Below are 72,089 nucleotides of genomic sequence, written 5' to 3' on the forward strand. Positions count from 1 at the left end.
AAGGGATGTGTATGTAGGAAATCTCTTACCATCCTTATTTTTTTACTTTCTATAACTGAAGCTTTTGAAAACTGCAATCTGAATATAACAGAGTTCAGCTGGACAGCTAGGGTTACTCAGAGCTCCCACAACTTGTCAGGTACAGGCTGCTCTCTTTCTCCCAATTAACTCAAATTGATGGCAGAACATAATGTTTCTGAATTGCACTTTAGATGGACTTAACAAGTAATTTTATATGGTTTGATGCCAGCAAGCCAGACCAGAGCTGAATGACCACACCAAGCAACTATCTTCCCGTTACCACCTTTGATTTGGGAAGAAGGCTTCTTGACACAGTAAAAAGAAGCTTCCCCTGCTTTTTTTTTGCTGTTTTCTTCTGGATAAAAGCAAAGATAATTATTGTCCTGGCTCTGTCACCAAGCTGTCTCTAATATGTAGTAAAATCAATTAGCAAAGACCACAGCTCATTAAACCTAACAGGAACCCTGCTAAATCTGTTTTTTTTTTAAAGACATCCTGTTTTAATCTACATGTCTGAAGATCTGGTCTCTAGGACACGTTGCTATCTGTAGCATCAGCAGGGCCGGGGATGAGGTAAGAGAATGATAACGCTGAAGGTCATTTTTGCCAGAAAGTGCTCAACGGAAGGCTTGGGAGGGAGGCGGAAGGAAGGGTCGCCTGGGATGGCCCCAACTCTCGTTCCAAATATTAAGCTTTTAATCAGAGTGAATGTAAAACAACACATTAGGGTTAGAACTGTTGTCAGAAAACTTGTTTTAAATCATTACCTACAATTACTAATCATTTATTTCGGCAGATGTTTTATTTTAGGATTGAAATATTTTGTTCTTTTTAATTAAAATCATTCACATAAAATTGGAATTTATCATCCTTAGGTAAAGCACACATGTATACATGAAATAGCTCATTCATGAGCACATGAGGAAGTTCATGTGGATAGAATGCAGCAAATGACTGAACAAGGGTCATAGTACCAAGAAAACCTGAGCTTGAGTTCTTCCTCAGATGCATGTTGCTGTCCATCCCTGGCTGAGAGCCATTACTCTGTGTCTCAGTTTCTTCATCTGTAAAATGAGATTGAACTCTATAACTTCTAGAGTCCCTTTAAGTTCTACATCTACAGTCCTATAAATTGAAGATGGCGGGACCCATGAATAAATAATTGCCTACAGTCCTAAGTTAAATGACTTCTCCAGGATTATGAAACCAGCATGTGGGAGAAATAAATCCTGATCCCACATTTTCTGCTTTCAAGGCCAAGTCACTTGCCACTATGTCATCTGCTTCTTAGGTATAAAAAAATTTAAAATATTTTTAAGATGGAGGTATCATAGTACTGTTGAAAGATATCTCTATTTAGAGTCAAAAGACTTTGATTAAAATCCTGATGCTACTCACAATGTGCAAGATTTTGGAGAAGCCCATCAACATATCAGTGTCTCAATGTCTTCATCTGTAAAATTAAGTTGGATTCAATGATTTCTAATGTCCCTTCTAGCTCTAGATTTCTTGTAACCCTGTGAACCTTGCAGATCATTTAGATCAGAGATGTTTAACTGGGACATGAACTTTAAAAAAAAATTGTTAACGGTATTTCAATATAATTAGTTTCATTTGTAATCCTATGTTTTATGTTTTTAAAATCATTACCCTGAGAAGCGGCTGCCCTACACTGCCAAAGGGGTCCTTGCTATACAAAAGGTAGGATTCCCTCACCTAACCCACAGGTGAGGGAGCTAGAAAGGACATCAGTGATCATCTAGACCTCAATGTATAGATGAGGAAACATCTCCAGATGGGCTGGATACCAGTTCTGGGATGTTGCCAGAACATGACGTTCCAAGGAAAAAACTAAAATGTATATAGGCAGCTGGCTTTTGGGGGCAGACTGTAAGGGAGCCCTTCCCCCCCCAATCTTTCTGTTCCATCTTCACCATGGAAACGTCATGTATCTTCCTCCACACATAGAAAACCCTTGTGTTATTTCCTCCTTCCTGACAAACCTGTTCTTAGGAATTATCCACAGTTTCCTTGTTAGTGGGAACTGAAATCAACCTGTTACTTCTACAGTGATATTCTTTGAAGTCTGATGTCTGTTGAATAAAAGGTTTTGTCCCCCTCAGCAGAGTTTTAGGTTTCCCGAGGAGAAGGTGATGGATATTGAGTAAGCTCTTACTAGGTGAAAAGCATTTGCCAAGAAATGATGATTCCAATATAAGAACAAGGGAATATTTGATTTCAAGCAGCTTTATACACACGCACACACACACACGTAATATGCACACACATATGCATGGAATTCCCATTTCATCCAATTGTGCTTTGCCACTGACTTGCCCTCATGATTAGAAGGATCTCCCATTCCTCCTGTGTTCCTTCAACTCTGCTCATATCCTGCAACTTTTTCTGATACTTTCCCTCAGCTTTTCACAGCTAATGCCTTCTAAGATTGCCTCCCATTTATACTGCTTCTATCTTTCATGTACATAATTGTTGGTATTTTAGAATATACTAATCCCTTCCTTTAGCCCTCCACCACTAATGCCTTCTGAGATTGCCTCCCATTTATACTGCTTATATCTTTTTTTGGTACATAATTATTGGTATGTCCTAATCCCTTCCCTGAGCCCTCCACCACAAATGTCTTTTTTTCCCCTGAGATTCCCTCCCATTTATACTGCATATATATTTGATGTACATAATTGTTGGTATGCTACCTTTCCCTTTAAAATATTCTAATCCCTTCCCTCAGCTTTCCACAGCTAATGCCTTCTGAGATTGCCTCCCATTTATACTGCTTATATCTTTTTTGTCCATAATTGTTGGTATGTCCTAATCCCTTCCCTTACCCCTCGACCACAAATGTCTTTTTTTCTGAGATTCTCTCCCATTCATACTACATATATATTTCATGTACATAATTGTTGGTATGCTACTTTCCCTTTAGAATGTCCTAATCCCTTCCCTGAGCCCTCCACCACAAATCTCTTTTTTCTGAGATTCTCTCCCATTCATACTGCATATATATTTCATGTACATAATTATTGGTATGCTACCTTTTCCTTTAGAATGTCCTAATCCCTTCCCTGAGCCCTCTACCACTAATGTCTTTTTTTCTGAGTTTGCCTCTCATTTATACTGAATATATATTTTTTGTGCATAATTGTTGGTATGTCCTAATCCCTTCCCTTAGCCCTCCACCGCTAATTTTTTTCCCATTTATACAGCCTATATATTTCATCTACATAATTGTTGGTATTCTGCCTTCCCCTTTAGAATGTGAACTCTCTGAGGACAGAGATTATGTTTTTCCTTTTCTTTGTACTCTTAGTACAGTGTGGAGCACATAGTAGGTGCTTAATAAATGCCAGTATCCACACTTAGTGAACATGACATGGATGAAGACCCAGCAAGGGAGACAGAAGAACCAGACAAGTAGGAAGAAAGCCAAGGGAGAGTTGGGCCATGGAAACCTCAATGGAGAAGAAGGGATGAAAGATGCTTGCAGAGGGACTTCCCTTGGTGAGAAGGGCCAAGACTGGTAGATGCTATTAGCTGTGGAGAAGAGGGAGCTCTCAGTGAATGGCTGATGGAGACTTTGCAAAAGCAAAAAGTCTTCAGTGATTTGAGCTACCCAAAAAAGAATGAGCTAGCTGGGACGGCAGAAGAGCTAGATGAGACAGTGGACAGAGGACAGAGCCTGCGGCCAGGAAGATTCATCTTCCTGGGTTCAAATCTGATTTTGTATGAGTGATCTTTACTTCTCTATAAAATGAGCTAAAAAAGGAAATGGTCACTACTTCAGCATCATTGCCAAGAAACCCCAAACTCTCATTTGAATAGAAGCAGGCGCTCCTCAGTGGGATTCTCCAAGCAAAATCTTGATGGCCACTTTTTGGTTACATTACAGATGACGTTCTTATTCAGGTGCATGTTGGAAGAGAAAGCATCTGGTCTCTTTTAATGAACTCTGAGTTTCTGCGATCCTAAAGGGGTGCGGTCAATCCAGATATAACCAGAAGATTCATCAAGACCCCTTTTCTGGGCTTACAGAAACTGCTTCATGTATATAGCATAAACTGTGGGTGAATCATTTTGTTTTGCCTTGTTTTGGATCTAATATATTATACATTACATACATATGTATATCCATCCATACACACATGTATGTATATGTGTGTATAGAAAGAAGTTTTGGTATGAATTTAGTTGGTGAAGAAACCCAAAAACTTAAAACTGTACCTCCAATAAAGAGACAGCAAACTAATTAAGAAATTGAAAGTTCCTTTATAAAACATAAATACAAATTGAAAAGCTTTGTGATAGGAGAATTTAATATTTGGCAAAAATCCGTGTGTTCTAGAGGTGGAAAGCTATTTCAGCTTTATTTATTTTAGTGGGATCTTCCCAGCCATGTCTTATTTTTTGGATCCTCTTCCTAAAGCACGGAAGGAGCAATATGAATTTACATGTCAGGACAACAACGGGAAGTAAAATTGCTATCATAAAAGTTGGAGGAGTGTACCATACAAACTGCTTTACATCCACCCATTTGTTCCAGGCAAAAATCAACGCATGAATCGTGCCCAGTAAAAGGCAAAAGATTCCCAACTTGCTCTGTGAGGGAAGAGGGGAAAAAAATTAGTCCAACAAAAATAGGTACAATGATAGTTAATCATTAATGGTCAAACATCCAGTTTTAGAGAAATTGAACTTACCTTTCATTGTTGCCATAAATCAAGGTATAGCACAAAAAACTCATTATTGGTACCAGAATAGATAGCCATTGAACAGTTTTTAATGACTTGTGTACATGTCCGGTCATTTATTAAAAGCTCAGATTATGAGTCAGAGACCTTGTTTTCTTTGTATCTCTTCCAAATGCTTAGTACAGTGCTCTGCAAATAGAGGCCCCTTCATTGATGTTTGTTGAAGCTTCTCATGTCTTAATAAATTTTTATTAAAGATTAGTGAATTCTCTTAATTTTACTTTTTAAAGTAAAGCCATTTTAGTTGAGAAATTTTATACTGCTAGAAATGACAATGTATCTAACATGTATAAAGTACTTAGAAGACTTTCAAAATGAAGGGAATCATAATATTATAGGGAGGACTTGGAAAATTATTGGCTGAGGAAAAATGTTATATTTCTTAAAAGGCCCTTTAATTCAAGGATACAACAGATTTCATTTGCCACAAATTGTCCACAATTTGGAAATCTGCCAGTTTCAAAGAATATTCAGTTTCCAATATAGTAACTGATCATGATTTTTCTGGAGATACTTTCATTTTAACAGAGACGTTCTGTATATCAAAAAACTTTTTAAGGTTCATCAGGACTGAAACTCAGGAACTATAAGAGGTAGGGGGTTTGGATGGGAGAGAATCCAGTTTGTTTTCAAATTACCCCATATAATGAGCTATCTCCTGCTTCCAGCTGCTCAGGTGGAAGATTAATAAATCAAGATCAATTTGGCTATCCTGATCCGAATCAATCCTGGAGACGGTCACAGCAATCAAGTTTGTTATGTTCTTGTCATTTTGTTGATGGAATAGAGATGTCAGCTCGGCAGATATCTCCACAGCCAGTCCCATCATCACAGAGTAGAAAGAACACTCTTTTTGGAGCCAGGAGACTAGTTTTTGAAGTTTACTTTACCATCAACCAACTGGATGATCTTGGACAAATTGGTAAAGTAGTCCTCCGTTTCCTCACTGATAAAATGGATTAGATTAGGCCTAAAATTCCTTTTAGCTCGACCATCCTATGTGAATTTAGGATCCAGATGAAAACTAAAAATGTCATTCAACAGTGACCAAGACACATAGCTTAATCTTTAAAAGGATGTTCTAGTTTTATCTGAATTATACAATCATAAAATGTTACTAGGATAAAAGAGACTTTAAACATAAACTAGAATATTAGCGTATTTTTCTGTCTTTCCCTCCTGTTTTTTTTTTTAACCATTTCTTGACCTCTAAAACTTTGTAGGATCCCAACAGTAAAATGTTCCATTCCTTTGGATGACTTAAGTCTTTTTTAATCACTTATTTATCAGGCAGGATAATGAGCTCATGTGACATTTATCAGATAAATGTGATAAAATTTCTCATTTTACAGATGAAGACAAATAATTTGTCCAGTATCACAAACTTTGGACCCAATTTTTCTGCAGGGCTCTTACAAAAAGGCAGACCTAGGTTGTTCAGCTCTATGTAGACATATTTAAAGACTTCCTTATAGAGTTCACATGTATACTTGGAGTATACTTGGAAGGGACCTCAGAAGCTAACTAGTTTAATCCCTTTATTTTATTGATGAGAAAACTGAAACCAGGCAAAATTAAGGGACTTTCCCAATGGTGGTAATTGATGAGCCCAGGTTCAAATATAGGTTCTCTCTAGAGTCAGTCTTTTTTCCAATGCTCTCATTTCTCCTATTTTCCTTCCTTTTTTCAATCTTTCCTTCACCTCTCCCTTCTTTTGAACACTACTTGACCTCGACAACTGTGCAGCTTCCTGACAGTGGAATGTTCAGTTATTTTGGATGACTGTATTTCTGATGAATTCTTATAGGAATAGATCCAGTTGGCATTTATTCAGCACTACAAGTGCATAACAAAGAACTAAATCATTGGATTTCACTTTTTTTTTTCAGATGCAAATCTTCAGAACAAATTTCCCTGCAATAATTTTTCAGATAGCTGGCAGAAGGGATCATGTATCATTACTATCTAGTCATGGAGGATGGAACAGAGAGAGAAGAATGGATGTATTCATGAACAAAGCATTTATTAAGCACTTATAGTTTGCAAAGTACTGTGCTCAGTACAAGGGATGCAAATAGAAAAGACATGCCCTCTTGGGATTCACATTTAAATGAGACAACAGCTGTTAGTGAGATGGAAAAGCTCCATGGTCCTTAGGATGCAGTGGCAAATTTGATGTCCATGTCTCTTTTAAGAGACATTTATCATTTCTACTGTTAGGATAATCCCAGATTCTGGACCTTTGGGGAAGTGGGACATCGTGTTTCTAAATTTTACTCATCCCAGTTCTTCGGTATCAAGTGTGGGGTCAGTTGACATAAGGTGATTTGTAGTCATGGCTTAATCCTGGGAAGTACTGGATGCATTCTGGGGATCTGACAAAGCCGAGATTTAAAAAACCCAACCCTACAAGACTTAAAGAATTTCCAAAGATTTTAATTGAGCTGAGCAAGAATGTGGAGAATTTAGGACCATTGGCAGAAAGCTGAGGCTTCCAGCCTAATCCTGTTAGGGGAAGTGTGGGGGTGTGAAAAGGGACATATCTTTCTATGAAGTCATCCCTCCAAGTAGTTACCCAAATCATCACAATCATTTGAAAATAATTCTATCAGTGCCTCTGTCTGAACTAGATGGGGGAACTTAACTCTACAATTCCATTTAATTCAATTAAAACATTTTGCTTTTTAAATTTTTAAATATTTGGGTTTTTTAATTTTAATTTTTAAATATTTGTTAAGCACTGAATATGGGGAATATGAAGTCCTTGACCTTAAGGAGTTTGTTACATTGAGATCTGAGGAGCTTGAGGGTAAGATAGGGCATAATTCAGAGAAGTAGAAATTTTGAGACATTTTGAGAAAGTAGATGACAAATCCAGGAAGGTCTCCAAAAATTGTTGGCATGTAATATGTGCTCTGGAGGAAGATACAGACTTTAAGAAGCAGAGATGAGGAGAGAAGGCATTGTAGACTTGGAGGGGAACCACATGTGCAAAACATAGAGGTGGGAGATGTCCCATATTAGAAAGAGAGAATAGGTCAATTTATTACAGAGAAGGCATAAAAAGGGAATAATGTGAAATCAATCCAAACTATCAATGGCTGATCCATATTGCCAGTGTTCAAATAAAGCTTGGTACATAGGAGATACTTAAATGCTTGTTCATTTTTTGACTGAAAGGTCTCTGTTTGGCCCTGATGACATTAGGAATTTCAAAGAAGCCATTTTCTTATCCACAAATATGTGAATTGTATCAGATCAATGGTTCCTAATCTAGGGGAGAGAAATATGGACTTTAAAAATATATTAATTGTAATATATCCAATCAACCCTGTTGATTCAATTGATTGAATAACTTCGAATGAATCTGATACAGCAATGTCAATCTTCTGTAATCATGTACACTTTATTTTATGAATTTAATATATTCCCAGAGAGGGTACACAGGTCTTGGCAGACTGTCAATAGGATTCATGACACATAAATAGTTAAAAAACATGGACTAGATAATTTCCAAGGTCTCTTCCATATCTAAACCGTGAAAGTTTTCTTTTTTAGATAACTTTTCACATAGACTGAAATGGAAAAGAAAGGATAAATGGTAGTGGGAGGGAGGTATCCCAGGAGAAAGTTTTTGTTTCTAGATAAGAAGAATAGAGTTTTGATAGATTTCTTCAAAGTCAAGTTTGAGGATAACAGGCATAAGTGAGTTGAACAACATGGCCAGCAAGTTCCAAGTCCTTCCATATAGGGAAGGATTTCTTATAAAGCATTTTATGTAAGGACAGCCTTGTTTGTGTGATATTATTAAGGTTGGTCTTTTTGTATCCAGTCAGGTTTTTTTTTTTTTTTTTAATGTGTGTTCCTGTTTTGTTTGTTTTTGGTTTTGCTTCTAGTTACAGGAAGAAAAAGACAGAAATGCAAATTTTAATTACATTTACTAATAGAATAGAATACTAATAGAATAAAAGGGTGGAACATTTGCTTTCAACCAACCAATTTATTTAATACCCTACTATGTACCAGATACTGTGTAAAGAAAACTTAGAAATGATTCTGTGGGTTAAGGAGTCAAAATATTGGCCATTTTAGGAATGCAGAGAAAAGATGTATCCTTGAGATCTTATTATTTTCTTTACTATGTACCTGAATATAGTGAAATTCTCTCCAGGTCAGGGAGTTGCTGACGGATGGAATGGAGGTCACTGCCAATAGGGCCAACAAAGCAAGCCCCACAATTCCTAGAGATACATAAATTTCCATTCTCCAAACATCATGCTCCACCCAAGCATCTTCTTTATTCTGTTGGACCTACGAGAGAAGCAAAGAGGAAAGGAAGAATCTGTTCAGTCATTTCTGTTATGTCCCTTGACAACATTTGGAGGCCATTTTCCTTCTCCAGCTCTTTTGATGGATGAGCAAACTGAGGCAAACAGAGTTAAATAACTAGCTTTGAATTTATAAAGATAATTTATAATTTTTTTTTTAATTTATAAAGGTTTGAATTTATAAAGAGAAATCTAACTCCAGGCCTGGCCTTCCAACTAGGAAGGGTCACTGGATAAGATACTGAATGTGGAGTCAGAAGAATTAGGTTCAGATGATGGTTTTGCTACTTACTCTCTACGGGATAGCCAGAACCTAATGATTCCTAATATATCACTATTATTTTAATATATACTATTATACTAATATAGTAATAATATGCTATATTATACTAATGATACAGAACCTTTCTATTAGTACCCCAGTGAGAGTTGTACCTGTTCATAGGCCCAGTTTAGCAGTTTGTATCTGTACGACCTCCTCATTGGATAGGATAAACTGTAAACTGCGTGCAATGAGGCAAAAAAGAAACTGAGCAGTCCAAACTGCTTCCTCGCCAGCATCCATTTGTTCAACCAATCTGGAAATCTCTTATACTTGGTTCCGTTATGAAGCTGGAAAACCGCTGCAATGATCCCGGGCAAATAAACCAGAGCCAAGAGAGTGATGGAGACCACTGGCAAAACTTTGTTGATGACCAGGATTGGAATCTTATAGAAAAAGTGTGCTCCAGTCATAACAAAGGGGTGGATGACGTCCCTTAGGCAAGTATAAAGGAAGGTTAGGAGGGCTATGATGGCCGCCATCTTGATGGGCAGCCGCCATTGTGGAAAGAGCTCCTGTCTGTGCTTTAGGCCTACAGGGCACTCAAAGCCATCGAAGCCAGTCATTTGATGTAAATGAAACAGGTCAGGTGTCTTTGGGCTGCTGCTATCTCTGGAGTCTTTTGTCTGAAAGAAAGAAAAGGAAATCTCCTTAGGAAAGTTAGAGAAGGTAGTGAAGTGCTCATATCATCAACTGGTTATAATTCATGACACTCAAGTTTCATAATTTCTGGGATCCAGCATCCATCCATCAATAGAGATCACAATCCCTTTATTATAACTCAATAAATGGTCTTTAAGGATTGCTGTTGTCAAATACTCTATATAGTGTCAACTCAAATAGAAACAGATCTCTATACTCCCATACTTACTCAGAAAAGCACAAGTCAACATTACCTGTTGTATTTTATTTTTATTTATTTATTTATTTATTTGTGTGAAACATTTCCTAGGTACATTTTAATCAGGTTCAGGTCTCACTTAGGACCACAAGCAGAAGGTGGGTCATAAATCTGACAAATGGTGGGGAGCCAGCCAGACCCTGAGCTTCATACCTTGTCACTGGGCCTGTGTGCCCAGTTCCAGGGGCTTATGTTCTGGGGGATCAAACCCTGGGTGGCTCTCCATGCCATAGCAAGACACCAGAGCAGGACTTCAGTGCTAATCTTTTCATAAAAAAGGCCCTTTTTTAGTTCTAGTTAGTGAATGCTGATATAGTTTAGAGTTCACTTTCATCTTACTATTTATTCTTTTTGAAGGGAAGGGGACAGAATAAATATTTATATAGTGCTAGCTGTATGCTAGGTGCTGTGCTAACTGATTAATAAGTACCTTATTTGATCTATACTAAGCTCTAAATGTATGATGTTTATGAAATTGGTAGGAATGAAAAATCAGATCTGATTCTACCTTGTGCATTTAAATGAACGTGGATAATATCCCTAAGTTGTCTTTTTCCTTTTTCCTTTCTCATAATAGTCACTGAGAAACATAAAAAAGACTTGAGTATTAGTAACAATGAGAAGCAATATGGTGGAGTGGAGAGGAGTGTATATGGGCAGTAGATGGTGAAATGGATAGAGCGACAGCCCTGGAGTGAGGAAGACTCATCTTTTGATTATGGGGCCCCAGGCAAGTCACTTCACCCCTTTTGCCTCAGTTTCCTCATCAATAAAATTAGCTGGAGGAAGAAATGCAAATCATTTCAGTATCTTTGTCAAGAAAACCCCAAATGGGGTCATGAAGAATTAGACATGACTGAACAACAATAAAAAAGTATTCTTTCCAAAAGTATGGCTTCTATTTTATGTTCTAATACTGTGATTTTGTTTCTAAAAACAACTTAGCTAAGGGCTGATAGATAAAAAAGTTCCATTGAGAAATATGTGGCCTGATTTGTATTTAGGTCAAATAAAATATAAATTTATAGTAATAGGTTTTTATAATGCTTTAGAATTTACAAACTTTTTTTTCTTATTTAATTTGTAAGGGAATAAGTTTAAAGTATCATAATTCCTGTTCTACTGTGAGAAAAATGAGGCACTCAGGAAAATGGAGGGAATGACCCTTCTCTTGACTTCTGACTTCAAAGTCCAATACTGCTTCCTGCTTCCACATGCTGCCTTGAAAGTCTAGCCCTATGAATCCATGTGCTTTAGAGTGGGTGACTGATGGTGTGTACCTCTGAGGCTTTCAAGGTTGCCTGAATCCCAGAATTTTGTGTTCCCCATCCCCATCCCAATGAACCGATGCAGCAACCATTTTTGAAATTACCCAGAAAGAAATTTTGGGCTAGCCTCAGTTGTTTTTTCTTGTTGTTCTGCTACTTTACAGCAGGCTTTTTCATCTGAATTTGGTGACTTTTCATTATTGTGTGGTCTCCATAATCTTAGAGTCACAGAATGCTTTTTTCCAATCTTCTGGTTTTAAATAAAAATTATTTTTTTGAAAGTGTCAGCTTCCTCACTTTATAACTACATGGAGCTTCCTAGTACCTTTTTTTGTAGGGAAATCTCTGCTAATATTTGGGAATGACTTTAAATCTTGACTACTGTTAAAAGAGATGTTTTCTCTATTTTCAAAGGAGTTGATGAAGCTTATATCCTGTCTGGATATCAAAAAGAAGTATGTAAATGAACTTTGGCAGGTTTTCTTATGGGTTGAGAAAAATTCAGGGACAGAAAATTATATAATTAACTTTAAGATGCAAATCACATCAGTACAGGTGTGCATATTAGCATGGTTGAGGATGAATACATCAGGAATATCTTAATATATACATTTCTAAATTATCAGAAAATCCTCTTTTCCCTCCCAAATCCCTGCCACTTTTCCTTTCAACAGCTTTATTGAGAGGGAACAGTTAATCTTGGGGACATAGGGTAGAAATAGGATTTGTGACCTTCTATGGATGAACTTAAAAGATCATAGATGTTAGAACTGGAAGAGGAATTATGAAGTCATCATCGCTTATTTTACAGATGAAGAAACAGGACCAAATGATTTATTCAACATAAAAAGTCAATAAATTGCAGAACTGGGTTTGAACTTAGATCCTCTGACTTCAAATTCAGTATTCTCTCAATACAAGTATTTGGTTTTTTCTGTATAGTTGACAAGCTCTGGGATGACTGGAATGTATGATGTTTATGAAATTGGTAGGAATGAAAAATCAGATCTAATTCTACATTCTGTGTTTAAATGAACATGGGTAATATCCCTAAGCTGTTTTTCCCTTTTTCCTTTTCTCATAATCGTCATTAAGGAACACAGAAAAGACTAAATACTTGAGTATTAGTTATCTACTTCTAAGTATTAGTTTCTTCATTTATAAAAATGGGGATAATAATACTTATACTACCTTTCTCACAAGCTCGCTGTGAAAAAAATGCCTTGTGACCTGTGAGTAGTATATAAAAGTGAGCAATTGCTAAGGAAATGGCTGTGATCTATCAGAAAGGATGCTAACTAACATCAATAAGCTTCAAATGGATTGGCAGCCAAATTGGAAAAGGACCCATCACAAAATATAGTAGAAGGAAGAAAGTACGTTTCACAACTATAGTTCAGGACAGAATTCATTACCTAATAAGGGAGAGGAGAAATCACAAATGAAAAAAAAATACAATTTTAATTTTATAAAATGTCATTGCCTTTGCACAAACAAAATTAATACAAGTCAAATAAGATAAATAAGTGAGTTGGGGAAAAATATTTGAATCAAATATTCTGATGAAAGTCTGGTATCCAAAATATAGGGAAGTGAAACAAATTTATAAGACTGAGAGTGTTCCCCAATAGATGAGTGATCAAAGGATAGGAAGAGTTTTCAAAAGAAGAAATGTAAACTATCAACCACCACATGAATGTTCCAAGTCACTAATATGAACTCAAATGCAAATTAAAACTATGAGGTTTCACCTCACATCTATCAAAACAGGCAAAGGGTGATTAAATACAGAAATAATACAGGGGGCAATAAGAGAGGCATAAAAATGCACTATTGCTGGAGTTGTGAATTTATCTAGCAATTCTGGAAAATAAATTGAAATTTTGCAAGAAAAATAAAGGAGACCCAGGGATTCACCTGGGAATATACCTCAAAGAGAACAAAGACAGAAAGAACAGTTCTATAATTAAGCAATTGTAGCAAGTGAATGTAATGGAATTTATCGCATCTTAAGAAATGAGGAATTAAGAGAAACACTGTATGAAGTAATGAAGAATAAAGAAATAAGATCCCTGGGTAGCAAGGTAGTGCAGTGGATAGAGCACCAGCCCTGAAGTCAGGAGGTCCTGAATTCAAATGTGACTTCAGACACTTAATACTTCCTGGCTGTGTGATCCTGGGCAAGTCACTTAACCCCAATTGACTCAGCAAAAAAAAAAAATAAATAAATAAAAATAATAATAATAAAAAAAAAGAAATAACATCCCAGAGAATAATATACAAAAAGATCATAATATAAATGAATGCATTACTAAAAGGCAGATGAACTTAAATGATGCAATGATTAATCTTGGTTCCCAGAACATGGGATATGACAATGAGTATAGAATATTATCTTTGGCTACCTTCTATGATTGCTATGTCAACTGTTTATTCTTTGTTGCCATTTGATAGCATTATGACCTTGGAAAAGTCATTTAATGAAAGTTTCGGTTTCTTCATCTATAACAATAAAGACGCTAATAATATCTGCCTTATACAGGTCTCGTAAGAAACAAATGAAATAACAATAATTAAAGTGATTATGAACCATAAATGCCATTCATGCTGCTATTATTATTGTTGCTATAAATCAAAATTGGATTAATTATTATTATTATTTTTACCAAGTGATCATGTTCTTCCATCTTCTCCCTCGGCTTCATTTCACAAAGTTCCTCTTGGTTTGTGATATCTTTTCTGTTTTCCATCCTAGGAAAATCTGAAATATAAGACATAGTGAAATAAAAATGTGTCTTAATCAAAACAATTATTTTCATTATAATACAGTGTGATGGATCATTTTGTGAACTCAGAGTAGAAACTGTGGTAGAACTACTGCAATTCAACAGGCCATAAAGGCCTACTGACCACAATATGGGCAGCCCCAGGAACTTTTGTGGGGATGGAGGGTCGGCTTCTGGGGAAGAAACTTGGATTTAGGTCCCTCCTTGACACATATTGACTATATAACTGAAGTCACAATTGCAGAGCATTTGCTAATTGCATTTTTTTCAGTAATACTTGACTCTTTGTCACCTGTTTGGGGTTTTCTTGGCAAAGATCCTGGAGTGATTTGCCATTTCCTTCTCCCACCCATTTTACAGAGGAGGAAATTAAGCAAATAAAGTTAGGTGACTTGCTTAAAGTCACACAACTAGTACATGTGGGGCTGGATTTGAATTCAGGAAGGCGAGTTTTTCTGACTCCGGGCCTGGTGCTCTATCCACTGCACCACCTAGCTGCCCAAGAATTCAATCACCAATCTGTCTACCTTAAATTTATGTGTATATGCGGTTGTATATAATTATACAAGTTGCATAATGTAGTTGATAGAGAGCCAGGCTTGAGGTCAGGAAGACCTGAATTCCAGGCCGCCTTCTGACACACACTGGTTGTATGCGACGGAATAAATCACAGTCTCTCAGGTCTCCCCAGTGCAGGTTGGACCAGATTAAAATGTAATTAGAAAATATTTAAGAAAATAAATAAAAACACAATGCAATGCAAATAACGTTAAATTTTACAATGAAGTCAATATATGGCCCATGGAGATCCCTATATTACTGCTCTCGGTAGGAGTATTAACAGAGCAGGTCTGCCTTGGTGGAAGGCAATTCCTACGCAGGAGTTGAAATAAAAGTACACACTGAAATAAGGAAATATTCATCTTAATAAAATCACAGGTTTGTTCCCCTTTCCCCATCATGTATATAATATATATATCATCAGTGGTCCTCAAAGTGTAGTCCAAAGAATTGTTGGGGTCTCTGAAACCCTTTCAGGGGGTCTACAAATTCAATATTATTTTTTATTTCTAATATATTAAATAGCTAAAAATATAACCCATGTGAACAAAAACTCTTTGAACACATCCTTGATAGTTTTTTTTTTTAACATGAAGACACTGAGAACAAAGATCTGAGAACCACTGATCTATATCATATGTATATGATAAAATATATACATTTATATAAGTATTTCTGACTTATAGACAATTAACAAACTATTTTGTACACAATGGTGAAAGATTAGGAATGGGAGCCCATCTCCCCATTGCCTCATAAACTGGCCATTTTTCTCTAGTTTGAAAGAATCAGAGAAAAAATATAGAGAAAGGTACCTGCTCTTTGGTTATCACAGAATTGTTCAGAGGTGTCTTCTCCACAGATGCAGAGGTGTGGAGTTTAATTATGGGTATCCAGAAGGGGCAGGAGTTATCTAGGAGAAGAATGTTTCTGAACTCTTTACCACAGAAATGATATCATAAAGTTGTATATTTAAAATAGCCTCATTAGTATTCGACTTCAGGTTTGGTGGGTTCGATATGTTCCGTGGGCTGGCCTGGAAAATTAACTAAGAAACAGACTATTCCAAAGTTTGGTATTTTCCATGTGATGAAACTTGTTTGAGATATCACCTGCCCCTTTCACCTTCCTGCATGTGTTCTCAATATGGGCTGTGTCCCAGGTTGGTTTTCCAGGCAGGTAGATGAGCTGCTGGGTCTCACCTGATCCCCTTAGGGACCAGAAGCACCAGAACCTGAGTATGAAGGAATCTTAGATTTCATCTAGTTTAACTTGTCAACAAATGTAGGAATCTCCTTTTCCAATATCCCTAACACTGGTTATTCAGCTTTTGTTATAAATGTTTGCAGTGGTAGCGAGCTCACTTATTATCTCACTGATTAGCCTGTTCCATTTGTATTAGGAGGTTCTTAACTTATTTTGTAGAAGGATTTCCAATAGCCCATCAAGAAACAGAGCAGTTTCTTTTGTAAAGTAATATGACTGAAAGTATGGGAATATAGTCTGGTTCAGGGGAAAGGCTACTGACTCTGAGTAAGAGCAGGTGAACTCCTAATGCTCAATCCCAGTTAACAGAACTAGCAAGATGCTCTATATCTATATCTGGTATATTTATCTATATACTTTTATTAAACAAAAATAGCTTTTTGATTGGGTTATAGAATCAAAGGTGAAACTGGTAATACCTGAAAGAGAGCAAATGGCAATTGAGGAATAAAAGTTATGGTTGGTTGAAGGTACAAAGTCAAACCCTGGAGGGTTTGGATAAAAGAAGATTAAAATCTAGGATTCCAGACTTAGGAGCCGAGTTGGGGAACAGTTCCACTGAAGGACCTGAAAGATAATTGCCTAGAAGGAGGAGGATTAAGTCTCCATCTCCTCCCCTTCCCTTGAGGAGAGAATGACTTTATGAAATTTGAAAGATCAGAAGACTTTCCAATGGATTTCTCTTGGAATCTTGACACACCTGGGACTCTAGAAAGACTAATGCCAGAAAAGAACTTTTGTTGTGAATTATGTTTTTGACATTTGTGAGTCCACTTTTCCCTGAAATTCTGTAAGCGTATGTGAGAGGGGATGTTGGTACAAATGTTTTGTACCAACTGCCTTATTATACTGCTTAGTAAATAAGCATTTCTAAAAGCTAATTGTGTCTTAATGGCTGATAATCAATGGGGAGAACCCCAGTGGGGGCTTATTTTATGAGTGATAGTACTAAAGAAACACTCCAGACCCTCAGAACTACTGATGGTGAAAAACAGTCAATCACTCTTTGGGGACATGGGCTGCCAATGATATAAGGAGTTGGGAAATTGAACCCAGAGGGGCTGCTTCAGAAATAACCTAGTTTTTCATTCTGGCTGCATCACATTGGATTAGTCTTCCCAATAAAAGAACCTGCATATGTCCATTCTTTGTTCAAAAGGTCACATTCTTCCACCTGCCATCCAAGGCCTTCCACAGACTGGTGTAATTTTATCTTTTATCATTAACTGCACATAATTTATCTGTCCTACCTATGTATGCCTTCCCCTTTATCTCATACACTGACATCCTACCCAACTCAATTGCTACCTTTCCCATAAAGCCCTTTCTGATGCTTTGGTCAGTAATGCTCTTTTCCCTTCATATGTTTTTTTTTAAACAGCTGTAGCATTTTCATTATAATCTATGGATATACTGCTGCTTCTTGTTGGCGAGGCAGTGGGTAGAATTCTGGGCCTGGAGCATCTTCCTGAGTTCAAATATGGCTTCAGATGTACTTGCTGTGTGACTCTGGGTAAGTCACTTCACCCTTTTATTAGCTCCGTTTCCTTATCTGTAAAATGAGTTGGAGAAGGAAATAGCAAACTATACCACTGTGTTTGCCAAGGAAACCCAAATGGGGTTATGAAGAGAAACGTGGCTGAAAGATGAATGAATAAAAACAATGAATTATGTAAAATGTTGGATTTGGAGACAGAATCTGGATGAGAACATCAACTCTTCCACTTGTTTTCTGGGTGATCTTGGGCAAATCACTTAACTTAAATAGATCTCATTTTCCCTGATTAAAAAAATGAGTTTCACTAAATGACTTTAAATTGAGCTTTTTCAAATGAATGAATTCATTATCCTCAGGATGGTAACCCTTTATTTTAACTACTACTTATATTTTTAGAATATTTATTTGGAATAGAGGAAAAATCCAAACAGAAAAGCAGATATTTATTCAGTGTTTCCTATATACTATTGTATTGAGAACTGAGTAGGATATATGAAAATTTAAGAGATAATTCTTGCCCTCAAGGATATTATATCCTATTTATGAGATATTGTACTATGAAGAGTGAATCTTGTCCAGTGTTACATTAAAAGCATATGGCTGGGCCAGGGATTAAAAAAAAATCATTTCTATTAAAACAAACATTACATTCTTTGATGTTTTAAAGGTAATATTAATGCTGAAAAGTAAATGGAACAAAGGCCACATTAACATAGGGATATTTACATTACTTTCATGTTTTATGATATTTTTGCCTCATCAAACCCTATATAATACATCTGAATTTACATCCCCTTTGGGGAAGCCAAGCTTATGAAGTTAGGAAATAGCTGCCATCCATTATTGCATAATTTTTGTCTCAACACTTGCCAGGTGAGCAGTGATTGAAATGCAATTTTCATTTGACCGATGTTGCATTGCATACCAAATGAGTTTCAATATAAAAGGATTTTTCTATCTCCTATAAAACTGTCACTGTGTGTATAAATTCTGAATTCCCCATATTTATTCATTTCCAATCTGTTTTGGCTGCTGGGCTAGGTGCTAATAAGCTTAACCAGAAATAGTTCTGCCATGTATCTACCCATGATGTTCTCCAAAAGAAATCACTGCCTTCCATTTTCTGCAATGGATTTTTCAAATCATGACCCAAGAATTATAATTCTTGTGGGCCCACAACTAACTGGAATTCCAAATTTAGAGGGCCTGAAAGCCCTTAAGGTCTTGTTTAGTTGTTGTTCAGTCACTTCTCATCAAAGCTCATTTGGGGTTTTCTTGACAGGGAGACTGCCCTGGTCTGCCAGTCTCTTCTCCGACTCATTTTACAGCTGAGGAAACGGAGGCAATCATGATTCAGTGACTTGCCCAGATCACCCAGCCATAGGAAGCTAATAAATGTATGAGATCAGATTTGGAGTCGGAAGACTGAGTCATCCTGGTCTGGCGCTCTATCCACTGGGCCACCTTTAGCAATGTAAGAACAACAGAATTAGCACCTTATAAGAAAAGTAATGAGCTCAAGCAGGAAGGTGTCAGACGGATAAGTTTTTCCATTCTGCACTTAGTCCCTAACGAAGGGGACACTTTATACCATTCACCACGGCCTTGGCTTGGAGTACATCCTCTCCCATCCCCGCACAAAATTCCTGCCCGTCAGTGCATAAAACTAAACCTTGTACGAATCCGTAACTAGGCTTCTGAATCTGATTATTTCTCAGGAAACTCCATCAGATGTTTGCAGAGGGCTGGACTCAATAAAAAGCTGGACCTTGGAATGAAAAATCAACTGAGATTATGGGGAAGAAATGTAGAGAGGAAAAAAGATGGCAGATGGGAGGAGAAAGATGAAGACAATTCTTTTAGTTTGGGCTCTAGAGCCTTCTTCATCTAGGAGCTATTACCAAATTGCTTTAGCCATGATACTGAGGGGAAAAGTAAAGGGGGGCCCTTCTCAGGGGGCACCCTCCAGTTTGGCAGTGCTAAGAGACTTAGGGCCACTATTTACATAAAATACACTATTTTTATATTTTACACTATTTACATGCAATATACATTACTTTTATATTTTACACTATTTACATACAATACACTACTTTTTATATTTTAACTATTTACATACATTATTTTTCATATTTTATACCATTTACATACAATATACTATTTTAAAATATTTTACACTATTTACACACAATACAAAGGTAGCTTTGCAAATGGGCCGGTTTGCATTCTACTGTTAGTATGGGAGAGTTGGGAGGCCATTTTGGAAAGCACTGTCAAAGAAAAACCCAGGGCAAAAAGCTAAATGCGGGGGGTGAAGAGTAAGACGGGGTGTATCCAGACACAAAGTACAGTAAATCTCCCAGGCTGCAGTCAAATAAGTCTTTGCTTGTACCCAGACATTGATAATCACAACGAATAACAGTCTTCATATATTTTCTTTACTCCTGCTGAATTTTCTCTTTTTAAGCAGAGAAATCTGGGATTGAGCAACTCGGCAGAAGGCATTACAGTATCTAGGTGTTAGGAGTGACAGGGATTGACTCCTGCTGTTCTTAGAATATTTTCCATTTCATTTGGCTGTTGCAGGATTGTTGGCCTGCAGTTTGTACTAAATATTGACTCAGTCATAACTGGCTCCTGCTTATGTTGAAGGAGACTGAATGACTAGAATACACTGTGGGCTGCGTTATATTTCCAAGCCTTCCCCTAATTGCTTGTGTACACTTGTTTCATTCAGCTGGGAAAGGCAGATTTTTCGTTTGCTGTTTTTCTAAGCATTTGCCTTTTCCCCTCCTACTTAATATTCATCCACCAAAATCCTCATGGGTTGTGGAAGTTCTTGGAGTCTGAGCCTGCAGAGCTCAAGCTCTGGGTAAGTCACAGAATTTTAGGGCTGGAAGGCTCCCTGCTCTCCCAATGTCTGAAAGAGTCTATGGCAAGCTTTCTGGCCAAGGGACGGTCAGCCGTGGCTGGAAGACTCTGTGGGGGCAAATTCACTGCTTCCCAAAGTAGTCCATTTTACTTCCAGACAATTCTAATAGGAATTTTCCAGCGTCTCCCCCACCTCTCTTCTCTATCTCTGTCTCTTTCTCCTTTTTCTGTGTCTCCCTCCCCTTCTCTTTTTCCTTTCCTCCTTCTTTCCCTCCCTCTTTATCTCTTTCTATTTCTCTATCTGTCCCTCCATTTCCCTCCCCTACTCCCTTCTTTTTTCCCTCCCTCCTTCTCTCCCTCTCTTTCTTTTCTCCCTCCCTTCCTGTTTCTGTCTGACTCACTTCCTCCCTTGCTCTTTCCCACCATCTCTCTCTCTGTGTCTCTCTTTCTCTCTCTCCTGTCTTTCGGTCTGTCTCTCTCCCTCCCTTCCTCTTTCCCTCCATCTCTCTCTCCCTCTCTTTCTTGTCCTTCTGTCTGTCTCTTTCTCTCTTTTCCTCCCTTCTTCTCTCCTTCTCTCTCTCTGTCTCTGGTCTTTCGTCTTTCTTTCTGTCTGTCTCTCTCCCTCCCTTCCTCTTTCCCTCCATCTCTCTCTCTCTCTCTGATCTTTCTTTCTATCTGTCTGTCTCTCTCTCTGGTCTTTCTTTCTTTTTCTTTGTTTCTGTCTGTCTGTTTCTCTCCTTCCCTTCCTTTCCCTCCATCTCTCTCTCTCTCTCTCTGGTCTGTCTTTCTCTGGTCTTTATTTCTTTCTGTCTGTCTCTCTCCCTCCCTTCCTCTTTTCCTCCATCTCTCTCTCTCCGGTCTTTCTTTCTTTCTGTCTGTCTCTCTCTCTGGTCTTTCTCTCTCTTTCCAGTCTTTCTGTCTGTCTTCTGTCTCTCTCTCTCTCTGGTCTTTCTGTCTGTCTGTCTCTGGTCTTTCTATCTTTCTTTTTTTTTCTTTGTTTCTGTCTGTCTCTTTCCCTCCCTTCCTTCCCCCCCCCCTCTCTCTGGTCTTTCTTTCTGTCTGTCTCTCTGGTGTTTTTCTCTCTCCCTCGTCTTTTTGTCTGTCTGTCTGTTTGTGTCTCTCTTTGCCCCCAAGGTTATCTCCCATTTACACTATCTATATCTTATCTGGACGTGTCCTCTTGCCCACACGAATGGTAGCACCTTGAGGGCAGGGACCATGTTCCTGCTTGTGCCTCCCTCGTGTGCTTGATGCAGGGCCTGGCCCATAGCAAGCGTTGGGTGCATGCTGACTAACAGCCGGATTCTTGACATCTTCCACCTGTTGCTCCCATTTCTGCCTTCTGGGGCCCAAAGGGGGAAGTCCATCGTCTCCTCCCTGGGACGGCCCTTCAGATACTCGGACAAAATGGTCATATTTCCTCTGGCCCTTGTTTTTCCACCTCCTGGCCACCTTCCTCGGAAAGCTCCTTGGGTTTAATTATCATCTCCAGGTGGATGATTCCCAGATCTCTAGGTCCAGCCCTAACCTCTCTCTCGAGCTCCAGCTTCCCATCACCAACTGCTTCTTGGACATCTCCGACTGGATGTCCCACAGCCCCTTCCAACTCAACAACACGTCCAAGTCCTAATTCAGCACCTTTCCCCCAAACCATCCCCTCTCCCTAATTCCCCCATTACTGCTCTTGGGCTTGTACCTTCTCGTGATCTGGGACTCCTTCTCTCTCACTCCCCCGGATGCCGAGAGCCACTGATCCTGCCTGCCCCGGAATCTTATTCCTGAACAGCTCGAGCTCCCCCCTGACGCTGGAATCATCCCACAGTAGCCTGATGGCTGCTGTCCCTCAGGTGCCCGGGCAATCTTACATCCATGTCCTCCCCGAACCTGGCAAACTCCAGTGCTTCCCTACTTCCTCTAGGATCAAAAGTTTGACATCTAAATGTCATTCATTACTTGGTTTCTTCCTACCTTTCCCATCTGTCTACACTTTATTCCCCTCCATACACTCCACAACTCAGTGACTAAGGCCTACTGAAATGACCTCAACTATATACCAACTACATCTTTCTCTTTATTATATATACAAACAAACATACGTATATATACTATAATATACTAGATGTGTAAATATTACATACCAACTGTATACTATATATCATATGCTATATATGTATATATATTCTATATACCAATTATACACTATACACCAACTATATACTATATATAGATCTTATATATTATCTATCTATATCTATATATACTAGCAACTGTATATCAATATATCTCTTTGCTTTTTCACTGGATTTTGGCCATATCTGGAATTCTCTCTCTCTTAGCTTTTCTAGCTTCTTTTAAGACGTAGCTCAAATCTCTTCTTTTTTTCAGGTCTTTTTTCCCTATCTTTACTACTAAGGGGATTACCCCATTATCACTGTGTATACTCAGCTTCTTAAACTGTGTCTTATAACCCCATATGGGGTTTCATAATTGAATATGGGGATTTCAAGATTATGATTTATTATCAGTAAATGTTTGATGTGTATACGTATTTTATATGTACTTAAGAAATGCTCGTTATCTACATCCAGAGAAAGAACTGATAAATAGAAATAGGTATAGAATAATTGTACACAATTATTTATATCTAATGATGGCCATCTGTAGGGCACAGAGGGGAGGAAAAAAAAGGGAAAAAAAACAAGAAAAAAGGAATTTACTTTGTTGTATATTTAAAAGAAATAGCAAGTTGTACATAGTAGACTGATGACTTCATGAGCAATTTTTTTTTATTATCTATGCTATGAAAATGCTTGTTTTATTCCACAAATTAAGAAGAAAGTAAATTTTAAAAAGAAATGTTTGTTGACTGACTGGCTGAAAAACACTTCCGGTTCCTTTTACTAGTCCTCATGTGGAATAGATTTAAGGCTTTCTACCATCCTGGTGAACTGCTCTAGGTGTTCTCTATGTATTCACAGTCCTTCCTAACTTTGCCACTCAGACTTAATCATTGAACACTTTACATGTGCTCTGACCAGGACAGAACATGCGGGGCTACCATCTCCTTATTCCTCTCAGTGCAGCCTAATACTGAATTAGCTTTTTTTCCCTCTTATGCCGTTACCACCGATTCATGAACTTTAGGTCAAGCCAGAGGGGCTTGGAACATGAGCTTTCAGATGAATTGCATGCCAGTTCCCTGAAGAACAGCTTGGCTAAGTCTGGGCAGCTTCCTCACTAGGTTGGCTGGAGATTAATAATTCTTGGGACCATAACAACGTCCAAAGATCATCCATTAAGTAATATAGAGAGGGTGAAATCAGCTTTGGCAGAGGATGTGCTCACACAAGATCAGGGCTCTTTAAAGTAAAATTTATAAATGGCTAACGGCCTTTAAAAGTGTAATTCCATATATGCAGGCAGCCCATATTTATTATTGTCCTATAAGTAATCAGGAACACAGAAAATCTGAATGTAGCCTCGGGCTCAAAAGGCCAAGTATATGGGACTCTCTTTCATTGGTGGAAACTGATTATTGTGTGAAGAGCAGAGCTGTATTGAAGAAAGATCCTATTTTTCTGCTTGCCACTTTTAGGAAAGAAGATGTAACATTCCAACTTCTCTTCAGGTCTCTGAAAGGAGAGAGAGACTCTGGGAAAAAGCTGACAGGAGAGGAATCTATAATCTCTGTCATCTCTCTATCCCCAGCTTGCTACACTGGCGATTTCAGGGAATTTCCCTCAGATTTGGGAGAGGATGAGATCTGAGAATTCCTCTTTTGGTTGAGCTGTGTTACCTTGCTCCCCATCAAATAGCTCTTTCGCTCGGGACTGTCTGGTATGAACTCTAAATGTACTTTTTTTTCCCTTCTAATTTCTGTCTTGCTATATACTGAGATAAATGGGTTTGCACCTTATCTGTGTATTCTTTATGGAACTGGCCTTGTTTATATTGCTCGGGTTTCTCTTTTTGCCTTAAGGCACAGAGATTGGGAATATAGCTCAAGCCTGAAAATTACTTCTCCTATCAGGGGTCCTCAAACTTTTTAAATAAGGGGCCAGTTCACTGTCCCTCAGACTGTTGGAGGGCCGGACTATAGTAAAAACAAAAACTTTGTTTTGTGGGCCTTTAAATAAACTTCATAGCCCTGCGTGTGGGGGATAAATGTCCTCAGTTGCTGCATCTGGCCGCAGGTGGTAGTTTGAGGACCCCTGTAACTAGACTAACAATATATGAGGGACCAGAGAAACTTAATTCTAGGCCAGTCTATCCTTTTTCTGATGAGAGCAGAGGGGTTCAGTCTCTGGCCTGGACCTCTTACTTCGCCTTCTTGTAGGAATCAAGGTCTTCATTGAGAAGGAAAGAAGAGATGCTGGGGATATCTATTCTCGCCTTCCCATGAGCCACATCTAGTACCTTTTTGTCCTTTATTTTTCCTTGAATGTCTTCCTTTGTTACAAGAAAGAGTTAAAATAAGAATTAGGGATAAAACTGGAAATGATTAGGGTTAGTATTGGTATAAGGGAAAGGAAGGAAATAAGCATTTATACAGTACCTACTATGTGCCAGGGGCTCTACAAATATTTGATTCTCACAAGAATCCTGTGGGACGGATGCTATTATAACCCCCATTTAACAGTTGAGGAAAATGAGGCAGTCAGTGACTTGTTCAAGGTCACACATCTAGGAAGTGTCTGGGGCCAAATTTACCTCAGATCTTCCTGGTTCCAAACTTTGTGCTCTATCCACTGTACCATCTGGTTAACCTTTGTATATAAACAAAAGGTTTTTTTTTTTTTTTTTTTTTTTAAGATGTAATTCGGAGCAGCTGAAGTCAGGAGGACCTGAGTTCATCTCATCTCAGCCACTTAATGCTTCCTAGCTGTGATTCTGGGCTTAACCCCAATTGCCTCAGGACAAAAAAAAAAAAAAAAAAAGATGTAATTCATCAGAAAATGTTTTTAGATAACAAAAAAGAGAACACACAGGCATGGATTAATATAGTTTAGGCAATTTTTAGTGTCTAGACTTTTCAACCTATTTGGTTAGTGAAACATTTGTATTCACAACCGATCCATTGAAGGGATGCCATTCCTGAGTGGGAACACATTAAAAAATGGCTGTTTTTGTTCAATTGTATTCGCGACCCCATTTGGAGTTTTCTTGGCAAAGGTATTAGAGTGGTTTGCCATTTCCTTCTCCAGGCCATTTTTCAGATTTGGAAACTGAGGCAAATGGGGTCACAAGCTGGATTTGAGAGCTGGATTTGAACTCAGGAAGATGTCTCCCTGGTGCCAGGCCCGGCTCCGAGTCCACTGCACCACTTACTGAAAACGCGCCCCAAACCCCGAGGATTATTTCCTTAGGAACGAGGGGTGGGGAGCGGGGGGTACCAGAGAAATCGCAGGTCCGGGGACTATCTTCCCCGCCGAGCCCCGCGCGCCTACCTGTTGATTGACTGATTGACTAATCTAAGTAAAATGCATCTCCCCGGCTAAGACACCGCAGACAAGAGGAAGCGAGAGAACACGTGGGACAAGTTTCCATCCAAACTCAGCCGGAGACTTTCTCCCCGGTGCCATTCATTCATTTCCCGGAGTCTCCGATTTTAGGAGAGAGCTGGTGGCCACCTCCGCCTCCCTCCGTCCCACCGCAGAGCGGCGTGCTCGGGGCTTAGCCGGGCTCCCGGGCTGCTCCCCCCGAGGGCAGCCAGGCAGAAGGGACGTATTGAGCTCCAGCCCAGGCAAATATTTGGTCAGCGCCTTCCTGCAACAGCGGCACTCTGAGCTAGGGGCTCCCGGAGCCCGGGACACGGGCAACGCAAGGCAGGAGGGGAAAACTGCAACTCACCCGCTCCCCGTCCCCGAGGCTCTCCTGCCGCAGCTGCGCTTGGTCCTGCAGGTCCTGCCCCGCTCCCGCCGCCCCCCGCCCGGCCCGCCTCCTTTGGGACAGCCCCGGCTTTCCCCCGAGAGACCCAGCCGGCCTCATCAATGTCAGCCACACGCAGCCTCTGCCGGTTCCACACTGGCTCCCCTTTCCTCCTTCCCTCAGGTCAAATATCCTTTCCCTACCCACCCCTCCCCTGCCCTCCCCTCCGCTCCGCCAGTCACCCCTCTGGAGCCCCCGCCCACCAGCCCAAGCTCCGCCCCCAGCCGCGATTCCTGCCCCAGCCCCTCTCCAAGGAAATAGTCCTCCCTTCTTCAGCTTGTCAGAGTTCTTCCAATCTTTCCATCTCTCTCTAGCCACCCGTAAAGATGGCCAGGCGCCCCGGTCCAAAGTGCGAGATGTCCCGATGCCCTCCCGCCCCGGTCCCAGCCAAAGAGCGCTGGGCTCCAAGGGTGGTCTTCTCCTTCCTTCCCGGATCTCGCTGACCTGCGACTAAGCGTCCCCTTCCATGCCCTTCCCTCCTGCAAAGTCCCCATCCGGCGCCTCGCTCCGACTTCGCAGCGCCAGAAACGAGGCATCCGATGTAGACTCTCTCCCGAGTGGGGAAAGTGCGTCTCGTCTGTGCGGTTCCCAGCGGGGAGGTCCCCACGGCCCGGGGGAATCCGCTCCGGGTTTGCTCCCTCCGGTGCGCACCCCCGCAGCGCGCCTTGGGCGGGAGAGCGCCCCAGAGAGAACGCGCGCTTTCCCCGCACTTCTGGGCAAGGGGCCAAGCTCCCCCGAGGTGCCCGACGGGAGCAAAGCCGGAGGTTCCCTCGCAGCCAGAGAAAAACACTGAGGTGCAAAGGTGTTCTCTGCGTTTCACCCACAACTTACCACTTAGCCAGCCTATTTGCTTTGGAAATATTAGCAATGTTCTTCAGTTATGACCTGCTCTTTGAGTAGCTTCGTGAGATCGCCACAGATTGACACCTGGTGGTGAACGTGGAAGGTCTGGTGAAAGAGCCCAGCCACCTCCTGGCGCAGATAATAAACCTTAACGGGTGCAGCTTATCTATCTCTCATCTCTCTCTCTCTCATCTCTCTATCGTCTGCATCTATCTCTCCCTCTTCCCTCCCTTCCCTCCCTTCTCCCTCCCATCCTCCTTCCTTCCTTCCTTCCTTCCTTCCTTCCTTCCTTCCTTCCTTCCTTCCTTCCTTCCTTCCTTCCTTCCTTCCTTCCTTCCTTCCTTCCTTCTTCCTTCCTTCCTTCCTTCCTTCCTTCCTTCCTTCCTTCCTTCCTTCCTTTCTTTCTTTTCTTCTTTCTTCTTCTTTCTTCTTTCTTTTCTTCTTTCTTTCTTTCTTTCTTTCTTTTCTTCTTTCTTTCTTTCTTTTCTTCTTTCTTTCTTTCCTTCCTTCCTCCTTCCTTCCTTCTTTCTTTCTTTCTTTCTTTTCTTCTCTTCTTTCTTTCTTTCTTTCTTTCTTTCTTTCTTTCTTTCTTTCTTTCTTTCTTTCTCTCTCTCTCTCTCTCTCTCTCTTTCTTTCTTTCTCTCTCTTTCTTTCCTCTCTGTCTCTCTTCCTTTCTTTCTTTTCTTCTCCACACATAAAATAAACACACATATCTGTGTGTATTTATGTATGTGTGTATACATCTCACGGTTGGTTGTGTCCTTTGTTCTGAAAGAAGACCAAAATGACATCACTCTTCTACAGTCAAGTTAATGTATGGGACTGTGGCTCTCAGACCAATAGGAGATCCCTAAATGCTATGCCGCAGGTCACACACAGAGTCCCTGTGAACATTTGGGCGGCTTCTCTAACTTTGTGCATCTCCTGTTTGTTTGCTTTCTGAGCTAATTCAGTTTTGCTTTGCTCCTAGAGCACAGCACCTTCTCTGATGAGGGCCCACCATTGGAACTGAATTGCTTCCATTTGAATATCTCACTGTACCTAATATATGTATGTACACACACTTATAAGTATGTGTATGTATATGTACATACACATATATTAGGATATGGCTTAGCAAGAATTTGTTTTGCTCCACTATACATATTTGTTACATAAGGTTTGTTTTTGTTTCTTTTTTAATGGGGATAGAGCAGGAGGGAGAGAAGACTGATTTTCGTCAATTTTTAAAAATCAATTTGAATTAAAAAGAAAATTTAAAAAAATGGGAATCCTCCAAGGCTAAAGTAGAAGAAGCAGAAACAGTTTTGCACCCAGTCTGGCCAAATAAAGAGAAATACCCCAAACTGATGAAAGTTAAAAACAAATAAACAAAAACAGAAGTAAAAACATTTGGAGAAAACTCTTTTAACACCTGTTTGCTTCCAAACTGGTATTTTTTTTGGTAGACCAGCAGACTGCTACAGTGTATTTACGTCTTGTTGAATTTGGAAGTTTAAAGTTTCTAGGTCCTAGGATTGGAGCTGGAAGGAATCTTACAGGTCAGTGGATCCAATCCCCTCACTTTAACTGATGAGATCCTGTAGGTGACTTGTCCAAGTCACATAATGACAGGAACAGGGTCCCTGGATTCCAAATTCAGTGTTCCTTCTAAGGCACCAAGATTTAGAGATCTATAAATTATAAAGCTATAATAAAGACATTAAATGAGTAGCAGGTCTACTACTGGATTCCAAATCTGTCTGTGTGATCTGGAGTAGATTTCTCTTGTCCATCTTCTTTCCCTCCAGCGCTTCAGTTTCAATTTTTGTTAATATTTTAATAAATTTTAAATGATTTAAGTTCTTCAAGGTCTCTTTCAACTCGAATTCCCATAACTGCATAAGTAAAAAGTAAATATAATGTAAGTGACCCAATCAAAGCACCCTTTCATTTTCCATAATCTCTATTCTATTTGCAGGAGTAAATATAAGAGATTAGATAGGATAAAATGCCTCAGTACAATAGTTCCCTTATCCTGCCCTAAGTTAAAATACTTAATACACATAGTAAAATAAACTTATGGATTTAGGAGCACCTAGATTGCACAGTGGAAAGTGTTCTAGGCCTGGGTCTGGAAGATCCCACATTTAAATTTATCCTCAGACATTACTATCTAACCTGGGCAATTGAGAGAGCAGTCTATCGCTTGTCCCTTCTTGCCTCAGTTTCCTCCTCTGTAAAATGAGCTAGAGAAAGAAGTGGCAAGTCACTCCAATATTTTTGCCAAGAAAACACCAAATGGTGCTATACGGAGTCAGATATGACTGAACAACTAGATTTATTTTATTGATTTATTTTTGAAATCATTTTATTTTTTGAATAAGTGGCAGTGTTAGGTAGCCCTGGAGTACTAATTCTCCCCTGAGAGAGAGCATTGAGAGATGAGCCCCTCGCCCACTGCCTCTTGGCTAATCTACGTCAGAGGCTGAGGGTGAACCTCTATTTATCTAATGGCTGCCCTATCATATAGTAGCTTTCTCTGCTTAGAGAGTAGAAAAGTGGGTTTGGATTATTTGTATTGAGCTCACTGGGCTTCTGCAACAATTAACCTTAAGACAATCAGTTTAAAGAATTACATAACTTTCCAGAGGCTATAATGCAAAAGAACTTTGGACAGGAAGGTTGAATTATTCAGTGTCATTTCTGCTATGAGAGAGGGACCTTGGTACAGTACACTCTGGGTTCTCAAGGGTTAACAAAAGCTCCAGCAGACTCTACCAAATTTGAATATTTTCAGTATTCAGAGAGATTGGCTACTGCTTGAAAATATTCAAATCTGATAGAGCCTTCGCCACACCTCTAAAAGTTGCCCATTTAGTAACTAATCTTTTGAATGTAACGAGCTATGGGTTGGTCAAGAAATTGGAACCTTCTTGTGTGACCATGGGCAAGCCCTTTAATCTTGCTTTCTTGTAAAATGGAAATATTTATAAGAAATAATATCTGTACCTCAGAGAGTTATTGTAAATATCAAGTAAGGTAATGTATGTAAAATACTTTGCAAATCTTAAAGGGCTATGTGTCAGTTATTATCATTGTAGGACAAAACAGATAACTATTTAAAAATATTAATTATGTTAACTAAAATATAATTGTAGAACAGAAAAGATAAAAATGCAAAATGACATTGATTCTTTTGCGACTTAGAAAGATGGTGGATGAGTGGAAAAGGAGGCAGATTATGCTAAGAATCACACAGTTTTTAGAGTATCCATAGATATAAACTGTTGGTATCCTTAATTCCTGCCTTATTTGGTACAGATGCTATGGAAAGTGCATTTCTAACTGATATAAGCACTTCTAGCTTTCAGTGAAGACCAAATGGAAAGTATTTGTTTGGTTTGGATCAGTATCAATAGCGCATACTTTTCAAAACCAGTATGCTTTCTGTGGATAATGTTCTGTAGGGTAAGACAAAAATTATAAACAGAACCGTAGCTAGCAATCTGACCCCTGAGGCAAACACAATTCATCTTCATATATACTTTGAATTCCAGAAACTTTTTCTACTGCTGAAATTATATGTAGTCAATTCCATCTAAATTTTCCCTTGAGACAAAATCCATGTTGTCCCAGCCTAGTTAAAAGCTCTGGTTGAAAATATTATACACACAGGGCAGGTAGGTGGTGCAGTGGACAGAGCTATAGTTGTGAAGTCAAGAGGACCTGAGTTCAAATTTGACCTAGGACACTTAATACTTCCTAGCTGTATGACCTAGGCAAGTCATTTAACCCCAATTGTCTCAGGGGGAAAATACATATATGTACACCCATTCATATGAAGACATACATGTGTGTACACAGTTTTTTCAACCTGAGCTTTAATTTGGCTCCATATGTATATGTGTATATATATATATACACATATATATATATACACACATATATATATGTATAATTATGTTATACATATATAGTTATATATCTTTAAATATTTAAAAGGTTTTTTGTTTGTTTTTTTGTTGAGGCAATTGGGGTTAAATGACTTGCCCAGGGTCACAGAGCTAGGAAATGTTAAGTGTCTGAGGCCAAATTTGAACTCAGTTCTCCTGACTTCAGGGCTGGTGCTCTATCCACTGCCTCACCTAGCTGCCCCTAGATGGTTCCTTAAAAGCAAAAGAATAATTTTTAAATCATTCAACTTTGTTTTCACTTATATAAAGAAAAATGGATAGCTTTTGTTATTTTTTCTAATCAATAAATCATAATGGCAGAATTATAGAGGACTGGGGCCAATAATCTCTCTGCTATGCTTTTCATTTTATACTGCTGCAAGCCCACCTTTCTATCAAAACTCAGCTGTACTTGTTGTTTTGAGAAATGGATTCTATCCATAGTGATAAGAGTTCAGGCTTTGGATATTGAGCAACTAATTAGTTTTGAACCACTAGATCGTTCCTTCTCTTAGTCTTAATTTTCTTATCTGTAAAATGGGAGAATCACAAATGTGGAATTAGAATAGAATCCATAAGCATCAAATCCAACTTGCTCATTTTGCAGATGAGAAAATGGAAATGTAGAATGTTGAAAAGATTTGCGTTGCCTGAAATGGTATAAATCCAAGTATCTGATGTGGGATTTTCTCTATTTTCAGTTCAGTGCCCTAGGTTCCTTCTAGTTCTAACTCTTATATGTAGTTTTTATTGTGTGAGTGAATAAATGAAAACTTAATAATTTAGACTCATACAAAATTGTTCATAAAGCAGGGATCACTGTGTAAATGGCCAAATGTCATGTTTAACATTATTTGATATCATGGGGAAATGGACTCTCCCTGTGACCTTCTGTCCTCTCAAAATACAATTTAATTTTCAGTGGATAGATGCTGAATAATATTCTTATCCCCATTTATCACTTACTGCCTTTTATTCATTTTTATTTTCATTCCCTTTAATAGTCTGGATTTTGAATCTTGCCATTCACAATGCTCTATACCAATTATTTCATAGCAGGCAATTTTGTAAGCTTCCTAGACATCAAGTTGTTTTCATCAGCACAAGCACTACATAATTATACTTTTCTCCAGGAAGTTTGGTCTCTAGAATCATCAGTTAAGTATTTGGAGTCATCAGCATAACTGAATCCAGGTTTTTTGACCGGGCTGTTGTTTTAGCATGATTACAATAAAGAGGGGGTGAAGAGATAGTATCTACCTTTGCTTTATTATAGATGAGGCTCAATGTGGCGGATTTTTGAGACATAAAGATGCAGAAAAGAGAGCTTGGGTATTTAGAAAAATAATATTTCCACTTCACTATTTTGCATAGGCCCTCGCTTGACAAAGGTATGGTTTCTTTATGACCTTTCCAGACAGGACATTTTAATGCTGAAAAACTTTTAGAAAAGGATTTAAATCAACTGTTAAAATTATTAAAAGATACAAGAAGTAGGTATCTGGACATAATAGACCTGGAGTCAGGAATACTCATTTTCTGAGTTCAAATAATACTCATTTTCCTTAATTCAAATCTAGCCTCAGACACTTACTAGCCATGACCCAGGGCACATGTATTTGTCTGCCTCAGTTTTCTTATCTACAAAAGGAGCTGGAGAAGGAAATGGCAAACTACTCCAGTATCTTTGCTAAGAAAATCCCCAAATGGGGTTATGAAGGGTCAGACATGACTCAAAAAGAATGAATAATAACAATAAATGAAAAGATTTAAGATATTACTGCTGTTATAGGGCATTTTGGCACCTGAAAGAAACTGGAATATATATTTGAAGAAACAGCTTTCAGATGGGATTTTAGCAGTCTAGTATATAAAAACAATATATAAATATAAAGACTTAAAACATCTTATGAAAGATGTAGTATCACACCCTGTTGAGTTATGAATGGTGTAACAGTTTAAAAGGGTGAAGAAAGAATTTTTATTTATCAAAAACTCAGTAAATGTGAGTGTGAAGAAACAGCATCCAGGTCACCAAGTGAGATGTTGGGCCGAGATGATTTTAAGTTGAAAGAGCTACTAAATGCTGCATTAGTTCTAGTATAAAAGGAAGAGGATTTACCCAGTGGGAGAGTAGTAAGGATTAGAGTTTATATTCAAGAACTAGGAGGATACATTTTTTTTTTTTTTTTTTTACTTTCTTCCCTTTCCATTTTGGTCATGGCTGGTAATTATATTAATATTATTATATTATATTACACAGATTCCATTTTATATTGCATAAAGAGATTTTTAAGGGAGAGAGTTTGGAAGAAATTGACACTCCTTTTCATTTTCTGATCAACTGAAGGGTAGACTCCCCCCAGCGTGGGAGGGAGAACAGTTTTGTGGCTGTTAATCTGATCTCCGACTGGGAGATGGAGAAAGGCAGGCTCCTCCTTCCTGCGGGAGGTTTAGGGATGCTGGAGGTTGGCTGGACCAGCGGCCAAAGCCAATAGCTGTCTGAAGACTGGTCTCCAGTCTGAGGGAGACAAAGGGCCATCTGTGTCTCTGGACCAATAGGATAACTGGGGGTTTCTTTAGCTGGTGAGACTGAGCCAACAACAGAAGCCTGTTCTGAAGATTGAGTCCTGGTACCATCTGCTGGGGAATGTGCAGAACTGCAAAAGCATCCTCTGTGGGACCTGCCTCCTTGGAACATCTTCACAGAGAATGTTGCTCATTAGACCGTGCCCTTGTTTTCTAAGAGATATAAGATTTCTACATGTTATTATGTAATATATAATATTATTTATTATAGAAGAAATATAAGTTCATTTTCTCCCCCTTCCATGTTTCAGTAAAACGTTCCTTTTTTAATTTTATGAACTATAGGCTTGCAAAGGAAGGAGAGTTTAAAGGGAAGGGGGGATGATTGATAATATAACGGAGTGTGCTAGGGATTTTCCCATATTTTGAGAGAAGGTTACCGGCTGAAGAATTAAGAAAATCCTCCCAATGTGAACCTTTATAGCGTGAGAGTTATAGTAATTTTAAGGGCAATTGAAAAAATAAATCTCACTACCTGTTTCTTCTTTGAATTATTTCTCCTGAAATTGACTCACCTTTCACTTTTTAAAGGTTTTTCTCTTTTAAAAAATTATTTTATTTTCAATTCAGGGAACAAAACAAGCATTTTCATAACAGTATAACAAAAAAAGATGATTGCCTATGGAACTTCAAATCTATCCTGTACAACTTGCTGTTCCCTCCAAATATATAACAAAGTTATCGTGTGTATTTCTTTTCCCCTTTTTTTCTTCCTTCTCTCCCTTATCATTAGACACAAATAGGCATATATTTGTAAAATTATATACTTCTATTTATTAGTTCTTTGCAGATAGCATTTCTCTTCATATGTTCTTCATTTTTAATTTGTGTATTTATAATAGCCAAAATGACTTCGTAGCTGAGTTATTCTTCTTTTTTAACATTGATTTAAAATATTTTATTTTTTTAATTTATGGAATAAAACAAGCATTTCCATAACACAGTACAAAAAAAGATGATTGTCCATAGAACTGCAAATTTATCCTATACAACTTGTTATTCCCTCCAAATATATAACAAAATTATCATGTATATTTCTTTTCCCCATTTTTTCTTCCTTCTCCCCCTTACCATTAAACACAGACACATATATACTTCTATTTATGAGTTCTTTCTCTGTATGCAAACAGTGTCTCTTTATTTTTACTTTGTGTATTTATAATATTCAAAATGATTTAGTTGCTTGGTCATTTTTAAACATGAATTTTTAAAATTTTATTTTTAATTTATGGAATAAAAAATCTTTTCTATAACACAGTACAATAAAAAAGATGATTGCATATGAAATGGTAAATATACTATCAAATGTACAACAAAATTATCAGGTAAATTTTTTTTTCTTATCGACCCCCTGTCTTGGAGATGGTTACTATTAGACACACAGACATACACATAAAATTATTCCAGATATACTTCTATTTGTCAGTTCTATATAGATAGTGTTTTTCCTCATATGTTCTTTATAGTTAATTTGGGTATTTATAATAGTCAAAATAATTTATTCTCTCCAAGTCTTAAAGTTATTCTCAAAGAAATATTATTCTTACTTTGATTTACCTTTCTTATACAAAACTTTTGCTCGGTTCAATTCAGCCCTTGGGACTAGGAGTTTCCCAGAAGTGCAGAAACTAGGTACACACAAATTTACTTCCCAGCAATGACCATAAGGTTTCCTGTGGGTTAGAAGCTTGTTTATTTTCATTAAGATGCTTATGAATTCCTTATTTACAAAATGTCCACATTGCTTCCAAAAATCAATAAAAAATATTAGTAAGCACACAAGGGTGTGTTGAGCACTACAATATTAGACACAGGAGGATACATGAGAAAATTAAATGCTCCTTCCCATTTTCCATGTTCTGAAGGAGCTGCTTATCTAATAGGGGAGATTAAAAAAAGAATTAAGTAGGGCAATGAAAAACAATGCAAAATAGATAATTAGGTGCCAGATTATGATGTCTATAGGTCTGAAGGCTGCTCAGAAGGGATCATAAGTAAGTCACATAATACCAAGGACATTTATGGATAAATGACTGACTAGATGAAATTATCGAAGGACAAGTAAAAAAACAAAATACCTTTTATTACATTCCAGAGTATTACTGTGGAAGAGCCAGCAGATCTGTGTTCAAATCCCATCTCTCTAGTACTTTGCTTTTCTGTGTCTCAGTTTGGAGTGGATAGCCTGTGTAGTTTCTTCCCTATTTTTTTTTAATCTTATTTTTATTGATATCTTTTTTTATATTACTTTCATTTCCGGATGTATTATTTCCCCCTCCTTTGCTCAAAAGCAAAAACAATGAAAACAGAAAGGGAGGGGGGAAGCAATTTAATAAAATCAACCAACAATAACTTCTGCCTGATTATACATTGTACGGGTAATGCAGTGGATGTAGGGCTGGACCTGGAGTAGGGAAGTCTTAGATTCCCGAGTTCAAATCTGTTCTCCCAGACACTAGCTCTATGATCCTGAGCAAGTCGTTTAATCCTATTTGTCTCCGATTCCTCATTTGTAAAATGTGCTGCTAAATTACTCCAGTATCTTTGCCAAGAAAACCCCAAATGGGGCCATGAAGTGAAAGGGGCAAATTAGTTTTTAATCAAGATCTGGATATGCTAATAACAGAAACCCGCTTCCTCAAACCTATCCAGAGATTTGTATTGAAGTATATTGTATTGGTACCTCTGGTTATGATTGGAACCAATTCAGGTGGGAAAGGAATGAGTCATGTTGAGAGCTCTCTCTCTGTCTCTGTTTCTGTTTCTCTGTCTCTATCTCTCTGTATCCCTATTTCTCTGTCTCCATCTCTGTGTCTCTGTGTCCCTCTGTCTCTGTCTCTGTCTCTCTCTGTTTCTGTCTCTGTCTTTGTCTCTCTGTCTTTGTCTCTGTCTGTCTCTCTGTCTGTCTCTTTCTCTCTGTCTCTGTCTCTGTCTCTGTCTCTCTCTCTCTCTCTCTCTCTCTCTCTCTCTCTGCCTGTCTCTGTCTCTGTCTCTCTCTGTCTTTGCCTGTCTCTGTCTCTGTCTCTCTCTCCCTCTCTGTCTCTCTCTCTGTCTCTCTCTCTGTGTCTCTGTGTCTCTGTCTCTCTCTCCATCTCTCTGTCTCTGTCTCTCTGTCTCTGTCTCTCTCTCTCTTTCTCTCTCTCTGTCTCTGTTTCTCTCTCTCTGTCTCTGTCTCTTTCTCTCTGTCTCTCTCTCTCTCTCTCTCTGCCTGTCTCTGTCTTTGCCTGTCTCTGTCTCTGTCTCTCTCTCCCTCTCTCTGTCTCTCTATCTGTCTCTCTCTCTGTGTCTCTGTGTCTCTGTCTCTGTCTCTCTCTCCATCTCTCTGTCTCTGTCTCTCTTTCTCTGTCTCTGTCTCTCTCTCTCTTTCTCTCTCTGTCTCTTTCTCTCTGTCTCTGTTTCTCTCTCTCTCTCTCTCTCTCTCTCTGTCTCTCTCTGTCTCTGTCTCTGTATCTCTCTATCTCTGTGTCTGTCTCTGTCTCTCTGCTCTTTCTCTCAACAAATCTCCCAGGCTTAAAGAGACCCTTTCCCCAAAAATTATTAGAAAGAAAAACAATAGCTATTGATTCACACGCCCCATTTTTTATCTTAAAAAATCTTGGAGAGTGATTTATGTACCTATTGAAAACATCCTTAAGACAATATGGTGGAGAGACTCTTCTAAAAAGTTATTAGAAACAATCCACACCTTCAGCAAAGTTGCAGGATATAAAATAAACCCACATAAGCCATCAGTATTCTTATATATCACTAACAAAATCCAACAGTTAGAGTTACAAAGAGAAATTCCATTTAAAGTAACTTCTGATTGTATAAAATATTTAGGAATCTATCTGCCAAGGGAAAATCAGAAACTTTATGAGCAAAACAACAAAACACTTTCCACACAAATTAAGTCTGATCTAAACAACTGGAAAAATATTAAATGCTCTTGGATTGGGCGAGCAAATATAATAAAGATGACAATACTACCTAAATTAATCTATTTATTTAGCGCTATACCAATCAGACTCTGAAAAAACTATTTTAATGACCTAGAAAAAATAACAACAAAATTCATATGGAAAAACAAAAGGTCAAAAATTTCAAGGGAATTAATGAAAAAAAAATCAAATGAAGGTGGCCTAACTGTACCAGATCTAAAATTATATTATAAAGCAGCAGTTACTAAAACCATCTGGTATTGGCTAAGAAATGGACTAGTTGATCAATGGAACAGGTTAGGTTTATATAATCTAGCTTTAATAATCTAGTGTTTGAAAAACCCAAAGACCCCAGTTTTTAGGATAAGAATGCATTATTTGACAAAAATTGCTGGGAAAATTGGAAATTAGTATGGCAGAAACTAGGCTTTGACCCACACTTAACACTGTACACCAAGATAAGGTCAAAATGGGTTCATGATCTAGGCATAAAGAATGAGATGATAAATAAATTGGAAGAGCATGGGATAGTTTATCTCACAGACCTGTGGAAGAGAGAGGAATTTATGACCAAAGAAGAACTAGAGATCACTATTGACCACAACATAGAAAATTTTGATTATATCAAATTGAAAAGTTTTTATACAAACAAAACTAATGCAGACAAGATTAGAAGGGAAACAATAAGCTGGGAAAACATTTTTACAATCAAAGGTTCTGATAAAGGCCTCATTTCCAAAATATATAGAGAATTGACTCTAATTTATAAGAAACCAAGCCATTCTCCAAATGATAAATGGTCAAAGGATATGAACAGACAATTCTCAGACGAAGAAATTGAAACTATTTATAGACACATGAAAATATGCTCCGGATCATTATTAATCAGAGAAATGCAAATTAAGACAACTCTGAGATACCACTACACACCTGTCAGATTGGCTAGAATGACAGGGAAAGATAATGGGGAATGTTGGAGGGGATGTGGGGAAACAGGGACACTGATACACTGTTGGTGTAATTGTGAACACATCCAGCCATTCTGGAGAGCAATTTGGAACTATGCTCAAAAAGTTATCAAACTGTGCATACCCTTTGATCCAGCAGTGTTTCTATTGGGCTTATACCCCAAAGAGATACTAAAGAAGGGAAAGGGACCTGTATGTGCCAAAATGTTTGTGGCAGCCCTGTTTGTAGCGGCTAGAAGCTGGAAAATGAATGGATGCTCATCAATTGGAGAATGGCTGGGTAAATTGTGGTATATGAACGTTATGGAATATTATTGCTCCATAAGAAATAACCAGCAAGATGAATACAGAGAGGACTGGCGAGACTTACATGAACTGATGCTAAGTGAACTGAGCAGAACCAGGAGATCATTATATACCTCAACAACGATATTGTTTGAGGATGTATTCTGATGGAAGGGGATTTCTTCGACAAAGAGAGCTAATTCAGTTTCAGTTGATCAAAGATGGACAGAAGCAGCTACACCCAAAGAAAGAATACTGGGAAATGAATATAAACTGCTTGCATTTTTGTTTTTCTTCCCAGGTTATTTATACCTTCTGAATTCAATTCTCCCTGTGCAACAAGGAAACCCTTCGGTTCTGCAAGCATATATTGTATTTAGGATATACTGCAACATATGTAACATATATAGGACTGCTTGCCATCTGGGGGAGGGGGTGGAGGGAGAGAGGGGAAAAATCGGAACAGAAGTGAGTGCAAGGGATAATATAAAAAAATTACCCTGGCATGGATTCTGTCAATAAAAAGTTATTTAAAAAAAAAAAAGGACAATATGGTGGACAATGAGCAGGTTTTGCAAATGCTGGGCTGCAATAGATCGCATCTGTATAATAATACAATTTACTGAAAGGTGTTAATTACCAATGAATGAAAGATGCAAAAGGGCACAATTGAAGTTGATGTCAGGAAAAATTTCCTCTTAACGAGAGCTATTCCAAAATGGAAAGAGCTGCCCAGAGAGGTGGTTAGTTCCTCCTTCTTGGAGATTTTAAAACTGAGGTTAGATGACCTCTTATTGGCTATATTGAAGTGGAAAGTTTTTTTTCTGACATAGATGGGACTAGATGGCTATTCGGGTCCCCTCCAACTATGAAATTGTATGACTGTGTGATAATTAAAATCCCAGATGGCCTGGCGAATGATTGTGAGCTTCGCAGAGAATGGGCTGCTTTGAGCCGTCAAGCACCTGGGTCAGGAGCAATTGATGAAAAGACACCTGTGACAAGAGGCAGCAAAGTGAGCTTGGCAGCTCAGCCAGATAAAAGTCTCCCTTTGAAGGTAAGTAAACGCTGTGGGAAAAGGAATTGGTTTATTTTTTCATTCTTTATCCTCAGGACTTGGTAAGTGCCTGACACACAATAGGTACTTAACAGATGCTTGCTCCTTTTGTTTATATAAAAATATTTACGGTCTATGAGTAGATTGTGGTTGCTTCACCTGTAGTAGCAGGGTATTGAAACACACCCCGTAATAAGATCTGTCTTTAATTTGCAAGCTGTGCTTGGGCTGGACCACAAGATGGCTCTAGAGCCATTTGTAATCCAGTGATACCCGGCAGAAAGGCCACGATAAACTTGTCTACCTGCAGACCAGACTCTGACACCATCACTCTCTGTGAGGATGCTTCCATGGCTGGCTCTTTGCAGGCCCAAGCTAGAAAAGTGAGAGAAAAAGTCGATGAAGAAAACCGTCCAGGAAGGCTCTGATGAAGCTTTGGCTCCAAACCTGATTACAAAACAAAGGAAATACTATGCTAACTGGTTTGTTAGAGGTGGGAAATAATAAATGGACAAAAAATTCTATGTTTACTGGCTGGGTGAGACATAAGGATAACCATAAACCATGACATTATATGATAAATGCACAGTAGAGTTGTAACATAACATCCAGGGCATCCCCAAAGTCTTACTGTTAAACTTTAAAGTTTCACTAAGATTACTAGGATAGGGTATACTCAAGGTCTGAGATGTCACAATTACAAATGAGATAGTTGCTTTTCAGGTATATAAAATGCTGAGACAGAGAGAGAGAGAGAGAGAGAGAGAGAGAGAGAGAGAGAGAGAGACAGAGAGAGAGACAGAGAGAGAGAGAAACAGACAGAGACAGAGATAGACAGAGACAGAGAGACAGAGGAAGAGAGAGAGAGATAGATAGAGAGACAGAGACAGAGGAGGGAAGGAGAGAGAAAAGAGATATGTACACATATACATATATATATATATATATATATATATATAAACATGTCTCTCTCTGTTTGTCTTCCCCGACTCTTTCCCCCCCAAAACACCCATTCCTTATTATTGATACCCAGCATTCTCACAGTCAGTGCTACAAAAGATCCAGATAGACAGAGCACAGTCCTTTAGAAAAATCCAGGCATTCTTAGGAACATGTTATGATGGAGAACATCGAGATAGTCTTTGGGAAATCCGTCCCCTTCTCTTCCATTTTGTTAATAGGGGGAGATCGTTCCTGTAACTGTAAGGTGAAATGGAAGATGGGAGCACTTTAGTTGGCTCTAAAGGATGGACAGGGATATATTAGAGGGGCAGGGAGAGAATTTCAGGTCAGGGAGCACAGACAAGAGGGAGGGTGCAGGACCCATTCTGGGGGCAGGGAGCAGAGCGGTTCAAAGCCTCTTTTACAGATGGAGGCCCTGGACTGAGCGGGGGACATAGCATGGTACAGTGGAAAGAATGCTGGATTTGGAGGCGGGGAGCCTGGGTCTGAATCTTGTCTCTGTGCTCTTACCTAAGTCCTCCCGAATGTCCTGTTACCTCTGAGTCTCAGTTTCCTCATTTGTGAAATGTTAAGTTGGGTTTAATGGCCTCGAGGTTAATTCTGTGATCAGAATCCCCGTCTCCTAGCTCCCATCCCAGATCTCCATCTATATCCCCCGTTAGGGAATTAGGACTCTCATTCTTCCTAAACGTTACTGGAATTGGTATGTTCTGGGATAGGCGAGAGGAGAAAATGAGAAGGGAGGTTGGATGAGGGTGCAGCCCCCAGGCACTGAGAGGAGCTAGAAGATTTTAGGGAAGGGAATAGAAAGATGGAGAGGGAAGGCAAGTAATTTAGTGAGGGGAAAGTGGGTGGCAATGAGAAGGGAAAGAAAACTGGGTGACAGTGAGAAGAACAGGGCATGGAACACAGTGGCTCAAGGTCACCAGGGAGCATCCTGGAACCAACAGCAGCACAGAGATCAGTGACTCTGCTGGCAGCTCTGATGACTGTCAGTCAGTAGTTTTGTTGTTGTAAAAATGAGGTAATTTTCTATATCAAAGGAGGTCACTCCTGAGTTCTGAGGTGTTGAAATAGGATGAAATCCAGGCAAAATAAGAGATTGAAGCTTTTAACTGCAATGGATGGAGGCCCAGATCTCCCGGGCATCATATGTTCAAGTTCACAGTGTGTTTAATATGTGTCTCACTAGAAAAATCATATGTGATGGGAATATTTTTTTCCATTATGAGAAAATTATGACTATTTTGTTTATGCCTCCTATAAACTGTTTTCTATTATCTCTTCTTATGAAATAGCAAGAAATGGACATTTCTTGGTTAGGTCCCTATTAAAAAGGTAGTCACTTCATTTTTTGGCTTGGTGTATTTTCATCGGAAGCTATGCTCATTGAACTCATTGAAATAAGCTCTATTTGTAGTATGTCCTCTATAAACTGTTTTCTATTATCTCTAAGATAGCAAGAAATGGAAATTTCTTGGTAAAATCCTTAATAAAAATGGTACTGCTTCATTTTTTGGCTTGGTATATTTTCATTGGAAGCTATGCTCTCTGAATTTTCCTTAAAGTCAGCTCAATTTGTAATATGCCCCTATAAACTGTTTTCTATTATCTCTACTTATGAAATAGCAAGAAATGGACATTTCTTGATAAGGTCCCTAATAAAAATGGTAGCCACTTTTTTTGGGGGGGGTTGGGATATTTTCATTGAAATGATGTTCACTGAACTTTCCTTAAAACAAGTTTAATTTGTATTATGCCCCTTATAAGCTATTTTTCTATTATCTCTGATGTAGGAAGAAATGGCGTTTCTTGGAAAGGTCCCAAATAAAAATGATAGCCATTTGGTTTTTTTTTTGGTTTGGTGTATTTTCATTGGAAGCTATGCTCACTGAACTTTCCTTAAAACAAGCTTAATTTGTATATTAGCTTATTTACAAGAAGCAGGTGGTAGATGGAAAATCAATCTTGGATTCAGAAAGATTTGCCTCTCACAGCCCTTAATGTCACATACTTACAGATAAGAAATTGCAGAGCAGTTGCTGATCTGAGGGGATTTTTTTTCCCTAGAATTTTTTTTTATGAAGATGAAATCACAGATGTGGAGAAAAATCCAACAATTCATTTAACTTATATAGACATGTTCATTCAGAACCATGGTATCAGAAGATCTTGATTCGGATCTCGCCCTTAAGCTGAGTACCCACAGTCTTCCTTCTTTAAAATCTACCTTGCAGGGTTCTTGTGAGGTCCAAATGAGATTGTGTCTATAAAGTCATTTTCAAAACTTAAAGGTACCAGGCTGGTGATTTTTAAAAATTGAATCCTATTGGAGAATGGTTGAGTAAATTGTGGTATATGAACGTTATGGAATATTATTGTTCTGTAAGGAACGACCAGCAGGATGAATACAGAGAGGACTGGCGAGACTTACATGAACTGATGCTGAGTGAAATGAGCAGAACCAGGAGATCATTATATACCTCAACAATGATACTGTTTGAGGATGTATTCTGATGGAAGTGGACCTCTTTGATAAAGAGAGCCTTAATTGATCAAAGATGGACAGAAGCAACTACACCCAGAGAAAGAACACTGGAAATGAATATAAACTGCTTGCATTTATGTTTTTCCTCCCGGGTTATTTATACCTTCTGAATTCAATTCTCCCTGTGCAACAAGAAAACTGTTTGGTTCTGCACACATATATTGTATCTAGGATATACTGCAACCCATTCAACATGTAAAGGACTCTTGCCATCTGGGGGGAAGGGGTGGAGGGAGGGAGGGGAAAAATCGGAACAGAAATGAATGCAAGGGATAATGCTGTAAAAAATTACCCTGGCATGCGTTCTATCAATAAAAAATTATTAAAAAAAAGAATGAATTCTGAAAACTATCTGTGCATGTATTTCAAAAATAAAAAGCTTCAAAAACAAACAAACAAACAAAAAGAATCAACGGCTGCGTCCATCAATCTCTTTCATTCCAGTAAAGCCTCACAGACTTTGAAAAAAAAATTGAATCCTAGCAAGTAAAATCAATTCTGTTGCATGATAATGAATGGTCCTTATTTGTTGAAATTTAAAATATACAGTTCTATTATGAATGTTAGTAGGTCACCTCTAGCTCCTCTCCTGTCTTCCTCTCTACGGAAAGTCTTCTTTCTACTCTTCTCTCATTGCCCATTTAAATATTTTGTAGCCTAGATTTTAGCAGACCAGCACTTTCCATTTATACTATTTTCCAGAGGAATTAATAGCGTCCTATTTCATTCTTTTACCAAAAGTTGTTTTTGCAGAGCCAATTAATGCTATCCAGGTATGACAGTATCAACATGATTTATATACTTATTATTTTATATACCCAAATGGCTTAGCCATTCCTCTGCTGTCAGAAATTGGGATTGCTTCATTCTCTCTCCCCAACTTTATAGAGAAACTTGAGAAGTACCTGGATGTTGAGTTAGTTCACTGTCTCCATGTGGTTGTTTTAGTCACTTAATCTCTTAGTGTTTTAGTGTCTCCTCCCTTCTTCTCTGAAATTCTCTGTAAGTTAAAGAGGAGCTTATATTTATAAGTTCTTTCTTAAGAACTTCATATACTGATGAAATCATAGATCTATTGGAAAAGTGTAACAAGAAAAGAATCCAAAGTCTTTATTGTCTCCTTCACAGTCTGTGTCTGTCATAGTCTGACCCAGTCTCGTCCAGCAGTCTGCCAGTCTGAAGTCTTAAGCAGTCTCAGTCTGAGTCTGACTTTGTCCTTAGTTATCTAACTCCTTAAACACCCTATTACAATTACATCATTACAGTATACTAAGGATAAGTCAATCTAGAGTGATTATATCATTATATCATCCTAAATATATGTGAACTAGAGAACCATTGTCTCATTAATTCCATTGTGTTAACACCTTGTTTCAAGTGTACTTCCCCAGAGTTCTGGCCCTCTACAGAAAAGCTATTTAATTAAACTTATACAAACAAAAGGAGATGGGCACAATGGAAACAGTGCTGAGTTTGAGTTTGGATCCTCTTTCCGCTCCCTTTGTGGTCTGGGATCAATCACTTCATCTTAGTGGGCAGCTGTTTTCTTATCTTTAAAATTGGCAGAATTTTTTCCATATCTACTAAAATTAAGCTATAATATGATTTTTTGCCTGTATCCTGATAGATCCACTTAATATTTTTAGGACCTCCAGGGTCATTTCCTGCTCTAAATCTTTTTATCCTTTGATTTGTAGATCTGGGAATTTAGTTTAGTTCATAGACTCTAAGATTTGGAAAGGTTCTCACAGCCCACCTAGTCCAACCCTTTTCCTACAACTAGCAGTCATCCAGCCTTATTTTAAAGTCTTTCAAAGACAGAGAACTCACCCTCTCCTGAAATAGCAGTTCCATTTTTGAAAACTCAGATCCTTAGGAAAATTTTCCCTGAGCCCAAATTTGCTGTTTTGTAGCTTCCTGCTTTGTTCTGCCTTTTGGGAACAACAAGGATCTGGAGCCACATGGAGTCATTCAAATTAGTTTTTTCTTCAGACTAAACATGAGCAGTTCTTTCAATTAATTTTCATATGATATAGAGACTTTACTATACTGATCATTCTTTTCTCTGGACAGTTTCTAGCTTCTTAGCGTATTTCCTAAAATGTGACATACACAATTGAATATGACCTTTTAGATGTGATCTGAGCAGTGCAGAAATGATAGGACAAATACCCTTTGTATGTCTCTCCCTCTCTCTCCATCCTTCCCTGCCTCTCTCCTTTTTTCCTTCTCTTTCTTTCTCTTTCCTTCCCTTTCTCCTTCCCTCCTTCTCTCCTTCCTTTTCTTCCTCCTTCTTCCTCTTTCCCTCTCTCTCTTTCCCTTTCTCTCCTTCTCTCTTCCTCCCTCCCTCTCCTTCTATCTCTCTCTTATATTTCTGATCACCTTTAGTTCATTCCAAACATTTATAAAAGAAGGATAAATAATAATCTGGGTCCTAGAAATATTAAGTGGATCTATCAGGATACAGGCAAAAATCCATATTATAGCTAATTTTAGTAGATATGGAAAAAATTTCCAGCAAAAGAGAAGGAAGGGGATGATTAATTGAGTTAGGTGTAAAGTCAGATGCTGCAAGAATAGAGGAAACTCCTCTGGGTTAGGAAGAAATGGCATGACCAATAAAGCAAATGATGCTTCAGAAGTTAGAAATTGTCTTATAAATAGCTAGTTAGAAACTACAATTCCCAGCAAGCTTACATTAGTTGCAGCATTACATATAATTCCCATCATGCAGTACTGCTAGCCACTATCTTAACTCTTTCCTCACCTAATGTTTTCAACTCAGAATATTATGCAATCTATATAATGTCAATAAATTGGAGCATAAGATTTGTTGTATATGTATTTTTGTTGTAATAAAAGGGCAAATGTATTTAAGGTATATTTTTCTACTTTTCCCCTCTTTTTTTTTTAAAAGAAATAAAAGCTTCTTTTTATGCACACTGTATACATTTATGGTATAACAGAAGAAACCTTGGATTTGGGACTGGAAGATCTAAATATGACTCTTGACTCTGTTGTATGACCTTGGGGAAAATCCACTTAACTCTTCTGAGACTCACTTGTCTCATCTGAATCTGAAATCTCATCCTTTGGGGTTTCCAAGGAGATATGGATGTTAGAGACAGATACTTTCTGATCAGTGTGGAAATGTCTGTGTTCATTTTCTTGACCCTTGTGAGTTATTCCTGACCCAAATTAACCTGGCCAGACAGTGATAATCTAGCCTTTCTCCTTCTTAAAGGAGTAATTGATTCCACAGAAGAAGAGAAAAGTATGATGAATCTCAGAGTGAGCATGACAGATACAATAATAGGCCTAACTACTGACTTCTTTACTGAAAATTAGAAGAATAGAAACTGGGTGATTAAGCTGTTTGTCAAAATTATGGCTCTGATGCTGGTTTTCTGAGACTGATTTGCTGAGACTGAGGTTGGAGATTTCCTATGATCCTCCTTCTGCCCTTCCCTTCCCACTCTTTCTGGGAGAGACGTGACTCATTACTTGAATATCCATTTCTTAAGAGTATTTTGTATTTTTTTCTTTTGATTTTAGACTAATTTTCTAAGACACATATAGTTAACCATTGCATCACTGATCTATATTTCCTTACCGAAATGCTGCAAAAGTCCAGAATGTCAAGGTGAAGAGATAGAGGAAAGAGAGAGAGGAATAAAATTCATAACTGCAATATTTTTCACCAGGGCAATTTTCCTGGCTGGAGCCTCTAACTGAACAGAAGAGAAATATTGATTCAATTTTGAGTCAATCAATTCAATTGATTCAACTTCTCAGGTCAGGGAGAGAAAACTGCTCACAGTGAAGCAGTGTGACTAGGATGAAGGAGAGCACTTCAGTCATTTTTACTCTTACCATTGCTTTCCTGGAATAGTTTGAAAGGAAAACCAAATCATCCAAAGGGGAGGAATTATGGAAGTGGCTGGAGACAAATCCATATCTAAGGGAAGGACTGAAAGAATGGTTAAGATGTAATAAGCACATGAAAGTAGAATTTTTGGAGAGGGAGTGAGTAACCCTTCTCACCATCAAAACACCCTGTCCTCCTCTCATATAGATTTAAAATAAAGTTAATAATTTTTTAAACTTTATTCCAATATTTATTTGGAATACTTTTGATATCTCTCTATTTTTTACCTATTTTTAATATTTATTTTTTATAATTTTGAGTTCCACATTCTCTCCTATTTTCCCATTCTTCCTTCACTTATTGTGAAGGCAAGATGTGTGAAATCAATTATACATGTGAAATCATGCAAAACGTATTTCCATGTTAGCCATGTTGCTAAAGGAAAAAAAAATCCAAGAAAAATAAAGTGAAAAGATTCAGACTCCATCAATTCTTCCTTTGGAGGTGGATGGCATTTTTCATCATGACTCTTCTGGAATTGTCTTGGATCATTGTTTTTCTGAGAATAGCAAAGTCATTTGTAGTTGATCACTGTACAAGATTGCTCTTATTATGTACTATGTTTTCCTGGTTCTGGATGATGATTTCTGGCTATATAACTCACCCCCTGGGCTATTGTGGGAACAGAATGAGATAACGTATTCATGACTACTGACTTCTTCACTGAGAATTAAGTAATTTCTAAGCACTGGTACTATACAAAAGGGGGCTCACTGAACACAGGAATTTTTGATGGATTAGGGTACCAAGGGAGATGCTCTAGGATGGCAAATCAGGGGTTCCTAGTGATGACTTTTATTTCATAAATCTGAATTATTATCATGTCCCTGGAGAGCAGGAACTATCTTTTTAATTTGTATTATCAGTACTTAGCACAATGTAAATATTTAAATAAATGGCTTCTTTTTTTTTTTTCTCTCATATTTCTCTAGGGCTATGTATGTGTAAGTAAATTATATAGAAAAGATATGATCAGGATAATTCAGGTCAGCAAAATGTAGTCTCAACTACTTGGAACCTGAATTATCCAAATCAATATTATCCATTGATTTTAAAATAATTTGATAATTTCTCGGCTTTCTAAATCATTTTTACCTGTGTAGAGATAGTCTAAATCTTGTTTCAGTATGAGTGAAGCTCTTATTCCAAACTCAGGACACAGCAGGTGAAGTTGCTTGCATGTTCCAGGAGATTCAAGGATGTAAATACCAGTTATATTTATTCTTTAATCCCTTTCTATCCCAAGGGATTCAGTTAATCTGAACAGACTTTGTAACTGTGGGTCTAGGTAGACATGGACCACAGAGACTTGTGGTCCTGTCCCAGAGCAATAACAAATGGCATATATGTACCCTCGGTCATCCCAAGTCTGCTTGATCTTTGGGAGGCTCAGTTGGTTTTGAGTCTGCTCTGGGAGTTCAGCTTCTCTCCTCAGTGGGTTTGTGTGGGTCAGGACAGACAACCAGTGAACAGCTCTGTGAGGGATAAGAGGAACATAAAGAAGAGATAATAATTAAGGTGAAATTAAGCAAATTATCCTAATGCTTTATTTCACAAACACAAATAAAATCTTTGCTAATATTCTGTTATGGAAGTTTATCACTTCCATATTCACATATCACATATTCAGATTTTGCTATGTAGTTCTTTAATATCTATGAAAAATGGAAATTCCCTTTAGTTATTGGCTACCTCATAAGACAAGATCCTTCCCCTTAATATAATGGGGAAGAATGTTCAAAAATATTAATTACAACATAAGAATTAAATAAAAATGTGAAACATGTTCAGAGGCAGAGTATTGTAATGGATAGAGAATCTGGAAGCCAGGAACATCTGATTTCAAGTCCCATCTCTAATATACATACTAGTGGTATGATATTGGGCAAATCATTTCTCAATTCTTAAGGGAAGTTCTAAGACAAAAATTTTCCAAGAAAGTACTAATCTTTGTTCATAGAAAATTGTCCTTCTTTAGAGAGTTTTCTATTAATTGAATCACAATTTAGTCCCCTTCCCTATCCCTACATTATGAAATGTGTCACAAGGATGTCTGTGATTAAATTCTTGATCCAGACAAGAGATAAAGTTAATTCAAAAAGAGACAGTTATTAGACAGGGGTGGTAAGGGAAGACTTCACTGAGAATTTGATAGGGAATTAATCAACAACAGACATTTATTAAATACCTGTTATGTGTCAACCAAAGTACTAATTGCTGGGGGTACAAAAGGAAATATCGGTCCTTCCCTCAATGAATTTATATGGGAAATAAACCTGCACAAATATAAGTAGATACATAATATATAGAAGATAATGAGGAGTAAGATTTAGAAACTGTGAGGTACTAGTGAAAGTTTAATGCAGAAGGTGACTTGAGTCTGGTAGAAAAGGAGAGATTTTAAGAGGTGGAGTTGAGTTGGGTGTAAATTCCAGGTACGATTAGGAGTTGATTAACCTCAGTATTTATTTTTTTCCTTTATATACTTCTCCATCAGATTGCCTTTCTTGCTGTTTCTCACATATATACACCCCATCTCCCATCTCTATGCCTTTGTATTTCCCATGGGCTGTCTCCCATGTGCTCTTTCCTCCTATCTTTTAGAATCTTTAATTTCCTTCAAGACTCACCTCAGATGCCATATCCCCTATGAAACTTTTCCTGTCCCCTCAGATCTTCAGCTGTTATTGCCTCCTCACCAAAATCACTTTGAATTTAATTTTATATATTGTATATACTTATATATATCTTGTCTCCCTCAATAGAATGTATATTCCTTCAAAGTGGAGACGATTCCATTTTTTTGTCCTTGTAACTTCAATCTCTTTTATTATGTTTGGTACATATTCAGTTATTTCGGTCATGTCCGACTCATCATGGTTCCATGTGGGGTTTTCTTGGCAAAGACACTGGACTGGTTGGCCATTTCCTTCTCCAGATCATTTTACAGATGAGAAAACTGATGCAAACAGGTTGAAGTGACTTGCCCAGAATCACCCAAGCAGTAAGTATCTGAGCTCAGATTTGAACCCAGGAGGATGAGTCTTCCCAATTCCAAGCCAGTCTCTATCCACTGCTTGGCAGGTAACAGGTGCTTTCCCATTGATAGGCAGAGAAGGATGTTTTAGACACAGACACAAGTAAAGGTATAGAGAAAGAAATGCACAGAGGAGGCCATATTTTGTGGGCAATGAATAGATGGATCTGGCTCAAGCAAGGAAAATAATGACTGATATTTGGAAAGACAGAATGGTATATAAATTGATAAGAAATAGTGGCTCTATAGTAAAAACATCAGGGCTCAAATCTTGGCTCTAATTGTGTGGCCTTTGGGAGTCATTAACGTCTCTGGGTCTTAGTTTCATCATCTACAAAATAAGCTAATTGGTCAAGATCACTTCTGTTTTTTTCCATTTCTAAATTCTGGAAGCCTAGTTTGGGGAAGGATTCCCAGGCTAACTTACTCAGCCTTTAGGCTAGGATCAATGCTACATCTCCTGTGAACTGAGGGTCTGGAATTGATGTAGAAGAATTTTTATTCTGTACCAGTAGATGTCTGTGTTGGCTTAGAAACTGGAGCAGGCTTTGGTAATTGATTTGGAACACAATTGGTAAAAGTGAAAAGGATTCTCTGTTACTGAACTGAGATGATCTCTGATTGTTGCAGTGTTGTCCTACTGTGCAAGAATATGATTCCATCTGAGTGAAAGGGAAAACGTCGCAGTGTTGTCCTACTGTGCGAGAATATGATTCCATCTGAGTGAAAGGGAAAACGTTGCGGTGTTGTCCTACTGTGCGAGAATATGATTCCATCTGAGTGAAAGGGAAAATGTCGCGGTGTTGTCCTACTGTGCGAGAATATGAGTCCATCTGAGTGAAAGGGAAAACTTCGTGGTGTTGTCCTACTGTGCGAGAATATGATTCCATCTGAGTGAAAGGGAAAATGTCGCGGTGTTGTCCTACTGTGTGAGAATATGATTCCATCTGAGTGAAAGGGAAAATGTTGCGGTGTTGTCCTACTGTGCAAGAATATGATTCCATCTGAGTGAAAGGGAAAACATCGCGGTGTTGTCCTACTGTGCGAGAATATGATTCCATCTGAGTGAAAGGGAAAATGTTGCAGTGTTGTCCTACTGTGCAAGAATATGATTCCATCTGAGTTAAAGGAAAAACGTCGCGGTGTTGTCCTACTGTGCGAGAATATGATTACATCTGAGTGAAAGGGAAAACGTCGCAGTGTTGTCCTACTGTGTGAGAATATGATTCCATCTGAGTGAAAGGGAAAACGTCTCAGTGTTGTCCTACTATGCGAGAATATGATTCCATCTGAGTGAAAGGGAAAATGCTTTTCTCTAATAAAGTAGAACTAATTTTTCTATAAGAGAATATAGATATCAAAGTGTATTTCTTTTGGAATCCACCAATTGAAAAGCATTGCTCTTTCAAGATTCTTTTGCTGGTGAAGTTCTTGGCTTTAAAGGTGAGGGGGCAAATTCCTATCTTTCCTATGGTAGTTTAATATTCTGTGGTATTAGTCCAGTCAATTAATGAGGTTACTAAGATAAAGGGAAGTTTTCTCAGTGCATAGAATCAATGTATACAGAAGTTATCTAATTCAACAAACATTTGTTAAGCTTTCACTAAGCACATCATGTGATATGAAAGGTAGAAGGGGGTAGAGAGATGGTTTTGTAATCGGTAAGGGGAACCAATGAACATTTTAGTAGTTAGTTGGTCAGTAAACACTTATTAAATGCCCATGGGTGTGCCAGGCATTTAATGTGGGCTAAGGGGTGATAAAATATGAGAAAGAGTGAGGCTATAATTATGAAAAGGAAAGATAGCCCCTGTCTCTAGGAAACTTACAATCCAATCAGGGCAGACTACACTGAAAAAGGAGCTTAAAAGGGGATGGGGACATCCATTCCTGTTTCCTTGATGGAATTCAGTTCAAAGGGAGGGTAATTGGTGGATCCAGGCCATCTTTTTTTAAAAATGGAGGCTTTGGGGAAATTTTTTGTTCTGCCTTCTAGCTCTTTGATCAGAGGGGCAGAGACTACTGAGGTATAGATGAGATAGGAAATCGTACAGGATGTTGTCTCCTGTGATAGATGAAATAGCCCCCGCTTTCAAGAAACTTACACTCCATTGGAAGAATACAGCATATAAGCAGATAAGATTATATTACTTTATAAAGTAATTTTGAGAAATAAGCAAGAAACAAGCATTTGTTAAGCACCTACTGTGTGCCAGACCCTGTGGCACTTTACAAACATCTCATGTGCTCCTCAGAACAAACCTGTGAGGTAGGCGCAGTGCTTGCTCTTATTTTCCCATTAAGGAAACTGAGGCAGACAGAGATGAAATGGATTGCCCAGGATCATAGCTAACAACTATCTGAAGCAAGTTTTAAAATTCTGGTCTTCCTGACTCCAGGTTCAATGTTCTATCCACTATGCTACCCAACTGCCTCTAATTATTGAGTTCCTTATTATTTTATGATGCCTATTATAGGCAATATTATAAGTATTAATGCAATGAAATTTAATATTAAATAATATAAGTATTAATATTACAACATAAGGTAAATATATGAGATATGCAGCAAAAATAATTTAGTGATTGGCCAATCAATAAACATTTATTAATTGCCCACAGTGTGCCAAGAATTTAATGTGGACTAAGGGGTGAGGTTATAATTATGAAAAGGAAAGATAAGTTGTGTAATTAAATAATAGTAATAATCTAGGCATAATTTTTATAGCATTATATAAGAACTCTTTTAAAGCACCTACTGTGTGTCATGTCAGAATCTTGCTTATTGCTACAAATAAATGCAAAAGAGGATGCCTCCTCTTTAGTTGAGTACCACCTTTGACACATACTGGCTGAATGATACTGGGCAAGTTATATAATTTCTCAGTTCTCTAGATCAGGGCTTTTTAAACTTTTCCCACTGGCAACCCTTTTTTCTGAGAAATTTTTACATGAATATATAAAACAGGTAAAACACACTTTTTACTGATAATAAACCATAATTTTGTATCCCCCACATTCAGTTATGAGAACCCATTTGGGCTCATGAACCAAAGTTTGAGAAGTTGGGCTCCAGATAACTCTCTAAGACTACGTTGTAGAGAAGATGCTGATCTACATAGATAAAAGGGGGAGTTCTCTCTACTAATAAAGTTATCTAGGCATGGACCCTCCCTTTAAAGACTCCCTGCCTTAAAAAAGTCTACATTCTATTGCAATGGGCCTATGACCTAGCAATGGAGCACCCCTTTCACTCTGTCAAGTAATTCTAAATTCAATGAATATGGTGAAGATGTGTCACTATTCACTTAAAATATTAACTTACAAGCCCCCATCAGTATGTTTCTTTTGTTAACCAACCAGAGGACACATGTATCAAAAATAAAAGACATTTAATTAAACAGAATAGTAAGATGAGTAACAAAAGATACCCACGGGCACACTCTCCCAAAGGCTACTCTATCAATGGTAGAAGAAGAGAAAGGTGTCTATAGAACTTATATGAAGGGGACACATGTCTTAAGGGAACCTTTAGGAAGGAGTTTGCACAAAAGAAACCCACAGAGCCAGAACAACTCATATCCCTGGTGCTATAGAGCTGTGGTTGCCCTCTAGTTGTGTTCTTAGGTGAGATGCTTTCTCTACTGAGCTTCTGGCTTAGATTACTCTCTTCTCCCCTTTGTGGCTCTCACTGATGTTTTTAATGCTACTATTTTATTATTCTTTGCTATGATTTTAGGATCTATGTGCTCTCTAACCCCATAGAGAAGATCCTGCAAATTCTTTAGCTCCATTGCCCCAGGATCATTTTTGATTTTTTTTTTTTTTTTTTTTTTTTTTTTGTGATTTGATCCCCCATCACCTGAACCCAGCCAACTAGCCAATGAAACCCTTGGCATTTTAAGACTGGATTTTGACCTTTTTTTTTCTGTTGTGATGGTGGTAGTAGTATTGGTGGTGGAGGGGGAGAGTTAAGCTGTTTCCAGTCTAACACCTGATTTGGACTAAATGATTATTTTCAATCCCTGTTGTATTCTTTGTCATTCATTAGTCAGTTTCTTCAAAATATCCTAATTATTCTACCTAGAAAAACTGCAAAGAAACTAGATGGAACTGGGGTAGCAAAGTTCTTTTCAGCTCTCATAATGACCCTGGTTGCCAAGCAAATCAGCTTGGAGCCCATAAAGCTTCTGTAAATTCAGTCCTATTTGTTTTGTTCAACATTTCTTGCTTTGTTATGCCTTCCTTCCAGGAATAAAATCACTGGTCTCTCTACAATAAGAAAATAAGAAAAGAAATGGTATTTAATACCAGGCAGCAGATCTCTGCCTCCATCAAATAATGTAAATAATATAAGCCTCTGTTCTTTTTTCCTTTAAGGTATTAGCTCAATATTCTTCAATTCTCTCTCTTTCTTTGCCTCTCTTCTCTGCCTCTCCCTCTTTCTTTCTTTCTTCTCTCTTTCTTTCTTTCTTTCTTTCTTTCATTTCCCCCTTTCTTTCATTTCCCTCTTTCTTTCTCTCCTCCTTTCTTTCTCTCCCCCTTTCTTTCTTTCTTTCTTTCTTTCTTTCTTTCTTTCTTTCTTTCTTTCTTTCTTTCTTTCTTTTTTCTTTCTTTCTTTCTTTCTTTCTTTCCTTCCTTCCTTCCTTCCTTCCTTCCTTCCTTCCTTCCTTCCTTCCTTCCTTCCTTCCTTCCTTCCTTCCTTCCTTCCTTCCTTCCTTCCTTCCTTCCTTCCTTCCTTCCTTTTTGTCTTTCTGTCTTTCTCTGTCTCTTGTGTTCCTGTCTCTCAATCTCTCTCTTTCTCTATATTGGTTGTGATGGTATCTGAGTGGAGGTGAAATTCTGGCACCAAGGGCACTGCCTTAACTTTGAACCTTCTAGGTATGGATATCTCTCTTTATATAATTTTAATAGCTTCACACAGAAGTAATCATTGACTAATGTTATCACTGAAGATGCTAATAAACTGTGAGAGGAGCAAGATCATCTTCACACATACGAAGGATAGGTGGCCATCTCCCTGGTATGATTTGAGGAGTAATGATGCTCAGGGAAGACCCTGTCCCATCAGTGAGGAAAGCAGGCTGGTAAAATGAGGTACTCTACAGAATGCTATATTTTGAATAAGATACCCTGAGTTCGAATCTGAAATCTGTTCCTTACTTGGTTTTCCTTCCATTTTTTTCAGTCATATCTGATTCTTCACAACCCCATCTGGGAGTGGTTGCTATTTCCTTTTCCAGCTCATTTCTACAGATGAGGACATTGAGATAAACAGGGTTAAGTAACTTATCCAGGGTCACTAGTAAGTGTCTAAAGCCAGATCTGGACTCAGGAAGATGAGAATTCCTAACTACAGACCCAGAACTCTATGCATGATGGAGCCCCAGCTGACTTTTATTACCTGGGTGAAATTGGCAATTATTTCATTTTTCTAAGTCTCTGTATTCTCACTTGTAAAATGAAGGGTTTGAACTAAATGATCTCTAATGTTCCTTCCGGCTCTAAATTTTTGACATTTATAATCCATTCTGTCTCTGAATCGTTGATTATTTTTACCCCTTTCAAGAGTAACTAAACTGACCTTTAAAAGAAGATTCCAAGAGAAGATTATATTTAACCTAAAACCAAGAATTGCTAATGGGATTCAGGCATTGATTTGGTGAGGAAGGGAAGGATTTTTTTGGTTGCTTGTAGATGTATTTTTTCTGGTACTTATTCATACTGAATGAAAATTTATGCATTTCTTGCGGATTAAGACAAAAACTGTCCTATTTCTGATTTTCATGGCTGATTTGAGTGCTTATATAGGAACTGGGTGTCTATTTAGTTAAACCCTGAATTGTAGACTACAGGATAAAATAGAGATATAAGTATGTACTAGAAAATTTGATGATGGACATGAGACCCTCCTGTATTCTTATTATTCTGGCATCATTTTCCAGAGGCTGGGATCATTTAAGTCCACTGTGAAAATTTGTATCTAGCATTTTCAGATTGACTTTAAGATGAAATGTTTTTTAAAGAGAAAACTGAAGCAGCATATATGTAATGATAAAATTTCTGGCCAGAAATAAGGCTACATTCTTATGACATATGCAATGCATGAAATAGAAAAAAAGATAGAACATCAGCTGTCAAAGAAACAAAATATTTTATAAATAAAAAAAAACCCTATGCCAAATTTGGGGAGAAAAATTAGACATTACAGCCATTTAAAAGATAAATATGAAATGACATTTAATAATATTTATATTTTTCATAAATGACATGTAGAAAACTAGATAAACATAAAATTGTACATTTCAAGCAGCAGAAATGGAATTTTTCATTTGTAAGAGGAAGCTCATACCAAAGGCTCACAGCACATTTTAAAAGAATAAGGTCTTTTCTTGAATCGCAGGAAAATGTCAAGTTATTCTGTGATGCAAGTTTAACGGAGGCAAGCAGCCTCTCTGTTTATGTTCTCTTGGGCCAAACTGGAACAGGGAATGTGAATAAAGACCTGTCAGTTAGAATTATTATTATTATTTTTAAAAAGTGAAAGATTTGTAATACAAGAGGTTAGCATCTGTCAAGTCATTCTGCTAAATTTTTAGACATTTTAATAAATATACAATATCCCAAACTGTGAAAAGGTACATCAATCTTTCTTTGAAAATTTGTTGAGATTCTATAAGTACTCTCACTCTGAAAAAGCAAAACCTTATTGAAACGGTTCCTAAGTGGTTAAAAGACAATGTTATTTGTATGAGATGATGTCTATTCTTATCCCTTTACCTTTTAATAGAATTGATACTTTCATCTTCAGAGCAATTCCTTTTCTCATTTGCTACTTTAATACACTATATGACTCCATTTGATCATATATCTGGGTTTAATTATTAAATATGAAATAAATCCCCCTTTTCTCCATTACACTATTTAACTTTAATTTCTGTGGTGTGATGGAGTAGCCAAGGTCAAGGGCTTTCCTGATAAAACCTGAGTAGGATAGTACCATTCATTGTTAATTTATGGCCAGTGCTATCCTAAGTACAAACCACAATGCTCTTCTGGATGGCAGATTCTAAGGGAAGTAAGACACAAGAATCTTTGGAAAAAGTCCTGTTAATAGAATGTAAACCACTTGAGGTCCAGAGTCATCTTCCTTTGTATTTCTGCTCTCTGTACCATTCAGAATGTCTGGCACATAGTAGGTATTTCAGAAATGCTTGTATTCTAGCTATAGAAATATAAAAAGAAAGAAATATTGAAGGAAAAAATAGGTAATTAGGAAACAAAACTATCACTCTGCAGATGTTATTGTGGTGTGCTTGGAGAATCTGAGAGAATCAACTAAAAAGCTAGATGAAACAATGAACAATTTTAATAAAATTGTGATATGAAATAGATCCACATAAATCACCAGCATTTCTAGATGTTACCAACAAAGTCCAGCAACAAGAGATACAAAGAAAAATCAATTTAAAATAATGGTGGGCAATGTAAAATACTTGGGAGTTTACCTTTCAAGACAAACCCAAGACTTATATGAATACATTTGTAAAATACTTTTCACACAATAAAATCAGATCTAAACAATTGAAAAAATATTAATTGCTCCTGAGTATGCCAAGCAAATATAATAAAGATGATAATTCTCTCTAAATTAATTTACTTATTCAGTGCTGCTTTTTATCTAAATTATCTTCAATTAATTAATTAAGACTTTTAAATTAATTAATAGAAATTATTTTATAGAAGTAGAAAAAATAATGAAAAATTATTTGGAGGAATGAGAGGTCAAGGGAATCAATGAAAAAAAAAAGTGAAAGAAGGTGGCTAAGCTGTTCCAGATTTCAAATTGTATTACAAAGTGGAACTCATCAGAAGAACCTGGCATTGGCTAAGAAATGAGCTGTGAATCAGTGGGTACAGATTAAGTACATGACTATGGTGATCATATGGTTTCACCTAGAGATACAAGCTTTTGGTATAAAAACTTACTATGATAAAAACAGCTGGGAAAATTGGGAAATAGTTTGGCAGAAACTAGGTATAGAGAAATATCTCATGTAGTATACCCAAGATTAGAATTGGTACATGTTTTAGACATTTAAGGTAAATTAGCAAATTAGAAAAGTGTGGAATAATTCACCTGTCATATCTTTGGATAAGAGAAGAATTTATGAACAAAGACAAAATAGAAAACAAGTTAAATGAATAATAATTTTTATTAGATTAAATTTAAGTTTTTGCACAAACAAAACCAGGGTAGCTAAGATTATAAAGAAAGCAGATAATGTAAAAAATTGTTTTTTATACCCATTTCTCTGATAAAGGTCTTGTATGTCAAATATATAATGCACTGAGTCAAAATTATAAGGACTCAAGTCATTTCCCAATGGATCAATGGTCAAAGGATATGAGCAGGCAGTTTTCAGACAAAGTCATCAAAGTTATCTATAGTCTCTCTTGACTTGTTTTTTGAGGCAAGAGAAAAGGTCCTTTTCCAAAACAGCCAGATCTTGCAAGGCAAAAATGAAAATCTTCCTTCCTCCTGCCATCTGGAACTGGAATCTCTTCAAGGAGAGAGAAGTTAAGTTTCTGTATCTTCACAGTGCCAAGGGAAGAGGGGATCCAGTGAGTGTCTGTTTTATTGGCTCAATACGGACAATCAGCACAGATACTTTGGGCTCCAAATGAAGTTGTTTTCTCTAAAGTACTCATTTTGACTTTCTACAGAGATGAAATATAAACAGTATAATGAATTGCCAACCCTCCTTTGTTTGTACAGTGTTTTCTTTGAAAATGGCCAATTGTTACTATTAACTTCAATTCAGTCTTAATTCAGTAAACATTTAGTAAGTACCTACTGAATGCAAAGCATATTGCCATGTGCTGGGAACTCAAAGAGAAAAATAAGATACCCATCCCTATGGTAAATGATAATCTATTGGGAGAATCTCACTAGAGCACAGCCAAGTACAAGCCTTGGACCAGCTACCCAAGGTTATAGGGATCAGATCGAATAACAGCCTCTTCAATCATAATACCTCTCTGATTTATTCTGACCCCATTCAGAGTTTCCGCTAGGAAATTTATCAGTATAATGTGAATACAGCCAAAGGTGTCTTAGAGTTAATTCCAGGGCTTATGAGAGCTGGTTATTTAATTTTCAGCGAGCATTTACACCTCAGAAAGAAGAAAACTCTACAAATTAAGGCTTGATTTATTGTTTTGTTGATTGCTTAGGTATAAGAAAATGAAGGGGAATGAAGGCGAAACTTCAAAGTGTGTTGTGTTTTTCACAAAGAACTTGTTGAACATTTTCTGGCACCGCCATAAGTCAGATCCCCGAGTATCCACAAATGTGGTCCGAATATCACCAGCTTCCACTGGAACATTTAGGTAACAGGGCGTGTTGTTATTCAGTTATGGCTGACTCTCCATGACCCAGTTGGGGTTTCCTTGGCAAAGATTTGCCATTTCCTTCTCCAGCTCACGGGGCAGATGAGGAAACTGAGGCAAACTTGAGTCATTTGTTCAGGTTCAGGGAAGTGTCTGAGCCCAGATTTGAACTCGGGAAGATGAACCTTCCAGAGTCCAAGCCCAGAGCTCTGTGCTGCCCCCTGGAGGACACAGGACATCCTTGATTTAATTGCACAGAAAAATCCGGGTCGGTAGATACGAGGATGGGTTGGTAGCGGGCAGGAAGCGTTAGCGAGGTTGGTCAGGAACGTCAGACTGTGACGTGAACAACAAGGCGGGCTCGGGCCTCGGGGACCAGCAGCACGCAGGACAAAGGCGCCCATGTTCGTACCGCTTTCCGGCCCGGGTGTCCCAGCTCCTACGTGCGCAGTTACGCACAGGAAAACAAGACGCGGTCATGCGGGGGATCTGCTCCGGCTGCACGTTTCAAGGAACTAGGCTTGCAACGAGGCAAGTCGCGCTAAAAGCAGCTTTCGTCATTGGGCAAAGTGGCCATTGTTACCGGCGCGACAAACAAGACCCCGGACTAGTTTCCGACGCCCGTGATGTTTTATTCAGAGAGAGAGGGAAGGACAGAGCCTTCGATTCCCCGGAAAAGCGCACGCTCCTGCTTCCGGGAGAGTGCGCCCAGGGCGGGAAAAGAGCGGCTTTTACGCTGCTAGGGCGGGGCGGCCCCGGCCTCAGAGCGCGGAGGGATCCGGACCCTTCTGGCCCAAGTCCTCCGCCCCCCTCATGTGGCGCCCGGATCTGTTCCCTCCCTGCTCCTAGAGCCCGCGTTCCAAGATGGCGGCCGATCCCGTCCCGGGCGCTCAGGAAGCGGGCGTGCTTGCCCGCAGCTTGCCTCCTGTCACTGACCCAGCTGGCGTTAGCCAGTTTTAGGCCTGAGCCCCCTTATCAGAGACTTTATGCTCAGCGAGCTTCTTGACCCACAGATGATTGGCGGGAGTATCTTAGCAGTCTCTTCCAGCCCTCCCAGTCTTCCTGGCTTTATGTTTGTGGCTGCAGGCACTACTGCTGCCCAAGAGGGTGCTCACCGCTGACCTGATTCCCCCTCCAGTTCCTTGTCTTTGTAGTCAAGTCACATTTGGGGACACAGAACATTGTTCTCTCACCATTTCTCACACTGGGCACGTTTTCCACAGGGAAGAGTCTCTCTGTCTCTCTGTCTGTCTCCCTCCTCTCTCTCTCTCTCTCTCTCTCTCTCCTCTCCTCTCTCTTCTCTCTCTCTCCTCTCTTTCTCTCTCTCTCTTCTCTTTCTGTCTCTCACTCTCTATCTTTGTCTCTCTGTCTCTGTTTCTGTCTCTGTCCCTTTCTCTCTGTCTCTGTCTCTTTCTCTCTCTGTCTGTCCCACCTTTGCTGTCCACCTGACCCACCTAACTCTCACCTGTGGCTCCAAGAAGCTGTGGAGTGCACTGTGGTCACACCCTTGTACCTATTTTCCCAATAGGCTAAACCCGATTGAAGGTAACTGAGGGGTCTCAAACCTTGTGGTGATTTCGGCAGGGTGTCCACCCCAGGCATGTAAAACTTCCCCTGGCGGAATGGGCAGATGAGACCAATTTATTCCATCGACCATGAAGGCAAGAGGCAGGACTTAGAGCTTGGTTAGATATTGAAGACACTAAGGTTGTCCACTGCATCTCAAACCATTACCAGCTGTCGTGGCTCTGTCCTGCCTCTGGCTCTGGAAGAGGGAGGGAGACGGGTGACTTTGTGCAGCTCTGCCCGCTTACATCCAATTCATGTGTGAACCCAAAGACCATCAAAATGGCAGCAACGAAGCAGCAGGTGCAGAGGCACCGGGAGCTGTAGTCACAGCCCTGCAGCCTGTTCAGGTGTGAGGAAGGGGCTAGAACCTGTCTGCATCCCCCGCGCTGACCTGGCTAGTGCCCCAGGTGGAGAGCCCACCCTGCAGCGCACGCGCGCACACACACACATGCACACACATGCACAGAAATAGTCCGTGGAGGTGGGCACATGTAGAGACAACACAAACACAAGCACAAACAGTTCTAGTTGTGAGAACACTCAGCCGGCTCTGGGCGAAACCAGGCTGGCCAATGAAGGCCGGCTCCCAGAGCCGGAGCCGGACTGGCCTCCGAGAAGGAGAGTGCCGTGAAGCCAGTGTGTGTAATGACCGTGTATTTAAAACCAGCCAGAGTCAGGAATTCAGGTTAAGGGAAAAATCTTCAATCTTTATTGAAGTGAAGAGGTGAATAAGGATTGCGATAGCAATATGAACAAGAAAGATTGCGATAACAATATGGGCAGCTGTGACAGGAAGCCAGCTAACAGAGGGAGATCTGAGCTGAAAGGCCGTTGCAATGGCAATGCAAGCAGTCTCTCCTTCCCCTTCCTTTTCCTCTCCCCTGCCTCCACTCACCAAAATCGTCATTTCCTATACAACACATCAGGACTTGCACAAAGGGTGGGTGGGGGCCATTCTTTCTCCAAGCTTATATATTAATAGAGTATGGTCCAATTACTATTTAGCCTCATGTGCTTGGGACCTCAGTGCATCAACCCGAGCCTCAGTCCATAACAGGTGTGGGGTTTGCTGCCAGAAGGGAAGGACAGGTTCACGACTATATCATTGCCACTTGCCGGAAGGCGCCTGCCGCCCTCATCCTGTCTATGCTCCCCTCGATGAGGTCAAAGAGCAATTTTATGAAGACCTGGAGACCTTGATCATTGGAGTACCAAGAAAGGACCAGCTTATAAAACCCAATTTTATAATGTTGGAGCAGGCTCAGACTGCCAGACATGGCGGGGAGTCCCTGGGAGGAAGCAGCATCTCATGACCTTCTCTTTGCCAACACTGTCTTCCATTTAACTGAACAATAAAACTTCACGATTCACCTCGCAGCAAACACTGGTATTAATAGACTTTGATGGTAAGGAAAAGAATCAGGTGGGATGTGAAGGTGGTGAAGGTTAGGTAGGGACTGACCCGATCATAGACACATTCTCTCCAAGTTAAATATTTGCAGTCAAGAAAACAGCAGCCCCAAGACAGAATGAGTATCAGAGAAATGAACGCACTTCTCTGAGAGGGAACAGATAATTTGGAGGAAGGAGTTGGCCCAACACACTCTTGGTGGCTTTCAGTGATTTTGATGTACACTTACAAATATCAAGACTGGTTTGATAAAAAGAATGGGAAAATTCAGAAGCTGTTAAATGAAAAAAAAAAAACTGAGAACTCTACAGGGCATACCAGCAGGGACAATTCATGCATCTCTAAGAAGGCAACATTGAATTCCATCAGAAGTAAAATACAAGCAAGGCTTAGAGAGAGATGCAGGATTTTTGGCTTAGTAAAAAAGCAGATGAAATTCAGTTGCATGCTAATTGTGATGATCCAAAATACTTTTATGATGCCCCAAAGGCTATTTATGGACCAAAGACCTAGAGTGCATCCCAACTACTCAGTGCTGATGGAACCACATTGGTTGGCGATTAGGACATGATCCTGGAGAGACGGGCTCAACACGTCCAGAAGCTGGGAGCTGTGAACCTCAGGTTGAAGTCAGTCCCTTCCTAGCTAAAGTTCCAACTTTAAGAAGAGGTTTTGAATGCCATTAGACCCCTTGTGAGTGGCAAAGCACTTGGTGCTAATTCTGTTCTAGCAGAGATTTAAAAAGTGGGGGGTCCACTGCTCCTCCAAAGTTGGCTGAAATCTCCAGGTTATATGGCAAGATGAGGTTATCCCCCAGGATTTCAAGGGTGCCTCCATTGTCCATCTCTATAAAGATAAAGGAAATGGATCTCCCCGTGACAATCACAGGGGCTCTTTCTCTTAGTCCTTGCTGGCAAGCTTCTTAATAGGCTGACCCTGCACCTGGAAAAAGGTCATCTTCCTGAGAGCCAGGGGGGTTTTGGAAAGGGCTGAGGAATAGTGGATATGGTGTTTGGAGAAGGCCAGGAGCAGAATAGAGCTCGGTACACAACATTTAGAGACCTGACCAAGACCTCTGATACCGTTAGGGGTTTATGGAAGAGGATGTTAAAATTTGGTTGTCCAGGAAGTTCACCAGTGTGGTGCATCCATATCGTGCTTGCCCAGGTTCTGAATAATGAGCAATGCTGCTTTCCAGCTTCCAGTGGAGAGAAACAAGGCCACGGGCTTGCTTCTGTGCTTTTTAGGAAGATGTTTTCAGCCATATTGTTAAATGCCCTCAATGAAGAAGAACACAACCTCGAGGTCAGCTGTCCCAGTGACAATAAACTTCAGCTGGAGAAGGCTGGAAGCCAGTTCTGAGGTGGAGGGAGTGTTGGGGCAGGATTCTGTGTGAGTGCAGATAATGGTGCACTCAATGCCGCTTTCTGCTGCTTACGCTAGTTTTGGCCGGACAATTAGCAATAAGAAAATGCGGGTGCTCCTGCCAGCACCACAGCATCCATTTGTGGAACTATGACTGCAAATGGTGAAGTTTTGTATGGATACCTTGGCAGTATAATTTCCACTGGTAATGTGATTGCCCCAGCGTTTGGGAGGCTTCAAAGGAAGGTGTAGAAGAGACTGAAGGTCTGCTATATGTCTGAAACCTGTACAGTCTCCCAGGGCCATCCCAGGAAATGGAATCCCTTCCATTTATTGTCTCAGGAAGGTCCTGGAGATCCCCTGTCGAGAGAAGGCACCAGAAACTAAGTGCTTTTCTCAGACTAAAGTGCCGGCCTTCCAGCTCTGCTGCAGAGGGCACAACTCCATTAGGCTAGTCACATTGTTCGAATGCCAAATTCACACTTGCCAAAAAGACCATTTTATGGAAAACTCACCCAGAGCAAGCAGTCACATGGTGATCAGAAGAAGTAATACAAGAATACTCTCAAAGTCTCCCTGAAAAACTTTAGGATTGATTGTATGACATAGGAGACAGGACCACCCATGCTGCTCATGAAGGTGCATGAGCAAAGCAGAAGTGAATTAGCTCAGAAGAAACGTGAGATGCGTAAATTGAGAAAATCCCCCCAAACGTTCATAGGGACTGTTTGTGTCCGACCTGTGGTAGAACATTACAGGTTCATGCTGGTCTGGTGATCCACAGTTGGGCATGTAACTTGGCTCAAACACAGGGATGTCATCTTGATTCTCTGAAAGTGGACAACAAGCAACCAATCAATTATCCCAAGATCTTATATTCCCACTGAAAAGAAAATCAATTTGTGCTTGTTAGAGAGGTCATCTTTTCTCATAGAATCTTCACTGTCTGAATAATTCAGAGTAAGAGAGGAGGGCAAGCTCCCCTATCATAGCTTAGATCTTGCTGTCTTTTCAGCTCCAAGATCATGTGGGAAATTCTTTGCCAAAGTACTGGGTCTCCCCTCTCTTTGGAAGGTAGGGTCTTAGAGCTCTCAAGCCTAAGATGGTTAATAGGCGAGCATGGCAAACAATTCTACTTTATTTAGTGTGCTGGGACCCAGGAACACTCATTATCTGGCTACATGGGCCCCCCCTCCACGACTCCATCTCTTGGGCTGAGATGGAGTCTCAGTTACTGTGTCTCCAAAGCTAAGGAGCCAGGAACTCTTCATGTTAGCAAAAGCAGGGACAATCTGCACCTGTCTGCATCCAATAACTTCCCCGAGGCAGAGAGGGGAAAGTTGTACTGCATGCATAGAATGCCTTCCCCTCACTTCTTCTGCCTGCCCTGTGCAGCCCTGCTCTTGGCTGTGATGCTCTTTCAAGATCTCTCAGGGAAAGAAAAAAGGGTTCCCTTTTCCCCTTAATTTTCAGCACCCAGCAGAAAGAAAGAGTCTGTCGTACAATAGTTTGAGCTAGTCAGTTCCTCACCAATAGGCCCACCCTGATCTGGGAATGGGTTAGATGGGCATGGCTGCCCCCTTCATAGGGAGATGCAAGCAAAGTGCCACACAGAGATTGGCTGGCTCAGCAAGCTGATCAGTGAATTTTCCTGGTCAACCACCCCCACTGGTAGAGGCAAATAATAATTTTAATAGAAAAAGAAATTTCAATAGGGAAAGAACACTGGAAGCTATGAGGCTCAAGAAAGCTTTGGGAGCTGGCACCTGAACAATAAAAGAAGCTAGGGATTCTAGGGCATGTGTGTGTGACCCACCTATATATACACATACATATATGTACTATATGTGTATATATATATATATAAAATATTATATATATTTATAAATATATAATTTTTTTATACAGCATATTACATTATATTAATATAATATATTAATATTTATATATTTATAAAACATACATCATTTATATGTATAAATATATTTTCATATATACATATACACACATATATGAAAAATATATGAATATATATATGGCAGAGAGCACATGACATGCCTGAAATGCACCTATGCTGAGGCACAGGATATAGAATGTCATCTTGGGAGAAGAGACAGCTAGGTGACAGGTTTGACTGGAATGAACAGTGAGTGAAGGGAAGTAATAAATAAAAAGACTGGGAAGGTAGATAGAGGCCAAATTGGAAAGGATCTCATTGCTGGGCTGAAGATGATGCATTTTATTACAGAGATAATAGGAAGCCATTGAAGAATTTTGAACAGAATATTTTAGGGTCACTTTTGTAATTTAGAAACATTTGGCAGTTACGTGTGTTGGAGAGGAGAAAGAATGGAGGCTGAAAGAATAAACAGAACATTATTTATTGTAATAATCCAGGTAAGAAGTAATGAGATTCAGAACAGAGGGTCATAGTTTTTGATTAAGGCCCATTGAGTACAATTCTCTTTTTTAGATGAGGATAACAGAGACCTAGAGAAGGGAAGTGATTTGTCCAGAATCTCACAGTTAGTAGAATTTGAACTCACTTCTTTCTGACTGTGTAATGGGAAAGAAAGGGATAGAAGTGAGAGATGTGATAGAACTAATAAGATCAGGCAACTGATTAGATATTGGAGATGAAGGAGAATTAAGAATCTAATAGTTTATTGGAAGAAGGATAGTGACATTTTTAACAAAAAGTAGTAAAGTAGGAGGAAGGATAGATTTGGGAAGGAATGGTAAATATGAACTCTGTTTTGAATGGGTGTGTTTGGGATGCCTAGAGCATGTTCAGGTAAATATTTCAGGACAAAATCCATTTATTAAATACCTACCATAAGCAAACAAGGTTGCCTGATAAAGCTGGTAAAGAGATGGACTTTTGACAAACATGGTGACACAAGCTTATTATTCCAACAAGTCTGAGGCCGGTGGATCGCTCGAGCTGCAGTGGACTAAGCTGATTGTGTGTCCACACTGAAGTTTGAACTTTGGAGCTTCCGCAAATGGGAAACCAGCAGGTTGTCCAGAGTGGAAAGAGCCCAAGTCAGAAATGGAGCAAGTCAAAACTCTTTTGCTGGTTAGTAGCAGGACAGGCTGATCAATCGCCCATGAGTAATTGCTGCACTTTAGCCTGGGAGACAGTCTTAAAAAAAAAAAATCAAAATCACTATTTTTTAATCTAAGCCATAACCTAGATTTTAAAATATTGACAATTTATTATAAATATGAGAGTAATAATTGTTTTTCTCATCCTGGTTGTGTGGCTCTGGGTAAGTCAGTTCAATATAAAACACTGAGGGCCCCCAACACTCCTGAATGTGACTAGAACTAAATTAAAAATTAATTGGGAAATATTTTATAGAATAAATAAAATAACAATAAAATATAGATCCATTAAACACACAAAACATACAACATACATGAAAACACAGCATCACATTTTAAATCTAAGTCAATATGCAGTTTTCAGAGGTCTTCATGTACTTTAGTCCTTGCTTTTATTTGAGTTTGATACCAAGCTTGAGGTACTTTCTAATAAGTTGCGTTGAAAATCGAAGGATTTTCTCATTTTGGAGTCCGATGTGCCAGTGGAATCAGATCCACTTCTGCTCCCCCATCTTTACCATATGTAAGGCACTGTATACTAGCATTGTGTATTAGGGATACAAAAATGTAATAAAGCAAAAATTCCAAGTATAAGGAGTTGCCAATCTAGCTGGTATGTACAAAAATAATTATAAAGAAGGAGATAAAAAAGGCAAAGGGGAGATCTCCATAAAGTGTTATTCTTAAGAAGTTTGGGGAGGGAGAAATCAGTTTTATCTAGGAAGAATACAAGTTGTTTTCATGAGGTGGTTGGTGTTGAGTCATGATGTAAGAGAGAGATTTTAACTGGCATAGAAGGTGGGGTTAGGGACCCATTGAAAGTCTGGTGTAGGCATGAGAGTTTGCAGGATGAGAACAGGGGTGAGATGGAGGTTAGAGTAGAAAAGGGGAAGTAGCCGGAGACAAGGATTGAAGCCAGTTTGTGGGGGATCTCGGATGCCAGTAAAAGTAGTTTAAATGTTATTCATCTGGAAATGGGGAGCCATTAAAGATTTTTGAGGAGAGGAGTGATGTAATTAGTCATTAGCAGGCAGCAAACAATGTGAAGGAATTATTGGGCAGCATTTAAACTGGAAGCAAGAAGATCAGTTGGGAGTCGATTATAATAGTCTATGCCGGAGATAATTGGGGGCCTGAAATCTTGATTTTCTCACAATGTCAGATTGTGCTTAAGTTGACAACGTGAGATAAAGACTTCAGCAGTTATCTGATGATAATTAGATTTCTTTAATAGCAAGTTTTGCTGCCAAACTCCCTCAATTTTTCATAATATTCAGCTAGAATAAAAATATCCAAGGGAAGTGGTAAACTGCAACTCCCTAACATCTTTATTGAAGTTAATCAACTCCTTTTTCTCTTCAAACCTTCTATTATTTGGTTCTAGTCTGTAATTGTTTAGTCGTTTTTTAAAAGAAATATTCAGTGATTTTAGATCCCATTTAGAATTTTCTTTGCAAAAATACTGGAGTGATTTGCCATTTTCTGCTCCAGTTCATTAAAAAAAAAGAAAGTCAAGGTAAACAGGGTAGAGTGACTGCTTCAAGGTCACACTCTAGTATATATCTGAGGTTGGGGATTTGAACTCAGAACTTCCTGTCCCCAAGCCTGATGTTCTATACAGTCAATGTTCTCCTTTCTCCAACTTAAATTCCCTTTGTAGTTCTATAAACAAAAATGTAAGAGGCACAACACACTCTTTTATTGCATCTTTATTTCAGATTTTTTCAGAGCCATCAACTTTACAATCCATTAGAAACTTGTACTCTGCCCCTGAAGCCACACTGAGTACTGATAGATGAACTTCAGCTTTATCAAACCTAAATTAAAAGTCCATTTCTCTTCCTACTTTTCTTCCTGACCCCCCACCCACCTTCCAAGGTCTCTTTATGGCACTTTCCTTCATGGACTTTCAGTCATGGATTGTTTTTTTGGTATCTGTATTCCTGGAGTATATTATAGTACCTGACACATAGTAGGCATTTAATAATGAATGAGTGTGTGTGTGTGTGTGTGTGTGTTTGTATATATGTATTTATCTACCTACTTGTCTATGAGGTCTTTTTATGTCTGTGCTCAATTATAATGAAATGTCTATTCAAGTGTTTTTAAAGTAATGTTTTGTTAATTGCTTCTGCTGATTCTTGATTATTTTAATGTTATATTGTTCTAAATTTGTTCCTGCCTACTGTAAATTGAGTTATATATATATATATATATATATATATATTTGTGTAACTATATAGAAAAGACATTTCCTTAAATAAATTGAGACGTGCACCTGTGAAATATGTGCAAAGAATCCCAGATTTGGATTCAAAGTCCTCGGATTCAAATCCATATCTACCACTTAGCACCTGTGTGGTATTTTACAAATCATTTCCTTTCTCTGAGCTTCATATTTTTCATACATAAAAGAAGAGGGTTAGACTAGACAGCCTGTCCCATTGATTACACTCTGAATCTATGGTGGTATGATCTTATGAATTACAATCAACTTACATTTGTTTTTAACATTGTCTTATAGAAAAAATAAGCCAGTTTACATGATTCCCCCCAACTTTGTTGTTCTTAATAGCAAAACAAACAAAATAAGAGCTATAGGTATATGGCCTATAAGTTATCATATGTTTAATATATTTTTTCCAAAGCCTGACTTTCGTAGGAATGACTGTATATTTGGTAATTTCCTTCCTTAATTGATATGTAGGTTTTTAATTATTTTGTAGTTTTAATGATCCCATTTTGCCTTGTGTTTGGAACAATCATTTCAGTACTTTCTGACATTCCATGGGACTGAATCCCACTGGGTTACTATTTTCTTCAGTCCTTTCTTCAGATACGCTGGGTGCATGCTCATATATTTTTATTTGTACAGAAGGTAGGACATTGATGGTGCCCCTTGGTGTAAAGTTTCTACCTTCTGTGGGACTAACACATAGTCTACATTTAGCAATAATTGCTTGACCATAGCTTTCCACTGTGCTATTATATGTGACTATTGGGATGTCAAAGAGAAACCGAGTATGTAGGAAACAGACCACTTCACAACTGTGTTTATTTTTGGAAATTAATTAGCACCTTAAATCTTAAGATAAGTGCAAAGTCTTTGCAAAGGCATGAGCTAGCATGAGAATTTTTTGTAGTCCTATCTTCCCATCATATTTCATAATTAGATTTGATTTGTCAAATTAGCTTTTTGGGATGTGTAAATACTTTAATCTTTTACTATAATAAATCTGGTAAATGCTTTAATGTTAAGTTATTTTGTCACAAGGAGACCATAGAAAGGATTTACTTTGTTGTAAGATGTACCTAAAATATAATTATATCACTTTATACTTCAGATAAATTGTTCATAAAATGCCTTAAAACTGCTTTTAGTGATAAGTGCTTCATATCTGATGATGCAAGGAAAATGGGAAGCCATAAGTGGAATGGTAAATGGTTTCATGGAAAGTCTTTAGGATAGTTTTTCATTATATCTGTCATATTATGATGTGGTTTACATCTTTAAATGTTGCTTATAAAACATATGTATCATGATTTTACTAAAATGCTTTTTAAAAAGCAATTAGATTTCTACAGATTTATCCTAGACAGAACACCTTAAAAAATCAAACTTGCGTCTATTATATTAAATACTTTCTTGAATCTTTTTTCTTTACCATTTTATTGTTTAAGATGAAAATCCAGTTTAAACAATACCTGTGTGGGGTATGTTGGAAAAATTTTTATGATAAAACTGATGTTTCCTGAGGGAATATTTTAAGTGAAACATCTCTTGGATAATCAGGGAATGGACTAGATGCTATTCAGTTACATGGCTTATCTGAGACATAACACATGGTTATTCACTCTGGATTTTAGATGAATCTTCCTTAACTGCTAAATAGTAACTTTTTCATGAAATATTCTACCCAATGATACTAAGTGCCTATCTGTTTTATATGAGTCTTGTCCATATCCTCCCAAAAACTTTTCAAAGAAGGTTCATTCACTCAATGCTGGAGTTTATTCTCCAGATATCATGAGACTACCAATGGGACAAGTGAGTCATTGTCTGGGATGCTCTTCCTCTTCATCTCCACTGACTTCCTTCAAAATCCCAGTTTAAAAATCTCACCTTGTATAAGAATTCTGTTCCAGCACTAATGCATTGTTGGCGGAGTTGTGAACTGATCTAACCACTCTGGAGAGTAAGTTAGAACTATGCCCAAAGGCCCCAAATTGTGCACACTCTGATCCAGCTGTGTCTCTACTGGGCCTGTATCCTAATGAGATCATAAAAGAGGGAAAAGGATCCACATGTGCAAAAATGTTTGTAGCAGCTCTTTTTTGTAGTGGCAGGAAACTGGAAACTGAGTTCATTTCTGTCAGCTGGGGAATGGTTTTATTTTTATCTATTTATTTGTACTATACATTTAGAGTGGAGAATGTTATGGTATATGAATGGAAATGGAATATTATCATCATTGAGCAGGTTGATTTCAGAAAAGCCTGGAAAAATTTACATGAACTGATATTAAATGAAGTGAGCAGAACCAGGAGAACATTGTTCATGTCAACAACAATATTATGTGATGATAAACTGTGATGACTTGGCTGTTTTCAACAATGAGGTGATTCAAGGCAATTCCAATAGATTTGGGATG

General features: G+C 38.5%; 1 protein-coding gene across 1 annotated transcript; it reads right to left on the bottom strand.

Annotated features, from left to right (window-relative positions):
- Positions 1 to 4,292: 4,292 nt before the first annotated feature.
- STEAP1 (STEAP family member 1) lies at positions 4,293 to 26,511 on the bottom strand. The gene is made up of 6 exons (XM_051961554.1): positions 26,442 to 26,511; positions 15,772 to 15,869; positions 14,276 to 14,370; positions 9,554 to 10,066; positions 8,937 to 9,101; positions 4,293 to 4,638 (listed from the first exon to the last, which is right to left on the bottom strand). The coding sequence occupies exons 3-6, from the start codon at positions 14,357 to 14,359 to the stop codon at positions 4,381 to 4,383; spliced, it is 1,020 nt and encodes a 339-aa protein (XP_051817514.1). The 5' UTR covers positions 14,360 to 14,370; positions 15,772 to 15,869; positions 26,442 to 26,511; the 3' UTR covers positions 4,293 to 4,380.
- Positions 26,512 to 72,089: the final 45,578 nt, after the last annotated feature.

This window comes from Antechinus flavipes, chromosome 5, assembly GCF_016432865.1.
Source record: "Antechinus flavipes isolate AdamAnt ecotype Samford, QLD, Australia chromosome 5, AdamAnt_v2, whole genome shotgun sequence".
Classification (NCBI taxonomy): domain Eukaryota; kingdom Metazoa; phylum Chordata; class Mammalia; order Dasyuromorphia; family Dasyuridae; genus Antechinus; species Antechinus flavipes.

Bases quoted from the DNA above. Each gene is read 5' to 3' on its own strand.
- STEAP1 (XM_051961554.1), bottom strand. From the start codon at position 14,359: ATGGAAAACAGAAAAGATATCACAAACCAAGAGGAACTTTGTGAAATG. The intron at 10,067-14,275 runs GTAAAAATAATA...TCTTTCTTTCAG, and splicing joins TGGAAGAACATGATCACTTG to ACAAAAGACTCCAGAGATAG. The intron at 4,639-8,936 runs GTACATAGTAAA...CTTCCCTCACAG, and splicing joins GAGAATTTCACTATATTCAG to AGCAAGTTGGGAATCTTTTG.